This window comes from Conger conger, chromosome 17, assembly GCF_963514075.1.
Source record: "Conger conger chromosome 17, fConCon1.1, whole genome shotgun sequence".
Lineage (NCBI taxonomy): Eukaryota > Metazoa > Chordata > Actinopteri > Anguilliformes > Congridae > Conger > Conger conger.
This window is the reverse complement of record NC_083776.1, coordinates 23,107,642-23,179,122: the sequence shown is the minus strand read 5'-3', so window position 1 is coordinate 23,179,122 and position 71,481 is coordinate 23,107,642. Positions and strand designations below refer to the sequence as shown.

Genomic DNA, 71,481 nt, shown 5'->3' with positions numbered 1-71,481 from the left:
AGTGCAGTTATGCAGTAGTCTCTCTTCTGTTCTCTAGGCAGTACAGATGTGGACCAGCAGAGTCGGACCAGCGACCCGGAGGAGGGTTTCCCCCGAGACCTGCAGGAGTGCCCCCTGACCAAGCGCCACCCTCAGCCCCGCCCTGCACGGCCCCTGGGGTCCTCAGACACTGGGGAGGAGCGTCCGCTCCCCTGCCTCCACCTGCCCCCCCCCCTGCACTTTGTGAACACGCACTTCAACGGGAACCGGCGGGGCTCCACGGGGGCAGAGCAGGGGGCTGCTGAGGGACAGAGCCTGTCGCTGGAGGCCCTGAGCCAGGAGATCGTGAGCTCCGCCATCTCCACCGTGGTGCAGAACACACTGTCCGCCCTGACCCGCCTCGCCGGCCCACCGGAGGCCGAGGCCCAGGACACCATGCCTGCTGAAACGGACCCTGTGGACCAGACCACCAGCGCAGCCGAGGAGGAGGAGGAGGAGGAGGAGGACGAGGAGGAGGAAGAGGAGTTTGTGCTTCTAGACCAAAGTGAACTGGAACAGACCGAGGAGGAGCTCGGTCTGGTGTCTGCGGGACAGGAAAGGGACGAGGCCACGCCCACAGACCCACCCAGTGGGCAGCTGCAGGAGTCCTAGCTCTGCTCGCTGCTCTTTCTACACTGGCAGTAGATACCCAGCATCAAAACATTAGGGCTCTTGACCAGTTGCAGTGGGTTACTGTTCATTTGTCTGTAGTGATTGGGTGTAAATATCTCTGATGGTTAGTGTGTAACTGGATCTGGCTGCTGCTCGCTGAGGGGGCGGGACATTTTCATTTTCAGGCAGTGGGTTCGTTTGAGTTGAACTGGTTTGGATAGTTTTTAGGTTTTAGTTCTGGTTTAAATCTGTTAGTAGTATGGTAACAGACCATAATTGTTTGTGTGTGTGTGTGTGTGTGTGTGTGTATATGTATGTGTAGGTATGCAGTGCAGTCCATCCAAGTATTTGGACGGTGGTACAATGTCTGTTCTTTTGGCTCTATACTCTAGCACATTGGATTTGAAATGAAACCAAGAATGTGCACTATAAGTAATTGGACTGTTGGCTTCGCAGCTGTTTGATCTGTCTGGTGTATTCAATCCCTTCACAGACATGGGCCGAAAAATAGGCTGACCAAAATGTAAGTGTTTGTAACCTCATCAGGAAGAAAGCACTGGTGAGCTCAGTCATTGCAAAGGGGCTGGTAGGCCAGGGGAAGACCTGTACAGTTGATGACTGAAGAGATATTGCTATAATTAAGGAAATCCCCCCAAAAACCTGTCGGTGTGTCAGTGACTTCTCTCCGCGCAGAAGACTTGATGAACAGAGACTACATTGCAAGATGCAAACCACTAGTTAGCTGCAAAAACAGGATGGCATGGTTAAGTATGAGCCATGATAAGAGCCTGCAGAGTTCTGGAAAAAGAGTATCAGAGTGATGGAAATGGCAAACTGGTTTTTGAACAGTTCCTTTTAGCCTCCACAAAGCAACCCGCCTCCTCTGTGAAACACAGTGGGGTTTTAGTTTGGGCATGTATGGCTACCAAAGGTGCTGGCTCACTTGACTTAATTGATAATGTAACTGCTGATGGCAATGCCCGAATTAATTCTGAAGTGTAGAGAATCCTCTTATCAGCTAAAGTTCAATCGAATGCCCGCAAACTCATTGGACGGTGTTTCATCCCACAGCAAGACAATGATCCCAATGATTCCAGTTGGTTTCAGTCTATTGTTTGATTGATGTCTGACTTTCTTTTTCTTATTTCTCATAACAGCTTCCTTGACTTTCATTAGCACAACTCTGGTCCTCATGCTGATGTCCTCATGATAATCGACTCCAAAGGCAATCGAAAGCTGAGAATTACTTTTGGTCCCCTAAACTTTTGTATAAAAAGGGATGCAATTCCTACACTGATCACCCGAAATGGATGTTAATTAATGGTCACAGTCTGCACTATAATCTTATTCTTGGTTTCATTTCAAATCCAATGTGCTGAGTGCAAGACCACAGAACACAAACTACACTGCTGTCCAAATACTTAAGGACTGCTCTGTATAATTTAAATGTACTGAAGTTTTTATGACCCGTTCTGTAAACTGTTTGGTCACACTTTACAATAAGGTACATGAATTGGCATTAACTAATGTTGGTAACTAATGTAATTAACGTGAATTAACTGATTTACAAATGCATTAATTAAGCACAATATTAACTTTTCATTTGTTAATGTATTTAACTACTAACTAATGTATGAGTTGCATTAATATTTATACAATAGTAAGCCATATGATAAATTACCATGAATAAATATTAACTTAATGTCAATTCATATTGGAATGAAATAACTACTGTTGTTAACATGACTTAATAATGTGCAAATGCATGAACATAGCTGTACAGATGAACTTCTCAGTTCTTGGTTAACAGCTACATTAGTTAATGCCAATTCATGTAGCCTTATTTTAAAGTGTTACTTAAAAACAAGTTTATTATTTATACAGATTTGCTAGCATCCAGGCCCCAGCATGCTCAGAAAGATACTGTGGACATAAAGCATTCATCAGCACTTTGCTGAGAAACCCAAGAGGTTTGTTTTATGGTGATTAATGATAGATTTATAGGTGAAATTGGTTTAGAAATTGTTCTTGTGGACTTTTATTTGTGCACATTGAACCAAGATCCAACCAATTTGGGCAATAATAAATCTAACTTATTAAAAAGTTTTTTTTTGCATTGCTTTAACATTGGCCTCTAATTTTTTTGTTATGAATTACAGATATTACTGAGCCCCTTTTAACCCTCTTGTTGTCTTCAGGGTAAAAAATAACTGTTTAACTGCAGTGAAACCCTGCCAAAATAAATAAATAAATAAATAATAATAATAATAATATTTTTCAGTCTGGAATTGGATGGATTTTCCTGGAATCACCGTACCATTAGAAAAATGAACATTGCCCACACATTTTTTTATATTTCTTATAAAAGTATTCTATCAGGGTTCAAAGATTATTAGAAGTCTTTTTCTTTTCATGAAATCAAAAGTCATAATCAAAGTTCAGCACCACATCTCTATTACGGCAAAAACAAAATCGGTTTGGGTAAAAATGAGTAGTGTAGACTGGATAAATAGTCTCTGGATTGTGAAGTTTTAAAACAGTTATTGACCAATTTACTGATGAGTTGACATGCTGTTTCTATTATCAAAAACCTTTGGTTTATGGTTTAAAACTCGAGGAAGAGGTTTCATCACAGGGGCCTGGACGAGGTGGCTCATTTCTGACCCTTTGGACTCTAGGTGCAGGCATATGAAGACAACTTGAGGGTTAAGAGCTAAATTCTTTCCCTGGGGATTCACAATTGTATCTGTAAGGCTATTTTACTGTGAAAGGGTCAGCCCAGTGTTTTATCAGGATGAGCTTCCCTAAATGCTGCCTTCCATGTGTGCTATCTGGAAAATACTTTTAATACTCAGTTTTTTAAAAGTCAGTGCAATTTTAAAACTCATCCCTGTGGAAGCATTATGATCTCTGGTTTTATTTTTGTTCATCATTTATTTAACCAGATGAAAGTAATTGGATTAAATAGATTTTATTTTCATGAGATTAATTGCCAGATTCTATTTCATGAATCTTATTTTGAATGACTGCCGTGCTTTATGTATAATCTAGAAAGGTGCCCTTCCCACAATGCTCCTGTAACACTTTATTTACCAAAGAGGTTTGAGAGGAGTGACAGTTCAGACCTCAGTTCCAATGACCTGATCATAACCAGAGTACAGTGAGAAGGTGAAATGCCTGCAGTCAGAGCTGCTTTTTTCAGCCTTATTTCCAAGCAGAACATTGAGACATGACAAGTTTTTATTTATGCATTAAATATGAATTTTGCCATTAATTAATTGGCGGTCACATAAAACACCCACGTGGAGGCATGTATCCACCCCTATTCACAAATCACAAATTAACATTTTGACATTTGACAGGGTCTTAATTCTATAACCACAGAATAATTTAATAAACAAATTCAGATCCCTGAGTAGTACGGAGCGCTCATGTAAGTAAGTGCACTCGCTGTTAATAATGCTGTGAGCATTTAAACGGTATTTAAAAAGTTGGCTGAAGTAAACAAGAAAAAACAAAAGAAAAAAAACTAAACAATGAGGCCGGTAGACAGGAAAAAACCCTAGTTTTCGTACTTAGGAAATATTTGCAGTATTTAAAAGGGTTTGAATGTACCTTTAGTGGAGCTGATTTAGAGGAATTATTTATTAAGCACGTGGTTAGTTTTAGACATCACTGACATATCAGAGCCACAGCTGTACGCTGTTCATTTCTCTAAAGTGGAAAATGATCTTCCCAGGTGCTGAGCTGTTCCCCTCGGTCCAAGCCCTCATATTAATGAATAATCCTTTCTTTGTGCATTATTCTTTAACAAACTCAATATATCTTGTCTTGCAGCAGTTGGAATGTCCGTTGCCACAGAAACCTGAAATTCTCAGGCTTCAAACTCGCTCTGCTGGAAGAGTTCAGAGTCCGACCCCAGAATGCCCTGCTGCACCACTGTCACTTCAGATTGCACTAGCGCGTCCGTTAGCTCTTGTCCTATGTGCAGCGGAGGGTAGAGGGCGCCGTTCTCGTATTGAGCGCTGCCGTACATAAGGCTGCCGTACTGCTGGCGACAGCGTAGCGCGTCGTTGGCGTGCATCTGCACGCTCTGCGCCAGCCCGTAGTCCAGCTGTGTGGGCTGTGATGTCATCAGGCCGGCGGCCTGCATCTTGCGCTTCGCGCGCCAGCGCGCCACCCGGATGCGCGTCTTCTCCCGCCGCTCCCTCTCCATGGCGACCTGCAGGGCCTGCGGCAGGCTCCTCTCCCGCTCCCGCCTACGCAGCTGACTGCGCCTCTGCAGCTCCGCCCGCTGCTGCCTCAGCGTCTGCAGCTCGCCCTGCGGCCTGATCCCGCCGCGCCGCGCCTGGCCGTCCCAGCCTGCTGCCATCAAACGCCAGCGTGAGACACCGCCAGCACTGTAACACTAAGAGCGCTGCAGTTACCCCTTTCACTCCCAAGCCCAGTATGAAGTGGCTCCACCCAAATACCAAGGTTTTCTCTTTGGTTGAGAAAACTTGAGAATTTAGAATTTTATTTTAATAGGGGCTCAAAAAATATCATAGGGGCTTGGTATAAGGTTGAGTGCCATTTGGCACTCTTGGGACTGAAAGGGTTAATAGACACAGGCACTGATGCGACGACCAACAGCACAGTTGACACAGATGGAAATTGGACCACACTTATACTATGACCAACAACACTGCAGTGAATAGACACAAGCGCTGATACTATGACCAACAGCACTGGCACTAACATGGCACAGGAGCTTATGAGCGGTGGGCTGCTACTCACATGTGGGGGAGCTCATGGTGGGGAGGGCTGTCCCCATCAGACAGTCTGTTGGCCCAGCCCTGTCCTGTCCGCCTCCCTGGTCAGGGCAGGGGTCGCTGAGACGGTCCGGGGGCTGGGGGCTCAGTGTGTGGATCTCCAGCTCAGGAGGTTCCTCCTTTATGCAGATCAGTTGCATCTCTGCCTCCTCCTCTTTTGCTTGTGGGGATGCTCCCATGGTTGTCACAGCAATGTTGTCTAGTTTGTGAAGAGAGGGGTCAAAATCAAGGACCTCTGTGGACCCCCCTTGGGAAGGCTCTGTCTCACAGAACCCCTCCCTACTGTGACACCCACCAGGCCTCTCCAGAGGGTCCCTGTGCTCTTCTGGGAGGGAAAGAACGAGAGCATGAAAGCGATTCACATCTCTCCATCAATTTAGTAATCCCTTCATTGATGTTTCCACAGACAATTATACGGTATGGTACTGGAAAAGCAGGTCGTTTAGATATAATGTATTATAATTTAAAAAATGTGATGAATGGCAATACAGAATTTAAACGATTCTGAAGTCTGACCTACCTTTGATGTGAATATAATCTTTCGGATGCAAGTTTGGGGCAGAGCTATGCGTGTCCTGGCTCTCTTTGACGGCAATTACTTGGTCCTTAATGGCTGTTCCGTCGCGTAGCTGTATAGTTCGAGGCAAACCTTCAGACAAAGATGCAATTTGGTTGTCATTGAGAAGTCTTTCAGCTCTCTCATTGGGGGTAAAGTTTCCGTCGCCCGCTTTCCTTGTCCAATTTTGATTTGGGAACTGTAACTCTCCCCTGTATTGACACAAAGTCTGTTTGCCATACTTTTGGTTCACAGGAACTGGTCGCTCATCCTTGGCACTGACAGCACTCAGATACTTCCGCATGGTTTTCATCTGGCATCGTGATATTTCCAGCATTTTTTTGATACTCTCATTCTCCTTTTCTTTCGCTGTCATTTCCTTGCTGAACTCATCGAATTTGCAGCCTACAACTTTAAGCATCTCTCCTAACACAGTCTCCACCGCGTTAGTCACCGCTTGCTCGATTACGGTTCCCAGCTGATCTCGCAGCAGCGAGACCGATAGTGATATACGGACATCCATGTTCGAGCAATTAGTTTCTACAGTGGATAATCGGAAATAGAAATAATAGTATTTGAGTGTTGTTGGCTAGCTACAATACATTTCAAAATGCATGTTCGCTAGTGTCACAGAAACCGAAAGAATTAGCCGTCATCAGCATTTGCGATCTATATAATTTGATAGGTCTATTTATAGCGGAGCTCTCTACGTCCCAATGATTTAGTACGTCTTACAATAAATAATTACCTGACTGATTTAATAGGAATTAAAATAACGAACTCAGTGCATTTTAACAATAGCCAAGGCAGTCGAGAAAAAAAGCGGAAGCAAAACTTTGCGGGGTTCCCGATTGCGTCGCTTCCGGTTTTGTGTTGACAGTGGGAGTAGCTGCTGCCATAACCATTTAGCTCTGTGAAGCTTGCAACAATTAGACTTCACAGCAGATCCTGTTAGAGATTTTCTACACAAAAGGTTTAAATTTAAGTGGATCCTTGTATCTTCTGTTCTTCTGAAACTATTGACCACCTATTTTTCAATTGTCCATACACTAAATTATTTTGGTCTGGTGTCCAAAATTGACTGTCTTTGAAAATAGATAATATACATTAATTTAATTACTTCGATGTAATATATTTTAAAGACAACTTGGATGCAAGTATTTCAGATATTGTTAACCTTGTAATTATTTTGGGAAAATATCAAATACATTCTTGTAAGTGGAACGGTACCTCCCTCCTTTCCGGTTTTCATGAATAACTTCCAATAATGCCAATTACTTTAAGTCACTGAAATGTATGGTAAGAAAGAACAGAAAAGCTAAAAGGTTGTTTACGTCTATGTCCAAGTCCATCTATGTACAGAACTTCCGGTCTCAACTTCCTGTGATTTTCCGTCAAAATAAAAGCTGCTGAGTAACGCTAAATAATTTGAACATAGTTACTGCGTTTTCTGCGCTTTCTCACAGAATTACCATTGCTTAAATTAATTTCTTATACAACTTATTAAAGTCAGCAAGCAACTAGCTTGCCATTTGACTAGTTACTATGAAGCAGGCCAAGCGCTTTACACTGTCGGTTCATTAACAGCTCACTTGCATACTTGTTTACTGTTTGAAAGATGTTACCAAATGAAAAGTGGCTTACATTAAATCTATGTATAATATCTATTATATTATACATTTATTATCTGAAATCATGTTCCAAGCAATTGCTGCTGTATTTACAGTGTGCCCATGCATTGGTATCGACCGTCAGTTGCCAGCCAGCTCATTAGCATAGCTGATAACTCAAAAACTATAAATTGTTACCAAATGAAAGGGGGTATACATTTACTAGTTGGACCCATATGTTTAAGATTGTATCGTATTTAGGCCAGCTCCACATACAGTGCAGCCCGATCGGGAAACATGAGTCCTCCTGGTTTCTGTTGTCGCTGTGAGAGGCCACGGCAGACCTGGGTGAAATACGTCATTGTGTGAAGTGTGTGAGTTCTTAATTTATGTGCAATGAATTTGTGTTTGGTAGATTATTTCTCTGTTGTAACAATGCTTCTTGGCAATACATTCTCTACCGTTGGAAAGCCTGTTTATTTCTCTTTTAAATGGTGCCCCATTTGTAAGGAACATGCTTTTGTGGGATGAGCAGCACAGCTGAGTATGTGGGTAGTGCTCATGTAAAATTTGCCAAATCTTTTTGTTGCTATTGACTCTTGTTTGGGTTTGGTGGATTGGATGATTGAAGTCTATCAGTAACAAGGAAGAAACAAGACATATTGGCAATTTTAATATTTATTCATTTAACAAAGTCAGGAGCCTCAGTAGCGTGTGGAAGAACCATACACAGCCACAACAGCCTGGCACCTCCTCATGCTGGTCACCAGCCTGGTCACACACTGCTGTGGGATGGCATTCCACTCCTCAACCAGGATATGTCGCAAGTCAGCCAATGTGGTTGTGTTGGTTACTCTAGCACGAACAAGTGTTCTATTGGGTTGAGGTCAGGATTGTTGGCAGGCCATTCCATTCTCTCTACTCCCAAATTGTGGAGGTAGTCTCTGATAAACCCCACTCTGTGGGGGGCGAGCGTTGTCATCTTGGAGGATGGAGTTCGGTCCCAGACTGTGAAGATATGGGATTGCCACTGGTTGCAGAATCTCATCTCGATATCTCTCTGCATTGAGATTGCCTCTAATGATGACAAGCCTCGTTTTTACAGTGATGGAGAACTTTTTGTTTGATGTTTATTAATTAAAGGCTTTAAATAGCAACTATTTCTCTATATTTCCTAATGTGGGGGGACTATCAACAAAATTACCACTACAATTCCTGCTTTTAATGAAATTATATATATAAAAAAAGTTTATTAAAACTATTTTAGGTAAATTGGTTGAGGCACTATCATATTTCCTACTTTGCTGATCAATATTAGCAAGGAACAAGGTACAGATTTGTATGTTTGTTGAATCTCTGACAAAAAAAAAAAAAATTTCCCAAAGAATATAGAAACCAGCTTCCCATAAAAACTGCCAGATATTTTCATTACTCTGTTCTTCCACAAGGTGGCATTGTGTTACATTACAGTACAATTATTTATCTGATGCTTTTATCCAAAGTGACTTACAGTTGACCCAACGGCTGCATAGATCTTACTGTGGATCCACTGGGGTTTGGATCACCAACCTTCCATAGCCCAGGCATGTACCTTGGCCACTAAGCTACAGGCTGCCCCAAGGAAAAATGTAATGTTTCAAAACATTTTTGGTGGAAAGCTGGTAGCTGGAAGCTTACTAATGTCAAAATCACATTTTAATAAAAATTTGAATTTACAACTATTCCTAGGAACATGAAACCATATTAATGAGTGATGTATTAAGCATGACTGCAGACAATTTATTTTGAATCAATCTATCTACAAATGTACCTACCAACCCTAAAGCCTTCAATCCTCCATTTTTATTTTCTTCTATATTCTTTGACCTGAGAATTCTATTTCTCCAAATGAAATAGAAAAGTTTTTAGGAGAAGTTTTTATAAAACACTGATCAATAATAAGAAATGCTAGTAATGGTGTTGCTAAAATGAATAGTTTTGGACTTGACGGGCATCCTTTATGGGACAAATACCTTGCAACACCTGAATTCTGGGTGTGGTACGTGAATTTTTCAATACATAGCTATATCTTGATATAACATTGCAGTAACCTTACTGAAATGTTCTCCAAAGCCATTACATATCTAATAAATGAATTGTAATCAATCATATTTCGAATAAGCATAGTATAATAGTGAATGTGAATTATTTTTATGAAGGCAGATTGATACTCCCCTCTCAATTTATTCAATTCTTCTTGTAGTATTGCATGCACCAAGCGAAGAGCAAACCTCATTACAAAATGTAATTTCTCATGCAATCACTTAAATAGGACCTGCCTGACAAAGTGAAGTAGACCAAATGATCCTCAAAAGCTAGACATCATGCCGAGAGCGAAAGAAATTCAGGATGAGATCTATCAGTCTGGAAAAGGTTATAAAGCCATTTCTAAAGCTTTGGGACTCCAGCGAACCACAGTGAGAGCCATTATCCACAAATGGCGAAAACATGGAACAGTGGTGAACCTTCCCAGGAGTGGCCGGCCGACCAAAATTACCCCAAGAGCGCAGCGACAACTCATCCAAGAGGTCACAAAAGACCCCACAACAACATCCAAAGAACTGCAGGCCTCACTTGCCTCAGTTAAGGTCATAAGAAAAGACAGGGCAAAAATGGCCTGCATGGCAGAGTTCCAAGACGAAAACCACTGCTGAGCAAAAAGAACATTAAGGCTTGCCTCAATTTTGCCAGAAAACATCTTGATGATCCCCAAGACTTTTGGGAAAATACTCTGTGGTCTGATGAGACAAAAGTTGAACTTTTTGGAAGGTGTGTGTCCCATTACATCTGGCGTAAAAGTAACACCGCATTTCAGAAAAAGAACATCATACCAACAGTAAAATGTGGTGGTAGTGTGATTGGTCTGGGGCTGGGGTTCTGCAGCAGGACAATGATCCAAAACACACCAGCAAGTCCACCTCTGAATGGCTGAAGAAAAACAAAATGACGACTTTGGAGTGTCCTAGTCAAAGTCCTGACCTGAATCCTATTGAGATGCTGTGGCATGACCTTAAAAAGGCGGTTCATGCTCAAACCCTCCAATGTGGCTGAATTACAACAATTCTGCAAAGATGAGTGGGCCAAAATTCCTCCACAGCGCTGTAAGAGACTCATTGCAAGTTATCGCAAACGCTTGATTGCAGTTGTTGCTGCTAAGGGTGGCCCAACCAGTTATTCGGTTTAGGGGGCAATCACTTTTTCACACAGGGCCATGTAGGTTTGGATTTTTTTTTTTCTCCCTTAATAAAAAAAACCTTCATTTAAAAACTGCATTTTGTGTTTACTTGTGTTGTCTTTGACTCACATTTAAATTTGTTTGATCTGAAACATTTAAGTGTGACAAACATGCAAAAAATAAGAAATCAGGAAGGGGCAAACACTTTTTCACACCACTAATTATTTCACTTTAGACAAATGAAAATTGTCTTCTGTATTTCTTTTTCTGATTTCCTTCCCAAACTGTTTTCTTCATAAATGTTTTGTAACATGTTGCATTCATTTGTTTATATTCCCCACATGCATCATATTCCTCATCCATTTAAACAATAAAAACAATACCTTTTACAAAAATGAAAATTGTCTGTATTTTTCTGATTTTCCTGTCCAAATGTTTTTTTTTTTTTTTTAATCTCATGATTGTCTTGAAACATGTATTGAATTTTTCTTCATATCCACCATAAGCATCTCATTCCTCATCCATTTCAACAATAAAAACACAAACTGAATTTTTTACTTTTTGGACAAAAGTCTTGTCATGTGTATTTTACAGATTTTCTGCGAGTACAGTTTTTTCCTCAAATGTTTTGAAGCATGTATTACATTTCATATTCACCACATGCATCTTATTCGTCATCCATTTAAACAAGACAATACTTAATTCTTTCACTTTTTAGACAAATGAAAATTGTCTTCTGTATTTCTTTTTCACATTTCCTTCCCAAACTGTTTTGAAGCATGTATTTATTTCTTCCATTTGCATCTCATTTTTCTTCTTTTTTGTATTTTTTTTAACCGTTTGGACAAAAGACAATCATCTTATTCCATTTATTTATTCATATTAACCATATAAATGTAATTCATCCACTTCAACTATAAAAACTTTTTGGAAAAAAATACAATTTTCCCGACTTTCTACCAAAACTGTGTTTTCCTCATGTCATAAAAATGTTGTATTCCATTTGTTTTCATAATGAATGTCATTACATGGGGTGGCTGAGTGCTTAAAAATGCTTTTGCAACTTAATTTTAAAACACAACATGGCTGTTTGAATATAGCTTTCCATCATGATATTCATGATTGAAATTGTTATTAGACCGGGCTATTTTACCACCATAGAGAAACACATTTCTAGGCACTGCAGGGTCCACCTCATTGTAGAATGAGATTATGTCTGTCTTTCTCCTTGAAAGAACTTCACTCTTGAGCTCATAAGGTGAAACTTCAATGTCTCGGTCCACGCAGGCTTGACCAATCTAAAAAGATTTTTAACACAGATAAAAAGCTCCATTTGTACCTTCAGTCAAAAGAACTACCGTTATCAAATACCGTTTTCCTTCTCTTGCAACACCTCACACCATATTCATATATTGATAAGTCTCCTAGAGCTTTCATACATACTCCACACTCAGGCACCAAGAGAGCCCCATCCATAGGAAAATAGCACACCAATCAGTGGGCAAATGGTACAAACAACCTTGATGTGCAATGGCTAGATTTACAACAAAGTAATACAAACTGTCTGAGTAAAGATTCATTAAGACAACTTAATTCAAGTTCCCAGCGAAGCCAGAGATTCTTTATGCTGAACACTGAAAGGCTGATGCCTGGGTATGAAGCCAATAGGCTGGGTGGTTCAGGAAAGGGTAGCATAGAAAACTTAGATGCAAGTTGATGGGTGGTGGCTTTTGATCATCATACGTCTGACTCAAATAGGAAAAGAAATAATCAAATGGTTTATATTTTGCAGTAAAACATCCTTTGCAGTTTATTAGTGGTCATGTAAACAACAAAATTGGTCATGCATGACAACAGCCAGGCTTTAACGCTTGTATTTTCCCCTTCCATCTTGTGGTTGAAAAAAGGATATTTTGCAAACTTCAAAAAAAACACACTGTATGTCTGTCCTCCCAACCAGAGACCACATGTTGCATGGCTGGTTAAGGTTATTTATCATCTTGAATCAGTACATGGAGTCTAGGTTCATGAACAGCTCTGCCTACAAATAATATTCCCGTCAACAATCATTTCCTGTCCAACATGCATCTCTGTTCTATAAAGTAGTAACACTAGTGCTTTTTTTTATTAGAAATTGTCCAACACATCTGAGGTCAGACAAAAATAGGAAGACAGTATAAATTACTTTGTCAGTCAATATAATTGACAGCTATGTTACAAATTTATTATAGACACTGTTAGATTTGGCACCATTGTGTAATCCTTCAATTCTAAGGTAAACAGATTGTTGTTTCGTTAAAAATATCAACATCAACAATGTTTCCTTTTTACAATTGTGATAACATGTATAATACAACCCAACAGGCATGTGATTTCGGAGCTTAACATTGCAATAATTATTTTTCAGGATCTTTACCAAATTGACATATCCTTGAATTGCTTTTGTCATCTTTTACGTGATCTACACAAGCAACAGAGGTTCATTTTTGCACAGGTCCAAATTATGTCTGCCACCACTGAGGGAACACCCATCACGACAGAGGTGCCTCTTCCTGTCGGTCTCGAGCTAGTGACATAAAGCAGGAAGCGGTTCTCTCTGACATCCTGATGTCATCATTGGAAACACAGCTCCAGACCTCTATTACCATGTTATTATTTATATTAGAATATGTGAGAGTTAAGACAATTTTTATACATTAAATACTACACTGTTGACCTGGAAGTTCCACTTCACTAAAGCTTCAAAAGCCTACCCTCCACACCACTCTATAATCCCATATATCCAGTAATAAATGAGCTTCTAATTAACGCTAAGTTCTCAAAGGTGCCTGGCCGAGCTGGGCTGTGCTCATGATGCACAGTTCAAAGGGACACTCAACCGGCAAAGCACCGCACAGCTTTTCTCAAAGGGGCTGATGGGAGTTGTAGTTCAGAGCTAATCTAACGTGTGTCAAAAACTCCGGGCTCCATTGTCTCATAGTGTTCTAAGCCACGCCCCGTCTTCCAAACGGACCCCATCTTTCCTGGTGGGTGCGGCCATGCCTCAGTCACATGCTGGATAAAAAAAAAAACAAAAAAAAAAACAAAAGCAGCAGGTTGGCGCTGGCGATCAACAGCAGGAGGCGCTGGAGCGGGGCTTCCTGTGCAGGTTGACCGTGTCCGTGGGGATGAGGTGCTCCGCCCGGTCCTCGGCGGCCAGAACGCGCCGCACCGCCTCCTCGAAGGCCGCCGCCACGTTGGTGGCATCCTTGGCGCTGGTCTCGAAGTAGGGGTGGCCCCCGTTGTCCCGGCACCACTGCCGGGCCTCCTCCAAGGACACCTGCCGCTCCGTCACGTCCAGCTTGTTGCCCAGCACCACGAAGGGGAAGCTCTCGGGCTCCTTGACGTCGGCGTAGTAGATGAACTCCTTCTTCCAGTTGGCCAGGTTGAGGAAGCTCTGGCTGTCGTCCACGCTGAAGGTGAGCAGGCAGCAGTCCGAGCCCCGGTAGAACGGAGTCCTGAGGCTGCGGAAGCGCTCCTGGCCCGCCGTGTCCCAGATCTGCATGGTCACCATGTGGCCGTCCACCTCCAGGTCCTTGTTGAGGAACTCCACGCCGATGGTGTGGAAGAGGTGCGTGTCGAACTTGTTGGTGACGTAGCGGTTCATGAGGGAGCTCTTCCCCACGCCGCCATCCCCCAGCAGGATGACTTTAAGCAGGGATGACTTCGATGCCATGGCCTCTCGACTGGGCACTTCCTGGATACGCTGGGTCCTGCAGCACAGAGCAGACTTATTTAGACAATTCGGTCTTAAGTTAATTCTGACTTCTGTCTGAAGTGTTTTAGCCTAGTAATGAGACTTACGTTTTTTTTTTTTTGTCTCAAGTAGAAAATATTAGCTTGCTTGACAATACCATTTTCCTTTCTTACCTCATTTGTAAATCTTGAAATGAGTCAAACTCTCCAAACATTGCCAATATTTGTCTTACTTAGCAACAAAGTAATAGAAATAAGTGTAATAAGTCTTAAGATTTTTAAAGACAAAAAGCCTGCTGGGATTATTGGTTTTTGCAGAGGACAAAAAACATTATTTCTGGAGATAGAAGAAAGCCGGACACTAATCAATACATCAAAGCCCTACAATTTACAGGTCAAATTATGATTCTCTACAATAATGGGAGTGAATTATCTCTTGATAAGGATTAAACGCTTTACTAACACTGATTTGTGACAGTGATATACAAAACGTACTGCACACAAGTTTCACTTGTACGGATACTTCACTTTATTCCAAGAAGGTCTGAACAAAACAGGAAACAATTATTTCCAGTCATGAGTATACACATGCATTATGTATAGATGCAAATTATATCCATTTCACAACATTTTAATCTACGTTGCATCAGTGTCATTCAGTCACCTACATACTGTCCCAGCTGTATCCACAGTTACCCCTTATTCTACGCAATTAGGCCATGGATAGAATCCAGCCACTTACCTACCCAGCAGTGAAAATGCAGAATTGAATTAGTTATACTTTTTAGAAATGTGCAGTCACATTCTAACTTAATGACCACTGGCCCTCAAATACAGCAATTAATTTGAAACACACTTCATCCTGGACCAGAGGCAATTGGATTTCACAAGGGCCTCTAATCCAACTTAGACATCTAATCCAAGAGTTAGCCCATGTACTTTTAAACATTCCGGGCACCTAATGCACATATTTAAACAGGAACATGGTCCTTTTTTTGCCTCTACAACTGTGGTTTTGCAACTGAGACAGCAGATCTGGGCAGCCATGCAGACTGAAACGTGATCCTGGTTAAGAACCCTGAAAGAGGGCTGCTGTTGCTGCAATTTCCCCTTGTTTAACGGACAAAATTAAATAAAGCACTGTGGTCCGGTAGGAGTGGTGTAAGGCCAAAGTCTCCACTCAGTCTTATGACAGTCATGAAGAACCACGCAACACAGTGTCCTTACCTCTACTGTTCAGTGGAAATCTTCAACATCCACCTGGGATGGAAAAAAACAGGTAACAGGTCAGTTTCCTCTTACAGAAAGTGTACTGGATTAATTGACCTGGACTGTGAAACAATGAACGGAACCTGAACTGAAACCTTCCAGTATTTTCCAGCTTCTGCCATCAGAGCATAAAGTCCTTTGGTTAAAAGCACTGACCAAATGAGCTCTATTTAACTAATAAAACAAACAACATAAAAGATATAAAAGAGCAGTATTAATTCTGACCCTCATTCACACTACCATACTGTACTGTATAACTGAAATTAAGGAACTCCAGGCTACTAATGGTTTCATCCTATGGCATACCTATTTGTCCAGTCTTTTGTCCCAAGGACTGTATCCAATCTCCCTGGCAATGCTGCACTTACTTTACAATACAGCCTCTGGTTCAGTGAGCTCAGGGCCTGTTGGTGATGAGCAGAAGAATGACACAATCTCTATGACCTCCCCGCATCACAACCTATTCTTGCATCAGAACATTCTGGATTGAATATTGAACTGTTTTGCCCAAACTGCCTGCACTCTAACCTTTGCACTTTGTGGATGAGGCTCTGAAGCACATGCTCTGAGGTCACGCCTGGAGCCTGTGATGTAATCATGAGTCATCTGATTAACTAACTTCACCTAGCCCACTTATCAACTCAGTCTCTTATAGACCCTGAAAATATGTTGGTCACACTTCACAATAAAGGTACATGAATTGGCATTAACTAATGTAGCCGTTTCGATTTATTATTTGATGTACAAATACATTAAGCATGAAATTAGTTTTTTAATTAGTCTGTTAACTAATGGATTAGTTACATTAATATTTATACATGAGTCAACTATAGGATAAATGTGTAATTGGTCAATTAACAAATACAGTGACCTTTTCATTTATTCCAATACGAATTAGCATTAGTGTAGTTGTTAAGATGATTTAATGATGTACAAATACAAAAATATAGATTCGCACTTCTCCGTAGTACATTAATGCCAGTGAATGTAATGTATTGTAAAGGGTCACCTGCATTTTTACTTTTATAGACTATGAACATAAGCCCAAGATAGCAAATTGAAATATGACACCTAGTGAGGACAATCAACTCCTCCTGGTCATCAGATATTCACAGATGACAGCATATGCAAAACCCATTTAAAACAGAAAGGGAGACTTCAGCACAAAACATAGATGCTGCTTTTCATTTAAGTGTGACTCAACAGAATTTCAGCATCAGTCTGATGTGCAAAAACAAGATGGGAATTAGGCCTACTAGTTCCTTTTCACAAATAGGGCTCTACAGTGCTCCAATTTTAGGAGCATTTGCTCGTGAAAATGGACAATTAGACAAATTACTACTAATTGTGCTCTTAAATTTTTCAACTTACAACTGCTTACAACGGTTAGTGTGTAGAGCCCTGTCAGAGCAGGAGGTTTGACTCAGAAACCGGACCGTGCAGGGTGGATACAGTTCAGCCTGCCTGCTTGTCCTGCACTCGCTCACTGAAGCAGAAACACAAGCCTCTTTGCATAGCTGCCTTCTTGTTACAGATTCAAAAACTGTGTTTGCATACACTCTGACACACCTAGATAACTGCACAACTAAACGCAATTCCCCTAAAAATACATTTGCATCTACATTTTATTGCCACGTCCATAGAAACAGGTTATCTTTGTGGGATAACACAGTATTAATTTATTCCGTATATGCAATAAATTCATTGCATATATACAGCATTAAGAATTTTCAATTGGGGTACCCTGCTTCTGCAATACAGTAAGTTATGTCATTACATCGGCCAAATTGATCAAAGTCAGGTAATTCAGTAAGCGGCTGGCACTAACAGACTACACAAACATGACAGAAGGACTGTCTGCCCCTCAGCGCAAGACACGTGTGTGTACGTGTGCGTGTGTGCGTGTGTGCGTGTGTGCGTGTGTGTGTGTGTGTGTGTGTGTGTGCGTGCGTGCGTGCGTGCGTGCGTGCGTGCGTGTACTGGTCCTGTCCCTGGGTCATGAGATTTACCGTTGGAGTCACTTTAAACCACATTCCAGCGAGACACATTTGATGAAAAGCATTTAGTTTCACTCTAGAAACTGTTAAAACTACACTAGATCACCTGACGGTTGATTGATCACATGTGAAATAACAGAAGAGAAAGTAAAACGTGTCTGCAGCATTTCTATCACTATTAGAATATAGGACTTACACTGACCAATCAACACTCACCTGAAAAACAGACTCACCCCATTCCTAAACCATTAGAGTTGATAACTTTGAACAAAAGACTGCAATATGAATCGTGGCAATGCTGGAACAATACAGCTAGAGCCTTTCTGGTATGGCCTGTGCCATAAGGCAACAAGTGACTCATTATTTAGACAAGACAGAATGTACAGTATACTTTTGTAGCAAGCTCCTCGCTGTGCCTGGGCAATAGAAGAATGGTTGTGGACACTAAGTGACCTATTTACTCAAAGTGAAACATGCTCACTTCACTTTTGCCAATGTTTTAAAAGCTGAATGCAAGACAGAAACGTGACAGCGTTCTGTATAAGAGAGCGGTTTCATAAACTGTGCATAGACTGACCCACAATTACGCATTCATCAAAACTACTGGCTATTGAAGAGATTTAATTAACTCAGATCTTAACTAAAGGCATTTAGGGCTGTGCTAAGTCACATGGCTGAGAAAAAAGTCCAAACTAACCTTTGCTCAGAACGACAAGAGGAACTAACTCATCTGCTTTTCCCAGCATTTAACATCCCAAGTCAGCATTTTCCATATTCCAAAGTTATAACCCTTAAATAAACTCTCAGATTAAATGACAATGACAATCACGTGTTGGTTCTTCACCCTTCTGAAAAAATAGCACAGGGAAGGCATGTCGTTTCACAAAAGCAAGAGCGAAGGTCTGCAGGGCTCCTATCGGAAAAATTCGGTTTACTCAGCTTTTCAAAATGTTACGTTTTAACAAAACTTTTCCTCCCGTGCAGTAGTTGCAATAATTTTACTGGTCACATTTAACTGCACAGTGGTTACAGCCTCACTATCGTGTAGGCACATCTTGTGCAAAGGAGGAAAAATGGGAGCTTCCAAATGTCAGAATTACCTTGACAGACTGGCCATGTCTCCTGTGCTCCGCTTCTGTAAATATCAAGCATACAAAAAAAAAAGAAACATTACGAATAAGGAATTGTATTCATCTATTATATTAAAAAGATATTTTAAAATGCATACGCATCGTTGCTATACGTAGCCAACAAGAAAACAGACTGTCTGCAGGTAGATTTCAGTTCCATTACCAGTTAAGCAGGAAGTGCAAAAATAAATAGCTACTTGGAGATGATTGAATATGACAAGGCGTAGTTTAAACATTGCGATTAAGAATTACTTGTTCAATACTTAATTGTATTAAACACTATTCAAGGGCAGTTACTTTTCACTCTCCGATTAAGGTTTAAGAACACGATGACTGATTTTAAAGTGGATTATTACATGACAGAATAACAAAGGCCTCGCAATGCAGCTAGGGAATAGCCCAGCCCGCTGCCGCAGCAGCACTACGCTATTACAGGCCTGGCTTCTCTATTCACATCAGAATCTCTCTCAGCTGCCCGGATCATGTGCCATCAGCACTGCCTGGTGCTGCAAGTCACAAGGTTTACACCACCACACTGTGCCATTATAGATACTGCAAAGCAAATACATTTTGAATAAGGATAAATGCATTAAGGTTAACTTCATGCACATACCATTTTGGATATTTCATTGTGGTTTACCTATGTGTGCGATTGATTTGCTAGCTGTGTAACTGACTTGTTGCCAAAGGAATACAATACACCTGTGTAACCTAGATTAAGTAATTCTTCGTTACGAAGGCTAACACCGGCAAGTTAGTCAGCTTTCTTGATTATCAAATGTACCGTAAGTAGCCCAGCCAGTTAATGATTTTAACTAACGTTAAGATCTGAATATGCGACTGAAACTGGCGTTAGCTGGGCAACTTTGCTGGCTTATTTACCTCGCCGAACACTCGAAAGCTTGCAAACTGCACTGGCATTAGGTAGTCTACGCTAACTTGCTAATCAATAAATAAACTATATTTAAACCGGTGACATCACCAGGCGCATAAGTTAGATGATTTGTTGATTTGTGAAGAAACAGCATTTAGCCAATTTAGTCAAATATGCGCCTTGACTAACTTAGTAGTATCTAGCTAGCTAGCTCAAGCACTGAAGCAACTTAGCTAGTGAAGCGTGGGGTAACTAACTTAAGCTGCCTAGCTTTTTACCAAAATAGTAACATAACAAGCTAAACTAAGGTTCAAAGTTCGCCAGCTAATTTCAGCATATGCAAATTAGATCAGCACGAGCGTGGTCACAAAATTAAGTCAAAGAAGCTATTTCACTGCAAGCATCGCTAACTGTGGAAAAAGCTAGCTAGGCCAACGTTAGCAGGAACTGCGGACTTTTTCTGAGGAAGGCCAATTCGACCTAGATAAATCTAATTTAGCTCATGTTTGCGACTTTTTGATGCCAGTCTGTGATGCTCTGCGTAAACACTGCTGCTAGTGTTGACAATAATTTTAGTCTGTTCGCGTTAGGATAGCTAACGAATAGTTAGCTAGGTAAAACTACTCTGTCGAAATTTTCTGACTGCCCATTGACGATTCGACATAAATGTAGCTTACCGTTCAATCACTCCGGCAACAACACTTGTATTCTGCAGGTGTTATGTGTATTATTTATTTATCGCATCTTCTTCCTGAATGCTTATGGCTTCCCGCAACTCCTCTCTGACATGGCGTCTGTGGGCAGAGGCAGTCCACGCTGACTCATGTGACCAGTGCCGAAACGCCTTGCTACCGGGTTGCCAGATTTTTTCTAAACCAATCGCTTTCATGTTCATGTTTTTATATTATCATGGAATTTATGGAGCTATGAAAATACAGTTGTGTGTTGGGCATCCACATTTGACCTTCGGGTGATTTGTTTCGTAGAATAAATTAAATGTTTTAGGTGTGTGTAGATTATTCACACTGTAATTGTACATGGTTGAAAAAACTGGTTCATTTCATTTTGTGGGTCTCGACCACACTAGCCCTCCATTCCAATACACAAAATTGCCAGCCTTTTTTTTCCTTTTTTTTTTTTTTTGCCATATTGGACAATGATGATTTACAATATATACAAGGTCTTAATTGGTAGGAATACATATGCAATGTTTAAAAATGTTTTAGCTCCATCCTACTTGAACAATTTATTTACACACTATATCCCAGCCCATGCACTACACTCCAGTGATGCTGGCCAGTTCCCAGCATTTCCAAAAAGTCTTCCTGCCATGGTTAGGGAATCAAAATCAGTCACTTTAAAAAAATCTTGATCGATAACACACCTGCATAGTCTTTCATCCCTAACTCTCTCAGCTGACTTAATTCCTTGCATACACCTGGCAATTAATTTCTTATCTGTTACTCCCTGCTTTAACCTTTATCACTATTTGTGTATTCAGTCTGCCTCATTTATTTTTACCCATGATTTATGGTGTGTTGCCAACACAATATGGAGAATGAAGTGAGGCACACAACATAATACCAGAATACCATTGTGAGGAGGGACTGCAGGATGGCAACCTGTTCCGTCAGTATAATGTAACACTTATGCACTCAAATACTCAAAACACGTCACAGACTACTGAATCAGTGACATAAAATATATGAAAGCTGGCTTGAGTACTTATTAGAATGTGAATTTCCATAGTCATTTGTACTGTTTCAGTGAAGTATATATTTGAATGGTAGTCATATTCTCAGAATAGCTTGAGATTCAGGAAAGAACTTCCATACCCATTATATGGAACTGGTGCACTAATGTACAGAAGTGGTAAAATTTGTCGGTACCCCTCCACAAAAAACTAAGAATGCACAATTTTATCTGAAATAACTTGAAACTTACAGAAGTAATTGGGATCCACCATTGTTTATTCCATATTTGATAGAAATCAGACTTTGATTTGGTTTTGATTTTTCATTCAACATAATATTGTAAATAATAAAACAAATGAAATTGGCTTGGAGAAAAATGATGGGATCCTTAACCTAATATTTTGTTGCACAACCTTTAGAGGCAATCACTGCAATCAAATGCTTTCTGTAACTCACGATGAGACTTCTGCTCCTGCTAACAGGTATTTCGGCCCACTCTTCCTGAGCAAACTGCTCCATCTGTCTCAGGTTTGATGGGTGCCTCCAGACTGCAAGGTAGGTAATTATCCCTAATGAGCAAAAATGACCACATAATGAAATATATGAAATCAAAATGGCACTAAAACAATTGAAAGAACAATTTTTAACAGCTCGTTCAGGATGTGAGATGTTATATTGCTATTCAGGCATAATCAAAGTTATATTTCTAACAATGTGTTGACACTGGCTGGGTCTCATGAGAACTTCAATTCATTCCAAGTTTCCTGATCACACAAATATGGGCGTTCCTACATTAAACACAGTCAGACACACAAAGAAAGTGCAGCAACGTCTTTTCTTCCTGAGAAAAACAAACCTCTTTTTAATGTTTAAGTATTGAGGGCATGAATTAACATACTTTTCAGAAGGTCAATATTTCTGTATTATGAATTATTTTTATACTGGATTTTCATGAGTAGTTGTAGTCTTCAAGATTAAAACAAAAAAAGGCTTGAAATATCTTACTTTATGTGTAATGAATGTAGAATATATGAAAGTTTCACCTTTTGAATTAAATTACGATCCACGATATTCAAATTTTTGGAGATGCGCCTGTGTATTATATAATCCATAGGACTATAGCTGGTCACTGATAACAATGTATTCTTACTTAAACCTGATTCTTTGTGGTTTGTACAAAGTTATTACATATATTTTCACCATAAAAAATTGTAAATCTAAGACTAAGTAAAAGCTGATATCCAACAGTAAAAATATAGCCAACAGGGCCCTGGCCCTGAATAAATGATTGACCTGTGGATCCACCTCTCCCCTTCCACCACGTCTGTAACTGACGTGGCTTCAAAGTGATGTGTGACTGCCAGTGGTACTAGAGCCTGGAGGGCCAGATCTGAGTATCCCTGACCTACACCGTGTGCATTTCCTCTGAGAGGCTCATAGGAGCTCAGTGCAGGGTAGAGAGGGCATGCATGGTCACATGCTCTGCGTGCTCTATGGCAGTCACATGATCGGGGAGTCACATGACCTAATTAGCCGCCTTTGTTCCAAATAAATGTAAAATGAATTCCTCAGCTTCCTACAGCACCACAATTTCTAAAAACAGCCCCTCACAGCTTAGCAGTGGATTAAACAAAAAGTGCGAGCAATTCGCCACCTGTCTGAAGCTTTCTAATCACTAGAATTGACCAAGTTTATGGCACATGCGACATTGCTGATTTCTTGTGAATGGAAAAATGCACCCTTGAGTTTTGTAGACAGATTATGAATAATCACATTCCACAATATTGAAGAAGACCAGACGTAGATACACTTGGATTCAGCTTAAGACTTTTATTGAGACATAGACAGATTCACTGAAACAGATTAAACCTAGTCCTAGACAAAAGGTGAGGTTCTCCATACAAAACATAATTTAGTCCAGGACAAGGTTTGTCTGTAAAACTGGCCCTGAACGTGAAACAACGAATGAGCAGTCCTGTTCACCATGACCTCATATCACAAACAGACCCAGCTGGAGTGGTACCACTGCTCTCCACAGCCGGCGCAGGTCATGAAGGTCATGGAGTCCTCGTCCGGACTGCCGCTTCGCACCCACCCCGGGAGGAACAGCGCTCCTCTGGAGATCTGAGTCACCCTGCAGTCAAAGCCAGCACAGCGCCTGCAGCGGACCTTATCTGTAGGGGTTCCCTCCACCCCCAGGGGGCGCTGGTGCTCACGGATTCCCGATTTTGTGTACCCCTCCCTCAGCTCCTTCAGCTCCTGATTGGCCATCTCCTTGGCGGACATTTTGGCGAAGGCCTCCGGCCCCAGCTGGCCTCTCAGCAGGCCCTGACGCAGGTGGGGGCTTCTGGGGTTCCTCAGGTTGGACACTTTGCTTCGGACACATGATTTATACTTCAGCTCATTCTGGCTGTGCAGCATGAAGATGTGCTTCTCGATGTCCTGAGCCAGTTCTCTGACACCAGGGGGCGGTCCGTCCCCTGTGGTGTCTTCAGGCCCCAGAGCCTGGAGGAGCAGCTGCATGCATTTGGACCTCAGAGGTGAGGCATCGCTATTCTGGGACGTGTAAGTTGTGGTGAGCTGGGAATTCTCTGTAGGTCTCAGTGTGGACTCCACTGGTGATGTCACTGCTGATGCTACTTCTCTGTCCAAGGCAGATGCAGCCTCTGCGCTACCCTCCACAGGCTGGGCTTCTTCCCCTGTCGTGTGCTGCATGACCTCAGGATGCCTCCAGCTCTGCTCTGAAACGCCACACCCCTCTTCAGTCATGCGCCTCTTCCTGTTTCTGCTCTCCTCCTCCTCCTCCTCTTGTGGGACGCGTCCATCAGAGCCGCCACATGAACCAGAGCCAGAGGCGTCTCCGCCCAGACATTCCCCGTTTCCCTCCCGGTCTTCGGCTGCCCTCCTTCGATGACAGAAGTTTCCTGTGGCTCCATCACACACCTTTTTCCATTTTGACAGCAGGAGCTTGGCTGTTTTTTTCACCGTGGGCACCGGGCAGGTCTTCAGGACCCGATAAACCACGTTAGCCATGCCCGTTTTGTGAAGCAGCTCCACGGTAACAGGCACACCCTGTAGGCTCTTCAGCAGTGACTGTACATCTCCATAGTTGCCCTCATGGTGAAGTTTTTCTATTTGATGTGCATGATGTAAAATCTGATTTGTATCCATCATTAGATGAACCCGAGGCTAAAAATGGGAAAAAAAATTGAAGAAAGGCCTAGGTTTAATGTGTTGTAGAAGTTGTATATTTCACCCAATGTAACTATGCGCTATAAATTAAGTGAATGTGGAAAAATTTGTTACGTACATTTTCCTTATACACACAAGTGCAAACTGTTAGCAAAGAAAGAAAAAAAACAGAAGCATCTGGCAATAGCATGTAAACTAGTGTTTCAAATGTACATGTAGGGGTGTTGTAAGGGGTGATATCAAGGGCCCTGACCAACAGTGACCCTATTTAGAACATAGGATTTTCTGTCCTATGTGAGATCTTTTCATGGGTCAAAAATCCGTGGTGACACCCCTGCTTAAATTAAATAACTTCATTAAAAACAATCATAATAAAAAAGAGAATTTGATCTGCAAAGACTACATTGAAAGAACTAACGTTACATTGAAGTCACTGGTTTCAAACATATTCTGCAGGACTTGTTTATGTCACTGAAGGTCACAAATACTCATGTTTGTTACATGTTCTGGGAATTAGCTATTCAAATCATGCAGTATGTAACGTTACTGGAGAAAATGTTAACTGTAACTGTAATCGTAGCAAGCAAGCACTCTAGCTAAGTTACTAGCATAAATTAGCTGCTAAATAATGAACTGAACAGATCAGCGAAGACAAAATTGTTATTTTACCTTCAACACTACAGCTATGGCATCGCATGATTAAGCTAAACCTGTTTACACTATTTGGCTATATTGTGAGTGAGATACATGCAGCAGCTAACGAATACGACTGTGTTTATGTCACGTACCTTCGTTTGTACATACAGTCTAGATGGCCGCCATATTTGTTTGTAATTTAATGTCGGAGAGTTTCTCCAACGCTGGACGACTACACCACCGGATGGCGCTAAAACACTAAAAATGAATCGTGATCAGATATGTTGTGATATTCTGGAGCCGAACTGGACAGTTGTAGAGACAAACTTTGTAATGTGTTTTATCGCTCCCGTGGGCAGTACATTCACATGTCCATCATTGTACAACTTTCCTGACTGTATTGCACATCTGTAGCAAAATAATCACATTTTCAAAATGATCAGAATGGCTATTATGTAACTATAATTACAAACGATGTTTGTGTTCTATATCTTTCTCATAATCTGGTTTCAATAGTGCAAAGAAAATGTTCATTCTTGTTTCCACAATGTTATATTATAGTATGTAATATATCCAGATCATACACTAGAGGCCAGTATAAGATAAAATACGCCATAAGTGTTGCACAGTTAGTTACACATTTTCAACAGCTGAATTATGATAAAGTCAGGTGCAGTGGGGTGAAAGTTGTAGCTAATGTCCTCAAAGAGTATCATTCCTCTTACAGGTTTCTGATGTTTAAAGCCAACATGACAGAAGCATGTCAACACAAGGAAATGGGAGAAAAGACCTTTCCACCTTGGCAAACACTCATACTCCACCCATATGAATGCCAGGATGTGGTCATTTATTTTCTGCTTTCCACAGAAGACAGACGAAGCACTAAGGAGTTCCCGTTTGTCTCTATTGCCAAACAGAATACCAGGTGCCCTACAGGGTGGGGTGTCAACATGTTTATTATACTTTTGCCTTTGAAAATCCTTAATCCCCGGCTCTGTGTAGAAAGGGTTGCGTTTAAGGTCTTCTTTGCAGTGCAGGACTTCTTTGGAGCCCAGATAAATAATTTTAATATATGATTTTACTAATTGTTATATTGTACTGCAGACAAGGCGGGAGGTCTTTCTGAAATCATACATGCACTATTACAGTACTTTATTGGACTGTCTGTATTGAAAAATCTAATCCTATCCACAAATACTATCTTGTATTGCGCAGTCTTGGCCTGTTTGTTCTGGTCAATCCTGGCACATGTCTATTAAAATCAGCCCAGCTCTACCAGGCATTCTTTGATTTTCAGAAATTTGGCACATCTGATTTTTTATAGCAGACCAGCTCCTTGTTCTTTCACAGGATATGACCCATGGCTGCCCTCTCTGCAGGCCTCAATAACACCCCAGATCTGACCCTCAGTGATCATGCTCTACACAGTTAAACAGAAGTAAAATAAATATGTAAAACTTATAAAAACACATTTCATTTTATTGCAGTACAGTATGAAAACAGAATTTACAACAGTTGTGAGATAGAATCTTAAAATAATAAAAACGGACAATAATGACAACTAAAGACTGCTAAGTAATACTTCAGGATTAATCTAGAATTCATTTTATTTGCAGTGTTCCAAATGAAACCAGTCCCTGCCTTAGTGATGTTAAGCATCTGCTAATTACACAGTACACCGCTGCACCCTTGTACCACATCAAAACTAAAGCAAAACCATACAAACACAGATTTTGCTTTACTGAGACTGAGAGTTACTGATTATTTCTTAATCGGCTGAAAACATGAGACATGGAAGATGAAAGCGCTGGGTTCGTTCAGGCTTATCACTTTTATCAAAAAATTGTATCTCGGGCACACAAGCAGTCTGTACATGTTGAATGCATGTGTGCAAATCCCTAGCTTTGTGGCTCATACAGGATTAATTGTTGAATGTTGTGGCAGTTGTGTAATTTTTTGAATGCTGTAAATGGGGGTATACAGTTGAGGGTGATCAGCCACGAAAGCAACCCTGTGTACAGCTCAGCATCTTGCAATGATATGTGTGTCCTTAACTCATAAGGTGTGAGATCACAAATATGTGATTAGCATGTTCTTAACTGAACATTCTAATGCTGATGTAGCAATCACTCATGGCAATTGAAAGCAATGGAGTTCTAGAACACTGACTTAGAATTTAGGGGGGAAAAAATCCAAAAAATAAAACCTACACTTCAACGGATTAATATTTGTCAGAAGGGGGAGATACACAGTTGCATCAGATTTCAAATGTAGTATAGTTTGTTCCTTTGATGTCTGTCTGTGAGTTGGGACTAGGCGTGAATGATGCAGCATTGACTATGGACATCTGGGACAGGTGCTGACACATTCCCTGGATTACACAGGTAAAAACAGGTGTGACGCAGCTCAGAAGATTCCAGGTTCATCCTCCTGGCAGGTACCTGAGGTTAGCACCACGTTGTCCAGCCCGATTTCCCCTCCAGATGTGCCTCGTTCTGCCTCAAAGATGATCTACAGATTGAGAATGGAGGAACAACAGGAGACTCAACCAGGTGCTCTAAGGATACATCGCATTGTCCTTGACTATTTCTGTGTTATTTTAAAACCAGCCATTTTGACAATATACACTCAGTGAGCACTTTAGTAGGTATTTATTAGACTTATATTTTTGACTTTCCACTTAGAGTTATGATGTGTTGTGTTTTCCAGATGCTCCTCTGCAAAACACTGTTGAAATGTGGTTATTCGCGTTACTGTCACCTTCCTGTCAGCTTTCACCAGTCTGGGCATTCACGTCTTTCATTAACAAGGCATTTCTGTCTACAGAACTGCTGCTCACTGGATTTATTTATTTTTTGGCACCATCTTTGCAAACTCTAGAGACTAGTGTGCGTGGAAATCCCAGGAGATCAGCAGTTTCTGAGATACTCAAACCACCCTGTCCGCCACCGACAATCACTCCACGGTCAAAGTCACATAGATCAAATTTTTCCCCATTCTGATGGTTGTTGTGAACATTAACTGAAGCTCCTGACCCATATCTACATGATTGTATGCATTGCACTGCTGCCACACAATTGGCTGATTAGATAACCACATGAATAAGTAGGTGTGGTAAAGTAAAAATGTTCCTAATAAAGTGTATATCAGAAGTCATTACACAGTTATATTCACCCCTCTATGTCCTTAACAACAGAGGTGGAAAGTCCCGCCATGTGTTTCTTTCACCCATGAACTCGGGCAGCTGTTTTCACAAATTAGTTCTCACAAATCACAAATCTTGTGATTAATTTTCACAAATCCTGTCTGAATAATTGTGCTAATTAGCAAATCCATGCGACTGGAACAAAATACTAGGGAGGGCTTTTACTCTCCAAACCTGGATTTTCCATCTCTGGCAAACAACGCTGGGGGTGGGGGGGGGTAAAACAAAATATCCTCGTTTTAAATATTATGCTGGGTAAATGAAATACCCAGCATGCACTGTTACACCGCTCCACAGAGAGAGACGGAGGGTCTGAGCGGGCGTGCGAGGCGCAGGCTCTCCCTCTCTCACCGCCTGCGGGGGCTCCTGCTCCCAGGCCACGCTGAGCAGCTCTGTGTGCCAGTCGGGGTCGCGGCTGCGGCTCTGCTCCCACACGGCGTAGCGGCTGTTATCCAGGAGCACCCGCAGCGCCCCGGCCTGCCGCCCCGCCAGACGGTAGTTGAAGGTGAGGCAGAAGCCGGCCTTCTGGGCCCGGTCGCTCAGGAGCAGCCGCAGACGCGCCAGGTCCTTGGGTTCGCCCAGGAGACCGCTCACTGCCATGTAGTTCCCTATTCCTGCAGACAGGGGGCGAGAGTCAGGGATCACACAGGAGACCGCTCACTGCCATGTAGTTCCCTATTCCTGCAGACAGGGGGCGAGAGTCAGGGATCACACAGGAGACTGCTCACTGCCATGTAGTTCCCTATTCCTGCAGACAGGGGGCGAGAGTCAGGGATCACACAGGAGACTGCTCACAACCATGTAGTTCCCTATTCAAGCAGACAGGGGGCAAGAGTTAGGGATCACCCAAGAGACCGCTTCTTGTTTTGGTAATTGAAGGAAAACTTCAGCAGTGGTTTGTAAAGTGAAGCTGCATGTCATATTTCTGGGGCCAAAACGGTAATTTTCTTCCTGAAGAGTATGCTCTGAATATGATCAGAAAAACCCCAGACATACGTATATCATCCTGGGATTTTAAGGCCACTACATTTAGAGAAAACTTTGCCTCCTTAACAGCTTTCTTAAATGCCTAAATTGTAATGTAAAAGTTCAACATAAATGTCAGTTCCACAAAAACAACCTTACAATACATGTGCAAATGTCTGGCGAACATTACCTTTATCGTGGTAGGACACACCCCAGTCAAAGTCATCCTCCTTATCCTGCACCCACTCACACGCTCCCTGGTCGAAGTTGCAGTCCATGATGAACTCTAAAAGGCAGGCAAACAGCTCAGACACTCTTCAATTTTTTTAATTCTTCCCTGAGAGTTTCTTGGATGATATATTTTAAATATGGAATCAAGGGCAATCTCTCCTGCTTAATGCTTTCCTATATATAATTCGTATCATAATATGAAAAGGTAGCTTCTCCAAAATCAGACTGAACAGAGGTTTGTGTAAAAAAAGAAAAGCTGTATTACCCTCCAGTCCATGAGTCACAGGAATCCCCTTCACCTCCGTCTTTGGACCCAAGACTGACTCCGGAGCTGAGATGAAGACAGGAGATGTAGCATCAGCCCAGCTAACACAAAATGTTCTCGCAATCTTGTTGGAAGGTTTTGTCAATGTTATAACATTGCCACGACATGGCAGCAACATTGTGAGGATGTTTTCTGCAAGCTGGTCATCTCTAGACCACAGACAGGAGAACAAAATATTTTTTATACAACCACAAGAACATAATATAGCTCAGCAAGACAAAATATACAATCTGACTAGGGGAAATTTTGATGTACAGTGGTGGAACAAGACTGCTCATTTGAGAAAAAAATAAGATTTCAACTGAAAACATTCCACTTAGACTTTTTCCATCTACAAGTAGGCTCATGCACATCTGTCATTTATGTTAATGTACCGCAATTGAACATAAAAAAAAAGAAAAAAAGAAGCAATTTGTGGCTTCATAAATCTTCTGACTAACTTTAAATTCTCTGAGGGGCCTCAACCAACCAGAAGTATCTAGGCATTGTTAGCTGAACCTGGAGAAGCAGATGTACCCAGGCATTGTGAGCTGAAGCTGGAGAAGCTGATGTATCCAGGCATTGTGAGCTGAAGCTGGAGAAGCTGATGTACCCAGGCATTGCTAACTGAACCAGATAGGCATCGCTAATGGAACTCGGAGAAGAAGTTGATTGATGAGTGAAGGGATTAGAGGTCTGATGACAGGTTCTCTCCCCAGAGACAGTGAGGTCTGTCTGTCTAACAGCTGTTCCGGTGGACGATAATAAAAGGCCAGGCTTTTTCAACTCAACCTCCCCCACTGCACAGGATGTGTACAGGGAGAGCCATGCCCTCGGGCACTTGCATGTTGTGTGAAATTTCTAAGTTGGACTTTCTTGTCTCCCTGACTAACATTACTGAATCCTACTCAAGGAACTTCGAGGTCAGTTCTGCTATAAAAAAAAAGAGCCAGAACTGCTAATCAAATAGATACTCACACTAATTCACATTTAACTATACCCCTGCCCAAACTTGAAAACAATTGGGTTTAACAGTCTTACAAATGTCACAGAAGACCCAAACAAGTCCAGGCTGAAAGCAATAAAAGGTTAATTGGATGTTGGAATGCACATAAATATTTTGAACACATTGAGTGTGATGTAATGTCTTTATCAGATCACACTTACAAAATGGTGCCCCGGTCTGAGAGTTCATAGAAGCTTTATCAGATGTTCTGTTAAACACAAAAATACCAGTCCTGTAGTAACAATGAGTCATATAACTTAAGAGGCCAAAGATACAAATTGGAGTCAAAGGCGAATGCCATAATAAACATGAGGGGGGTGTTTTACTTTCCTACCCAGACAGGTAGTAATGTAAGCAATAGTAGAGGAAACAAAGACCATAGAGAGCTCCCATGTGAAAAAATAGTATAATAAGCATACTCAATATAAACTTTCATTTAAAGTATTCTTAAGTGTAAAATAGTATACTTGGGGTATACGTCAGCATGAGCATACTATTTTCTAACATGGGTTCCGACTAGGCCTGCCAAGCACTGCTAGTAATCTATGTAATGTGTCTCTCAGGCTATTCTGCTTGCATCTTACTGTATCTCCTACATCATGCCATTATGCCTGTATTACAAATACAATCTTTCCTCACATTGCAGGATGGCAAACCAACTCACTCATCATACCAAGTGTGTGGACCGGACTGCCTTACAAAACCCTTTAGGGAATTTCCATGTAGCTCAGAATGTATTCCCCTGGTCTATGCCAAGCGCCAACATTGGCCACATACCTCTGGTTCTATCACGCTGAGGAGTTTGTCTGAAGTCAGACAAGAATCGGCAGTGATGTTTGGCTGCAGCTCCGTTGTCATTATGCTTGGCACTGCTTGCTCAAAGCTTGGAGAAGTTCCTTTCAAAGATAATAACCTGGCAGTTCATGTTTTCTAGCTTCATCAGACTGCTGAAATAGAGTGCTACCGAGATAAAACTATGAAAGGTTGGGTGCAATAACACTTATGGAATTCGACTTTGAATGAATACATTAATACTATGTTGAATTATGAAATCTTTGTGTCATTATGAACTTACAATGTGAGGGAATTGTATCCGCATTACTCAATGTTAATAGTAAATCCAGAAAACTATTTCGGCAAATGGCCTGCAGATACTTCCTACATTCCTCTCAGACCAGTTGCCGGGACATGCATCTAAAATAGGATATGCTTCAGTGCAGCGTTTTTGTCCAGACAAATCTTTGTTTGGTCTTTGTGACAGCCATCACACACAACTAAGGGTCTCGGTCAGCCACAAATTTAGTGTCAAGTGTGGTATCTATAATTAGGAACAGGCTCAAACTTCACAGGGTGCCCAAGGCCAGGACACCTGCGAAGGTTAAAGTGCACTGGCGTAAAGCCGGACAGAAGAGTTCACTCATCAGACGGGGACGGAGGTGAGCAGCTGTCGCCATGACCCGAATCCTCAGCCGAGAGACAGTCAGACAGCAGTTACGACCCTCGTGCCCTGGGAACGTCTTGCTCAGATAAGCACAATTCCCATGATGCATGTCATTACCTTTCCTTATGAAATGAAACAAATATAAATCTGGATTTTCACTACTAGTTATATCCCTGTTTTATGTGTAAACCACTCTATAAATGTCCAAGTTGAAAATAACTAGATATAAAGTAAAATTCCCAGGATTACTGTATTAGTTAATTTAGTGTTGCAGCCTTTTTGTGTTCATGCACACTGACCATATTAGGACTTAGAAAGTGACTCCATGACTCCATGTGTGTGTATATTTGTGTGTGCGCATGTGTCTGTATTTGTGTACGTGTGTGCGTGTGTATATTTATGTGTAAGTGTGTGTGTATTTGTGTGTGTGCGTGCATGTATTTGTGTGTAAGTGTGTGTGTGTTTATTTGTGTGTGTGTGCATGTTTGTGTGTATTTGTGTGTGTGTGTGTGTGCGTGTATTTGTGTGTAAGTGTGTGTGTGTGTATTTGTGTGTAAGTGTGTGTGTGTTTATTTGTGTGTGTGTGCATGTTTGTGTGTATTTGTGTGTGTGTGTGCGTGCGTGTATTTGTGTGTAAATGTGTGTGTGTTTATTCGTGCAGAGGACCACCCAGCGCTAGGATACAGAGGGATTAGCAGAGAGGAGGCAGAGGAAAGGAGACTCACAGAAGACATCCCCTCTGGGACTCAGATCCTCGTTCTCCACCTGGTTCTCCTCCCCTTCCTCCTCCTCTTCCTCAGAGAAGTTGCCGTGCTCCTCCTCAGTGTTGCCGATGTACACCTCCCCGTCGTAGTCGAAGGGCTGCAGGCGAAGCCGGGGTGGCGTCGTGACCTCCGGCTCGGGGATCACGTTCTTCAGATGGTCGTCGTGTGGGAATTTGACGGGGGGGTCGGGGAGGGCTGCATTGTTGAGGCAGTGTTTAGAGCAAAGTCTACAGCAGCACTGAGACTATCAGGCTATAACAAACACCACAGTGTTTCTAGCAAAGTCTACAGCAGTACTGAGACTATTAGGCTATAACAAACACGACATGCAGTCCAAATATGAACACCAACGAACAGCAGCCCTGTGGAGTCTGGAGTCTTGACTCCACAGACTGTTTTTGCAGCTCCTTCTAATAATCTACAAAGTAAGATAACACTTTACTTTGTGTCTCGTGCAGGAATGAGCCAAGGCCAACAATACAGCATTCCAAGCTACACTTTTGAAACCTTTCCTGAACATCTATAGCAGTTAAAATTAAAAACAAAAATATTTATTTCCCATTATGCATTATATACAGCAACGTATTAAATAAATGCCGATTGTACTTTCTGCATTACAGCTGACTTACTTGTAGTTTTCTTTTGATATATAAATATTTGAAGCACTTTAATACATTATAGAGGAACTGTACTGCGTATTGCATGTATTATGAAGCTGCTGTTATGAAGTCATGAAAAGCAATGCAAAAGCTTATTCCATCATGCACATTTTCACATCTGTTACATCAGTGCAGCCTGCAGCGTGATTGGACGAGGTGATTTGAAGAGTGATTGGTGATTGGTCAAGGTGATTTGAAAGGCTGCATGCTGAAGGCTGTTGTGCATGCGACAGTGTGGAGCAAGCTATGTACGAGGCGGAAAACAGCCATCTGGATTCGGCAGAGGAGCGGACTGGGGCGCAAAGCATTGTGGAACAGGAAGTGGGCGGTGGGAAGTGCACAGACAAAGCTGAAGCCTTTCGTTCCACGTGGCCTCACCGTTGAGTGACTCATCGGCACTGCCCCTGTCTCCATCCCATGAATTCTGATAAAATGGCTTTACTACAGAAACAGAGAGGCATCTTCAATTGGCACAAAGTCACTCTGAGAAGCACAGCCCTAATGCTGGGATTATCTCAGGCTGGATCACAGTGTGCTGTGACTTCTCCCCTAGAGCAGCCTTCCTGCGCCAGGCATGCTGTGCACACGGTCGCACACAATGGCAGATATTTACACAGGTGCGGCCTCAATCTCCAGCGGTCCCTTGCTAGCATCTCCGCAGGTCAGAGATCTCTGAAAACAGGAAGTAGGCCTTGGCAGCTCTCAAGCAGCATGAATTTTTAAAGAGCTGAGATGATAAAAGTAGCCAGAACTTCATCCTGGATGAAGTGGATAGACGAGGGAGGATCTAATTCTAGAACTTCATAATTCCAAGCTTTCGGAGGGAAAATTCAGCACTGCAACCGTCACACCTCATATTTCAAATCACTATCATAAAGTGTATGTTTGCCAATAAAATAAATGTTTAATACAATACAAAAACATCATATTTGGACTTACCGGAGCATTCGATTCCGTTTCCACGGAAACCTGGTTTGCACCTACATTTGTAGGACCCCTGGGTGTTGTAGCAGTCGGCATGGCGACTGCAGGCGTGGACACCGGCAGCACATTCGTCAATATCTGAAAGCACAACAGCCAATGAGGAAAGGTCTATCCCTATCCTTGACCAATCACAAATTATTTTGTTTTGGAGAATTTTTTGTTTGTTGTGAAAGTCAAGACAAGTTCCACTGATCACAACAGTTTAGCTCATATGACCCCCATATGACATTAAAAAGAAGAAATCACACAAGTTCATGTGCTCACAAGACTGGACTGAACTCCCTTACCTGAGCAGTCATATTTCCCATCTGCATACTTCAGGTCGTACCCAGTCTGGCACTTGCAGAAGTAGCTGCCGAAAGTGTTGACACATCTTCTGTTGGAGGGACAGAGGTCCTTTCCCGACCCACATTCATCAATATCTGTTTTGGGGTTATGATATTCCTGTTATTATTATTATGCTGCTTGTTCCATGAACACCAGCCACTTCAGAACCACCTTTCCCATCCGCTGAGAACTCTAAGGGGTGGGGCTTTCTGCAGTTCGGTGGGAAGAATAGTTTTAACAAAAGGTAATGAAAATATATGCCTTCGGGGGTGTTATGATGAATAAACTCTTTCCTGTTGCACTTTCCTGTTTTGGGTTGCCAAAGCTGCTGCTGTCCTGGGTTTCCCCTGCACAGCTAGGTTTTGTTATTCACGTGGATGAGGCAGGTTCTTGCTTTCCAAAAAAAGCAGATTAATCTTTCGATGAAACTTCAATATGCACCACACTAGCATGGCACATGATTCACGTCACAGTCTCTTTACAGGTCTTTCATGTGGAGATATAAACTAATATGAGGAAAACTATCATTATTATTTGCATTATTGCATTATTATTTTTCAAGGCTTGAAAAGATTTGAAAACAGTCCAAATCATAACTCAAGTTGTAAACATGTTCTCTCATAATTTCAATGCAATGATCAACTGTATCTTAAAATACATCTAATTGAAAAAAATATGATTTATTTATTAGATCTTTTGGCTTGCATTTTCTATGAAAATCCAATTAGTGGAAAATCAACAACTCTGACCGTCAAATCCAAATCCAACCCTGAATTTATTTTCTCCCTGGTAATTATTGCTAATGATTGGCCAGACTGTCTCCCAGGAAAAGGGAAGATGGGAAACCAGCAGTTCTCAGCCCTGGAGGACCGCTCTACAGCATGTCAGAGCAGCGACAGGTCATGGAGGTCATCTGTGATTTGAGCTTCCAGAAAGCAGAGGGAATTCTCCCCCCCAGGCCAGCTCTGGAGCTCATTCATACCCAACATCCTGTCTCCCAGGTGTCTCCCCAGCTGCTCCTGTACAGCGCTGGGGTTAAGAGCTATCTCCAGTACCAGCCACAGGACCCTTCTACAGTCATGGGAAAAGGCCCACGGCACTTTGTGTGTGACCAGACGGACCGCGCCAGCAGACCTGGGTCAAATACGTAATTGTTTTGGATTCAAATACTTTTCTATGCTTTACTAAGTGTGTCTGGTGTATTGGAACCTATGAAATACTCTCAAAAAGTGCAAATCCAACCTTCTGGTCCTCAATTGCACCAAGATCAATCGAGCACAGAATAGTATTTGAGTCCAAAACAATTACGTATTTGACCCAGGTCTGACATGTAGTGGTTCTCACAAAGTAGGCCATCCCCTTTTGGGTGATGGCCTTCGCCATGTTGCATGAAAGTTGTCCATCAGCCTGCATTCCAGCTGGATGGAGAAGGTCAGAGGTCAGGGGTCAAAGGTCAGGGGTCACTCACCGACACAGTTCCTTCCGTCTGGGGCCAGCTGAAGTCCAGCCGAGGGGCAGATACAGCGCATCTCCCCCTGCACCTCCTCACAGCCGTACTGACAGTGAGCCAGGGCACACGTCTTTGAGTCTGTGGGACACGGTCAGCGTGTCAGACTGACAGCAACTAGCACCTAGCAACTCGCATGCTGATTTAGATTAACATATTCCTGAAAATGCAACACTGCACTCCAGTAACAAACTCAAGGTGTAGGAGATACAGGCCTGTAGAATTGTAGGAAATTGGTTGAATGTAAGTTGAAAGAATGAAAAACAATACAATTTCTAGGCCTATTTAGTCACTATATGTCCAGCATATGAACCACCCTGATATTCCGCTGCACTATTCCCCAAACTGACTGGTACACAAGTGCCACCCCACCCCCAAGGGCCCCAGACTCACTGGTAAAGAGGCTCCTCCCCTTCTCCATCATAGGACAGAAGCCCCTCCCACCTTCTCTTCTACTCTACTCTACACCGGGTACCATCAAACCTAGCCCAGAAAACCAAATCTGGCCCTGGTTTCCATTCCTCCTAGGTAATTAACTGAACAGTTAGTGCTACTGATTGGACCCTCCTGACTCCTAGGTAAAGAGAGGGTGTAAAACCCTCAGTTCAGGACCCTGGAGGAGCAGGGTTCCATACTCACTGACGCAGGACCCATCAGGCGAGAGTGTGTATCCGTTGAGGCAGTAGCACTTGTAGCTGCCGTGCGTGTTCATGCAGCGGTGTTCACACGGGCGTGGCTTCAGGCCGCACTCGTTCAGATCTGCACAGAGCCACACACTTATTTTTCACATTTTACTTCACATTCATTTTGCCAGATTAGTCCCAAGGCCTGAAGGTTTATTTTGTTTACTTTCTGAAGGATATTTCAGGCATATGGTGCAGAATACACAAAGTCCTTTCTCGCCAGAATCAGTGAGAGCTTTAGGAACAGCCATTGGAACATGGGACTGTGACCTGCAAGTGCCTTCACATTTTAGAGCCACATGTCTGTATAAATAGGAGGGAAATTTTTCTACATTTTCCTATTCCCTGCTGACCTTCCTCTCATTAATTTACTGGGATGCCTGGCTATATGCCTGGTCACATGAGAGGTGACAGTCATAATGATCATACGACTGTACATATATTTAGCTCATCACCCGCCGACATACAGACAGCCCATAAACATGCCGCTCCTATTCTGAAAATGCCTGATCTTTGCATCTCATTATTAGCAGCTGATTAAATAATCCACACACCAATGTGCCTGTGAAATGGCTTTTCCTCGCACAAGCCTGCATGGGAAGTGACCTCATGTGACTGGAGCGGAGGGCGGGCGGGTCTGAAACGTAGCGAGACGCACTGTCTGTGAGCTCCTGTGCGTTCTCAAACAGCCCCGCCCGCCCCCCGCTCCAGCAGGAGAAGCAGAAAGAGCACCAGTCAAACACCGCAGAGGAAACACCGCCGTCCCCGGGATGAACTGTTGTTAACATCACTGACCTTGACTGCAGGTCTTTCCTGTGAACCCCGGAGAGCATTTGCATTTGTTGGGGCCAACGCACTCCCCGTGCTTGCAGCCGTGTTCGCACTGGGCTGGGGGCGGTCAACAGGAGAGAAACACAACCGTGGCTGGTCAGAGTGCGCTCGGGGGAGTTTGGGGTGCATTCAGAGTGAGATCGGGGTTAAGCTAGAGCATGTGTATGGTTGAAACTGGCTCAGAATGAGAGAGAGTTTTATCAAAGTGTACATAGAACACTGCCAGATCAGTGCTAATCAGAATGAATAATTCCAGTCTGTATTGTTTGTTTAAATATTGGTATTGGTATTCATGCATCACAATTGGTATATAGGTTTTTTCCTCCGATGTTGTAAGAAGTGGGTACTTAACCTTTCAGACTGGCTGTACCTCCCATAGAAAGACAATAACACTCTTAGCTGAACTTTGTGCAATGCAAGCCCTACACCCCTGGAGTCTCTTACAACGCTCCAGTAATATTTATGTCACCATATTCACCTACAGGTCAAACCAGGTCATTTTTATAGTTCGATTTATAATCACGTGTATGTCTAAGCACTCCATCTATTCACACCTTATAACTTACTGCTGAAATAAATCACTATGGTTACAATAATAACTAACTTTTTATTTGCTACATGGGAGCACCAGATGCCTGTTCTAGGAAAGAGGGGAAATGTGTGTTGGTGGGGGCATACCTTCACACTGCCCGAATCTGTTCCTCTTCCAGCCATAGCAGCACTCCAGTCGCCTGCCATAGCGACACACACCTGGGTGACTACCTGCTTGGGCCTGTCGGGCGCTCCTGTCGGGGAGAGGACAGTGAGAGAACTCCCCGGCAACACCCTTTATTTAACCCTCCTGGGTCAAAGGTCAATCCTCAGGGTCAAAAAGCACCCTGTAATTTAACAGCAGTGAAAACCCCAAAAATGTAATTTCTTCAGCATTGCCCTTTTTAAGTGGTACAAATATTGTCTTATAAGTATGTTTATTTAACCCCGCAGTCATGAAATCAGACGTCATAATCAAAGCTAAGCACCACGTCTCATTGCAGCAAAAAAATCGATGTGTGTTTCATAAGAGGTGATACAAAACTGATACAAACTGGTGGTGTAGACTGAAGGATTATAGTCCAAACTGTGAAACATGAAATAGGAGTGACACGTTTCAACATGAAAAATATAGATTTTGGGTTTAAAATGAGCACAGGGGGTCCGGTGGGTCATTTCTGACCCTGTGGACATGGGGTGCATGTATAATATGAAGACAACTGAAATGTTAACATATGGTTGAAAACAGCCCCTGGTGAACGGTTTATGAACTGAGCTACTCTACTAATAAACAGGAATTAACGCATTGCTTGTCAGCATAGTGATGGTTACAAATAACCACTGATCTATTTCGCATACTGTATGGTCTGATGATTTTCTGATTGGTAATGACAAAGGTCAAGTGCTTAGTTTGCTTCGATTGCTTAGATTTTTATGAACGCAAAGCATACTCTTCCATGAGAGAGTCTTTGAAATGGGAAGGAATATGATGTGAACTACCTGCAGATGGAGTTCACGATGGGCAAATAATTCTGAAGGAACTCGTTCAACCTTTCCACATGGAGAGAGGAGGGCAGGTTGAGCCTTGGGTTCCTCTTAACCACAGCAAGACACGCCCGAACACCAGCAGCACCAGGAGCTGAGGCACCCACTCTCTAATTAACCTCCCCTTCAAAGGCTATTCCAAACAAACCAACTGACCACAGAAGGCCCAGACACACAGAGATATAGAGATAGATAAAGAGAGAGACAGAGAGAGATTTCCGCCTCCCACAGCCTGAGAGACAGTGAGTGACACCAAAGACTATTTATTATTTTATAGTTCATGTTTTCAAAATGCTATCATATTTCATTTTAACTGTAATTATATTAGTATTCATTGCTGATCATGTTCTACATATACTGTTACAGTACTTGTTTTATGTTTGCTTTGGCATTTCTGCCAATAAAGCACATTGAATTGAACTGAAATTGAGAGAGATAGAGATAGAGGCAGACAGACAGACAAAGAACTACCTGGATATAATTCCATATCACAAAAACACCTCAAAAACGAAATTAGATGGCACATTATTTTCTACACCTTAGCGTTGAATCAAAGCTTCCACATCATTCAGTGTGGGCTCTTTGACTGTGATCGTGGGCTCCATACCTTAAATCCACAACCATGATGTGTTATCCAGTCTAAACCCCCAAACAAACCCCCGCATCATGGCTACAAGGCTGAACAACGTTGAGTCATGACACAACCACTTTTCTACCTATAAGAGATCAGAGTTTTGTACTTGTGACGTACCGATGTCAAAAACATCTATGCTACCCCACAAGACATCATAATATCAACCTCCCTGACCGAATCTTTGGGAAGAGCATATTAAATGAGTTGAAAATACACACTATTAACACTTAGTGTATAGGGATTCCCCTTAAATCAGCTGTGATTTGTTTCCCTGTTGTGCAGTAAACAGTCACTTCCCAGGCCCCCAGCGTGACCAGGGTAAAAATTACGCCCCATGCAGTTCCACCAGAATAGCCCACAGGACATGGAGTTCACAGAGTGACAGGTGTCCAGCAGATACTGACAGACGCCCTCTGCCACATTTAGCTGACAGGAGCCCATACCATGCATAGTGAGGGCCACAGAGCCCTCTGTGTGAAAGCGTGCCTGTATTGTGTACGTGCATTACGTTGCATTAAAAAACGGAAACCGCTTTCAGCATGACAAGGTAAACGGCAAATTTAACGGCTTAATATCCCCTGGGAAACAGATTAACTAATATAATATAACCCTACTTTATTCTCCATGAGCCTAAGGACCTGAGCTGGTGCATTGTTGCTGAGAAAAGTGCATTACTGATTTTTTAAAGAGTTACTACAACACAGATTACTTAGAGAGTTATCTGGTAGTAGCAAGATTAGAGAAAAACGGGATTATTTTACTGTTTTGAAGTATCCTTGCAGGAAGATTGCTACTGCTTTCATTTGCCCTTCCCCTGAGTCACCCTGATGAACCCCAGACTGCATCCCCATTGATCCAAGACTATCCAGCTAGAATGGCATTCCATTGCTTTCAAATTACCAGTAGTGATTGTTATATCATACATCATAACAATGTTAAGCTAACAATGTTCCAATCACATACAGCATTTGTGATCTGACACTGCATTAGAGGGTTAAACAGAGTGGTTCCACAGGAACGGAACGGACAGGCGAGTATCCAGCAGACTCACCTGGACGGGTCTGCGCTCCCACTGGACAGAAACAGCAGGAGGGGCAGGGCACTGATCCAACTGTGGGGCAGCATGTCTGTGTGTGTGACGGCCGGTCTCCTTCTGCTCTCTGTCTCTTTCTCCTCCTCCCAGATCTCTTGCTCTACACACCCAACAGCAGGGGCCAAGACCTTCCAAGACCTTACACTCTCTCCGTCTGTCTCTGTCTCTCACACACACACACACTCTCTCTTTCTCTCTTTCTCACACACTCTCCCTGCTTTGTTCTGTTTACCTCTTCCCCTCTCACAAACTCTCTCTCTCTCTCTCCCTCCCTCTCCCTCGCTTTGCCTCTCCCTGTTGCACTCCGTGGGTCTGTAAGCTGGTTCCCAGATGGAGTGTCTCCCAGACTTGGAATTCCAGAGGTGGGCTTGTCATTACAATGAGTGACACGGGGGAGGCGGTGTGAGGGGGGGGGGGGTGAGGGGGGTGAGGGGGGGTGGGGGAGGGACGCAGCCTGGGGGAGCTTCAGACGGCTCCTTTCGGAAACTCAATCCAGGGACGCGTGACTGATGGAGTGAGCTCTGCTCCGCACGCTGCCGGCTGGCTGGCAGGAAAAGAAAGGAAAGCATGCCTGGAATCACCTTAGCTGTTCGCTGTAAGAGCATTCAAAGAACAAGCAGGATCACACCAATGCTACTACACGCTTTTAAAAGGTCACTCACCCGCTCCCCCGGAACATCATTCACGTTCTGCCCAAGAGATCAGAGATCCAGCCTTCTCCATCCACTGTGTTGGTCTTCTGAACAACTCCAAGGACAATATGGTACCATTTTAGGCCAGCGGGGTGCTTATGCAAGAAAATACAAACAAGGGCAGGTATTTGGTAACCCATAGCATGTATTACAGTAATATATCAAAGCCATTCAATATTTACCATTAACATTTTTTTTTATATGTGTCGATAGGAATTGACAGAATGTAACTTTTTTAATATAAATTTGAGGCCAGAAATTCAAATGAGTTTAAATTTGTCTGATGAGCATACAAGTACAATGAAAGTATCTGGCATTACACACATATGGAATCATTTCACTGGAAATGTAGTCCATTACACACATATGGAATCATTTCACTGGACTTCTAGTCCATTACAGATGTATGGAATCATTTCACTGGATTTGTAGTCCATTACAGATGTATGGAATCATTTCACTGGATTTGTAGTCCATTACAGATGTATGGAATCATTTCACTGGATTTGTAGTCTGGCCAGCCTCTGCTCCCCATGAAGCCCACCCCTGTTACATTGGTCTCAGGTTATATGTTCTCTGGAGGACCAGGTGCGCGGTGTCTTCAGCCAGGCACATTCCCAGGGCTTCCTTTCAAACATAAATTAACTGTTTAATTCAAGCTCCAATTTCACCAGTTAAGCTTAGCTCTTGAAGAATCACTTGTGTGGATGTCCTTCTTTTTATTTTCCAATTTAGCCAGTTAATATGATTCATAGTTCAATAATAGATCTAAGAGAAAACAGTGTTCCACAGCTTTTCTTAAATCTACAGGTTTGTTATTGATATTGGCTTATAAATCAGCTCTCATGCTGCGCTCCCCATTGTGGAAGCTCCAGGAGGTGGCATGTGTCTTTCACAGTGGTGTCGGTGGTAACTGGTCAAACGTATTCGGTTAATTGAGGAGCCCCTTGACGTAAGGGCTTGTTATTTACAGCTGGGATAGGCTTTGATGTGTTTCACCAAAATGGCCCCCATAAAGCACAGCTCTCACACATGCCAGCCTCAAGTTCAAGAGAAGATAATATCCGCTATTAAAGGCCTTTATGAGCCTGTGAGGCTTTAAAGAGACGCCGCAACATCTGGTCAGGTACTGCAGTGCTCCTAGCACATAGGGAAGTCTCCTGTGGGTCAATTTCCACTCTGAAATTAGACCTTGTTTTAAGCTCAGTTGATTGAGTGGAAAAACTTGTACATAACTGCATAGGGCTCTCATAAGGCCTTTCACCATGGTCTTTTATTGCCAGAATAACGTGTGCAGCAAAATGCAATGCACGATTCATTCATAATCTATTCTTGTGTTTTGGATAAAGACAAGCAAGTGCTACCTTTTTTCCCCCTCAAACTTCTGCTAGCGAGGTTATGTTATAGTGGCTGTGTGCCAGTGAATTTGACCTGCATTCCTTTCTCAAGCCTCTTTGACAAAAGGTAGCATACAGCCACGCCAGCCCCAGCTCACAGTTGATGGCAGTGTGCCCACTCCAATGAAGCCTCCCATTCTTTCATATTCAAACAGCTACAACATCAAAAAGGGACACACCTTACAGTAACCTTACACAGAGCGCAGAGGAAGGTAATTGGTCGCATGTGAGAGAAAATGGCTGAAAATGCCTGCACAGTCAGGCTCTTGGGGGGGGGTACAAGGCATGCAGAGGATTTCCGTGCCAAGAACAGATGTATTTCACTTGCTCATGTGTGTGTTGCTCGTCTGTGTGTTTGTGTGTTGCTTGTGTGTGTGTGTGCTTGTATGTTGTGAGTGTGTGCATGTGCTCGTGTGTGTTTGCGTGTATTGTGAGTGTGTGCATGTGCGCATGTTGTGAGTGTCTATGTGCTCGTGTGTGCATGTGCTCGTGTGCATGTTGTGAGTGTGTGTATGTGCTCGTGTGTGTGTTTGCGTGTGTTATGAGTGTGTGCATGTGCTCGTGTGTGTGTTTGTGTGTGTTGTGAGTGTGTGTGTTTGTGTGTGTGTGTGTGTGTGTATGAGTGTGTGTGCTGGGGGAGAAATGCTAATGAGGGTAGGTTTTGTATGAGACACATTTCTGGAAGAAGTTTCAACATTTTTTAAAATATCCTACCCTGGCTAACCAGATAGGCTATATAGTCAGTAAGTGGCAACTATTACTCTGTCATTTTGGGAGTCTAGAGTTTGTAGATGGACCAGTTGTGAGATGATCTGCAAATTGCAGGCCTCTCCAAAAACCAAAAGAGGCAATTATCTAGGTACTCCTCCATTTCAGCCATCCTAGACAGGCTCTCAATCAAAGTGCTGCATCGATGCTGACCTTGAGAGGACATCCGTTTCAAGTAAAAGACTAAAATGTATGTCTTTATCTAGCTCTATCTGTGAATCAGTATGAGTGATAATATTTGTGTAACTGGTCAAGCTGATAATTATTTGGATATACTAAATTGTCATGCCTGTTATACACAGGAGTTGTCTGCGGGAGGGAACAGCTACATATTCACTCTTGCTACAGGGAAGAGCTAACATGACACTGAGTGATAACAACCCAATCCAGACAGTAGTGTTTAATCAGCCTGTCTCGACCGTCCGACAATTTGTCGCATGTCTTTCCCTCTCTCTCGCCCCCATTCTTCCTGTCTCTCTATACTACACTGTCCAATAAAGCTGAAAAAGGCCTAAAAAAAAAAAAAAAAAAAAAATTCAGCCTGTCTACTGGCACAGGCATTATCCAAAGCTGCTACTAAATTAACCGTTTTTTAACTGAAATAATCCCTCAATTAACCCAGCTCATTTATCAGGACACAAGGGATAGAAATGGTTTGGCAAGGCCACAAAATTTAAACAATACCCTCCTTGGAGCGCTGCAAGTAATGTCCTTATTAGAGTGCTCTAATGGTACTCTCATTACAGTTGTGAAATAATAATTTTATTATGCTGTACTCTCATTACAAGGCTGTTATAGTACTCTCCAGTGATCAGTCAGACGTGCTCACTTTAAATGAGTTTTTCCCATATTAAATATATAAAACAGTTTTCAGAATTTTGCTACTGTATGTACAGTATGATGAGTGGCTATATGATATCAATGATGATCTCCTTTCAAAGGGAAAACTGGGTTCATGTACTATTACCTTTTAAACTAAAAGGGCAAATGGGCAGAGTCAGAAGTACCTTATATAAATGAATTGTCAGTAGACAATCTTTCCCAGAGCAACTTACACAGGTATGTTTTCCATAGTATACATGTATACAGCTGTACACTGACTGGAACAGTGCAGCTTACGCACCTTGCTGAAGGGTATTGGCCCACCTGGAAATGAGTCTGAAACCTTTTAGCCAACTGCACACATCCACCCATACATTCATCAGAGTCTCAAAGCAACATCCTGCCACAATGAGTCCTTAAACCCTCTGCATTTCATCCCCTCACAAACAGACACAGGCAAAAGCCCTCCCATTTAGCAGCCTCGGTTTCTCTCAGCACCTTGACTCTGAAGTCATTCATGGAGCCAGACCCTCAACCGTTTTGTTGAGAATAACATGGCTGGAAAGTAGACACATCTTTTTTTCTTAGTCATTTTATTTTATTTCATATTTTGAATCAGTCTGTTGGATCTGTCAGCGATCTGGCTCTCCTTCCCTGCTCAGGTATGTGTGGCTACAGATTGTGCTGAAATGGGACTTAATGATAATCTACAGGGCTGGGGAAATTCCACATCCTCCAGCGAGAGAACATTCAACACAAACCAACCGATTGTTTAGACTTGGCATGCTTCCATAAGCGTCGCTCCGACATCGTTTTTGACACTGTCAAAAATGCATCTATAATTTTCCAGTGAGCGCCAGACATATTTAAAAACATCTTAGAACAGTGACAAAGATTCTCTATTCATAATCAACTGTCACAATTTAAAACTTACATAACTTGCTCTATAGATTTTTATCACAAATTCCATTATTACATAAGACGCAGGTGCCAGAATAAAAATACATAAAAGAAACTTAAAGGAGCATCTGTATCTATTCTGGTAACACTGCTTGCACATTGCCCATGGGAAGAATATATACCATCTTCAAGTTTGTTAATGAATATATTTTTTTGAAGCATGGATTGTACTCCTATGTTAGGTTAATTGGAGAGTCTAATTTGACTCTTGGTGAGTTGGATTGCTCATGCCCTGGAACAATTGAACAGTGTCCAAGTCACTGGCCTCAGAACTGGAGTTGGCCCCTGGCTGCCCACTGATCCTAAGTAAGTAGGATGGGTTTAATGCAGAGGACACGTTTCCTTGCCTTAGAAGGCAATGACAAATAAATAAATGCAATGAAATGTTGCCTTTTGTCTCAAGATCTCAATGGCAGAATTCTCAGCAGGCATCAGCTGACCTGGGGATGAACAGTTATGATGATCACATGGCCAGGGCGTGATTAAGCCAGGGCGTTATGGAACACAATGTTCCCCAAGATAACACAGTTCTAACAATCTGTAGCTCAGGACCTTGGCACTGTTCAACTTTGTATCTGAAAGACTCAACTACTCCTACAGTACTACTACTCCTTTCTGTATGATCCAGAGAGATGACTGTCCGTCACAGACCAACAAACACCATGTCCAGAGACAACTCAAGTTTCCCCAGGAGGTCACCAATGAGGGTTACCAGAATGTCTGGTTTTTAAATTATTTGTTTAATTACCTGATCCTATATAATCCTATATCCAATATACCAAGCCCACACATGCTAAACTACAACCACATGTTTGGATAAGGTCACAGACCATCCATGGCTGCTGTCTAAGCACAGACACACACTCTAAACCTCAAGCATACGTCTGGAGAAGGTTACAGACCAGCATGGCCGCATTGCTGGCCAAGTGTGGACACTTCCCATCTCCCGGCCCTAAATGAGCCATTATTCTCTCATTTCCAGCATCAGAGACGTTTCTCCCCCGCGGACGGCAGACACTGGATCCGTTTCCTGAGTGCTAGCGAGGGTGACAGGGGCTGGAGTCAGAGCTGCACGCCTGACTGACTCGCCCGGGCCTCCTGATGAAGGCAGCGTCGAGTGGTCCTGACTGGGAACAGTCCTGATAAATCACTGGGAAACGGGGTCAAGTGGGCCTCCCAGGACACGAGATATGCCCCAGTAACGCAGCGCTTATATTACAGCAAAGTGGTTTGTGTTTTCTTAAAACAGCGTATACCCATATGGCCACAGAATAGCCACAGTGGTGTAACGTTTTGGTTTGGCAGCGGAGAAACAAGCTGCTACTTTGACAATACAAGTGATGAAGGGGAAATCATTGTGGTTAGACTGCTGGGGCACACATACTAATTCAATCTTAAACCATGTTTATGGATATATCCATATAAAACGTGTGAATCACAAACACAAATCACACATTTTATGTGATTTATGAAAAAAGAATCACACATTTTATGTGATTATGATTTTTAAAAAATCACACATTTTTTATTTTTGTGAAGAATGTGCCTCACCCCATACAAATCATGCCGGTTTTCTCAGAAGGACTAGCTTAAGTCTTATATACATTTTTATTGGCTCAATGTTATCTATTGATGAGTAGAACTAATATTATTCATAAAGAGATGTACAACTGTATATTAATAAGAAAACACAAAAACACAACAGGCTATGCAATACGAGCATCTATCATGCAAAGTTAATTTCAGTTGAACTATGGTGCTTTAAATGTCACTCTGCTACTCATCAACAAATACTATGTGGAAGTACTCTTCACATATTTACCTAAACATGTATGTTACCACAAATGTACTCAATCATGATTATGTTTATCATGGCAAGGTTACTGATACGGTACCTGTGAATAACAAATATCAGATTAAAATCACACAATGAACATTTTCATGTGCAGACAAAGAGCTGCAAGGGGGAAGTGCATGGGGCAATAAAAACCTACAGACCTACCTACTCCATAAAAACCTACAGAACTACAGACCTACAAACCTATGTACTCAATAAAAACCTACAGACCTACATACTCAATAAAGACTTACAGACCTACAGACCTAACTACTCAAAAAAGACCTACAGACCTACAGACCTCTCTACTCCCTACAGTAAGCAACGTCTCTGTTACCATGTCTGTTACAATGATCGACAGCAAGTTCACCTTGCTGTCCTTTATGTACAGCGTAGGGTTTCTCACGTTAAGCTCAAATCCAGCCAGTTCCTTTTATCTATGAGCATCTGGCCCTATGATGAGATTGACAGACACATGAAAATGTATCTTATTTCTCAGGCTGATGTCAAGACAGCCGAACATCAGGTTTATGTCTCAGATTGTAAGTGTGTGTGTTATTGTGCATTCATCAGCAATGTGGGGCGGGAGTGTAGTACAATGGGTTGGGAACTGGGCGTGTAACGTAAGGTTGCAGGTTTGAGTCCCAGGTAGGACTACTGCTGTTGTACCGTTGAGCTAAAGATGCTGAATCTGCACTGCTTCAAAATGGAAAACTGGATAACATTTACAAAAAGTGTGTAAGTCCTGGTTAAGAGCCTCTGTTAAATACATGTACTGCAACATTACTTTTCTGTTGTCTCATGTCATCAGTATCAAGCATACAGATTGGAGTTCTGGTGGCTATACGCCTTTAGTGCATAATTTGCTAAATGTACGGATAGATGTTGCTTGACTACAGGTCTTCATCTATTTAAATTGGTGAAAGAATATGAGTATAAAAATCACAAGGTTGTTGTCTAAGAGATGGAAAGCAATGTGTGTATGAATGATTTGTTTGTTTATGCTGTTTTCATTGCCACATTTGTGGGGTCAGAGGAGTGACATATTTTGCATGAATGCTTAGCACCCACATTGCCCCCTAGAGGTACCGACTGGAATGCTACTGTTCAGATTTTCCTAACTGGTTTGTCAAAAAATGAGCCAAACCTTTTGGAGGGCAACAACAGAAATATTACTGGATTTGATCAATTCAGATTTTTACACAAAAGAGCATGGTTGCCGCCAGCTGATATGTTTAAGAATTGATATATATAATGCAAACTGACTATTCATTAAATTAAATTGACTATAGGATTAATTTGGATACAAATGAATATTAAATAGTGCTATTCAAACTTATCAGGAGAGGAGATTTCAAGACATTATCACAGGCAAATGTCATGCAGATTATGCATATGAACACACAGGCCATATGCTATAACAATATTTTTGCTATAACTGCATTTTTCCAAAATATTCAGTAATAATAAAGCATTGCACTTTCATGCTAGCTAGGTTCTGAAAACACAGAAATCCTCAAGTGCCCATAGGATCAAAGTTTTATATAGTGGATAAAACTCTTGGATGTCAATTCATCATGTCAATCCTCGCTCATGCTCCTTCCAAACAACGTTTCAGTTGTGAAGCAACGGTTGTGAAAGAACCTCTAAATTCCAAGAACCATAAATTCGGTTATTGCAACTTGAAGCTGTATTTTTCATTCAAATGGAGAAGAAAAGTGTTGCACACTGCTATATTCATAGAAGAGGTGCTTGTTGCAGCAAGATGTGAACTGAATGAAAATAAATTCAGAGTTTCCGGAGACTCCCAGTGACATTTTATAGGAGAGACAATGTAAATGCAGAGTACAGTGCCTTTCAGCAGTTTTTCTTAAGTTTCCCTCCCTTTTTTTTAATCTCAAGGACATGCTGGGGGCTTTCTGACTAGAGCTAAATCTGACAGGGGGGTTTCTAACAAAAGGTTAATCAGACTAGGGGCTTTCTGACTAAGGCTAAATTAGACAGGGGGGTTTCTGACTATGGCTAAATTAGACAGCCTTAGCTACATTAATTATGCTGCTGTTTGACTACGGATGTTCAATCAATCAGTTGCTTTACAAACCTGGAGGACTGGAATGAAAATCCTTCCAGGAAATGTGGTTATGCAACAATGCAGTATTGCAGTTTCAATATTACAGTTGTCCACAAGGGGCACTCTTGCAGGTTTTACGCAAAGCTTTGTCATCACTGAATGAGTGATTCAAATAGGAAACCCAAATATTCAATCAAAAGCAGCAGTCACAGATCTTAGAGAAACATTTTTTGATTAAAAGAGGACCACATTGATGATCTATTCATTACAAAGACAAGGGAGCACCTGCTGTATATTACTGAGTAATTGAATGTTCAACTGACTAAGATTCATGGCGATGGTGCTCCATCAACAGTAATGCAATCAGCATTCATCTTGTAATGAAATGGCTAACAATGATTTGATTTACTGGAACTGCAATCTGTGTGTAATCAGACAGATTTCATTATCTCTTGCACTGTGAGATTTCTGAGGAAAACACGATGGCAATATATGTGTGGTCTTTCTCAATATGCAAGTTCCGTCTCAGTTACAGCCCATTATATGGCGCTTACACACCTCGTGCTGCTCTCTGAAAACTCACTGATGTGGAAGTGGAATTTTACCACAGGAAATGACTACAGCTGCTGTACTCATCTCTGCCACAAGAGGCCGCTCTCGACCAATGTTCACTCGCATAGACGGGGAGGAAGTCAAATTGTTTAATTTCCTGCTTTTGCGTTCAATAGCAGGAAAAGATACCCATTGTCGCAGTTTAAAAGAGACACAAAAGGGACCCGTTTAAAGCAAAGTTAAAATGAGAAATCTTGAGGGGAAATATCTGCTCAGCTCCTTTGCACTGCAAATTATAGCAATTGCTTTTTATTTTAAAAAATTCCAATAAAAATGTGCTATCCACTATAACAGTTTTTCATTATAGTTTTGCTTTTGCAAAGAAAATAGTGAAATAAAATGATTTAATGATGCTTTAACTTGCAACAGGTTTAAGATGTCGTAATGTGTCGTAAATGACTGATATGTTTCCAAGCCAAACAATTTCAGGAAATACCATTATCTACTTCCTGCAACACTTGTGTTTCTCATTTCTACTTTCTTTCAACTTCTGATATCATTGTGCTCTTGCACACAGTTGTTTGTGACCCCGGCTGAGTACGAGCCTCCCTAAATCAAGCAGTACAAAGTGATTGTGTAATATCCAATAAAGACTTAACTGTGCAAAGAAGTTAGATACAAAGATGTCATAGTGCTCACCATGACACAGTCTTATATTATGGAGAGTGTCCGGATCTCAGTGGAGAAGCAGTCACAGAGTGTACAGTGTGTGTACGTGGTACATTTTCTCACTGAAGAGGCTAACTGCCTCTTGACTGCAATATAAGTTACGAAACTCAACTCCTGAAGGGATTGTTTTGAAAGACACAGCTGTGCCACAGATATCCTGCCTTGGGTGGGGACTGAACAGTGATTCTGATGGCATTGTGAGATAAACATTGAGGAGCATTGTGTGGAAACCTGTGCTGATCTTTTCCTGTCCAGAATGTTCTGGGACCAGCCAAGGGCCTGGTTTGATCAGCTATCATCACTGTGTGTAATGATCACTCAGCAGTATTGTGTAGTAATCCACTTGTCAGTGTTGTGCGTAATAATCAGCTTTATTCACGTATAGTGATTGGTGCGTCCAGTATTGTACGCAGTCAATAGTTTGTCTGTGCTGTGTAGTGATAACCATCTCTGTTGCCTGTAGTGATCACATTGTCAGTGTTGCCTGAAGTGGTCAATCAAAGTATTGAGTCGAGATCGCTGTGTCAGTGTTGTGTCTGGTTATCAGTGTGTGTCAGAGTCAAACGGAGTGATCTGTGCATTAGTATTGTGTATAATGATTCCTGTGTAAAAGAGTGGATCGGTCCCTGTGGCTGAGGTGATGTAATGCACTTCAGCGTGGCTGAATGGGAGGAAAGTGGGACAGCAACATTCACTCTGGAGTAAAGCTAACCTCACCCCCCCTATTCTCTCAGACCAGGCTGACGTAATGCCCTGTTTAACCCTTTTAAGGTGTAACATCACAAATATGGGATTAGAATGTTCTTAACTGAACATTCTAATCACATATTTGTGATTATTTATTTATTCAGTTCTTAACAGAACATTCTAATGCTGATGTCACAATCGCGACTGGCAATTCAAAGCAATGGAGTTATAGAACACAGACATAGAATTTAGAAGAAAAGAAAACCTACTCTTCCAAGGGTTACCGTCGTACTGGGCCTAGCATGATGCCATAGACACTGAACAATAGCAGCTCAGATACAGTAAGGATGAGCTAAGGCAGAGCCAGAACAGGAATGGCTGTTGACGTGGCTTCCCAGTCTTTCAGCGGTGAGGTCAGGCTCACGCCACCACAGGAGACTGCTGTGAACAACCTTTGCAGCATCAGCAGCGACCTTGAACACAGAAAGCACGCAGGGATACTGACCGAGCTAGCCAGCGGCTCACATCACTGCTAAATGGGTCATGCTGTACATAGGGGCCTTATTCCACATTCAAGCAAAGGTATAGTTTATATTTTCACAGGACATGCAGTGCATGTAAGATAATCTCTTTCATCGTTCACATAATGAGATTTCAGAAAGGCAGTGACATGGTTAGCTGTTTTTATGGTAACACACTGATGTTTGGGTTGCTAAGCCACAGCTCTTTAATAAAGACGATGTGTTTATGTACTAAACCAGGAGCAGTGCGTCAGCCATGCTGATTTGTGGGCTGGTTGTTTTTCCTCGTCTCGTTTCAAGATATATAGATGTGACGGCATTGTCATAGCAACTGAACAGAAATGCTGGAGGAGAAGCAATCACAAACTGAGCCATCATAGAGACACCGTGGAACAGCATCTCATCCTGTGCCAGGGTAGTGCTGCAGCCTACTATCAGACCTAAGCTTTCATTTCAGATGGTCAATTGCCCTTTTTATTTTTGCTTCTGTAAATATGCTGGTCATTAACTGATTTAAATAATGAAGACTGAACAAGTTAGGTTAGCCTGGTTCAATGTGCGCCAAAGGAACTGCTTTAAATCATAAATGAGGTAATGATGGACTGTTCATGTCAGGGCTATTTTAAGTTAAAAGATAAAATGTATGACTCTTTGAACTTTGCACTTTAGTTCTAATCAGATGATGTCACAGTAGTTTCTGTTGCCAGGTGACAGAGTGACAGTGCTTACTGTGTATGCATGGAGCATCTGGACCAGTAGGTGATGGAGTCAGTAACATGGCCCAGACATGAATTCAATTCAATTCAATTCAATTTGCATAGTGCATGCTGTTCTCTTTACAGAGCGAACCAAAATAGCAAAGTACAGGGGGTTCAAAAATAACCCTCAAACAGTGGCGAGAAAAAAGTCCCAGATGGGAAGAAATCTCAGGAGGAACCCAGCTGTAGAGGGGGGCAACCCCTACACAAAGACATATCGCAAGCCTGACTGAGCCTGGATCCACCCCGCCCGTGTCCCATCATGAATATTTGAGGAGCAGCTTTGGTTGGGCCTTGGATGAGCATGTTCCTGCAAGTGCTCATCATGACTTATTCACGTGGCGGGCTGGCGGACACGGCTGATCACAGCCCATTAGTCCTCCCGCAGACCGGAGAATCTGCAGCCTCACTGCGCGTCCGGACAGATCAGGGGGCGGGAGGGGGTCAGGGGTCACAGCCCATGGCTGGAGGGTCATATCTCACATTCTCGGCAGCTCTTTAGTGCCACAGTAAAAGGAGTACTCCTGCCATTCTACTGAAACTTCTTAGTGAATACGCTCTGGAAGAAGCACAGGGTTACCTCCACCGTCGCGAGTGGAATGTCCAGGGGTCAGAAAGTAAAAGTTCTGTTGAGTGTTTCTTCCACCCCAAACTCAGCTGATTTTACTAATGAAGAATTCCAGGTGATTGGAACTGACTTTTCCACTTCCGGCACTAGGAACTATAGAGTTGGTAAAGGTGGGGTATCCTAGAGAGTAAATGCACTGAAAAAACATCTGCCTTAACAAATGTTTAAGTCTTACAAATATTCTCTGAAGTAGCAAATATTAGCATGTTTTAAGTTACTGCTTGTTTGATAAGTGAAATGTTCCTACCCCATTGGCAAATCTTGAAATGAGTCAAACCTCATTGACAATATTTTTGTCATATTTAGCAAAAAAGAATGTAATTTTAAATGTAAATATGAGACAAAATGCTCGTTAAGACTGATTTTTGTGTTTTTTACATCCTGGGAATGTCAAACACATACCAGGCAAGCTGTGGCTTGACTGCAGATGGAGGCAAGCTTCGGGCAAGAGAATACCAGCGAGTGAAAGCTTTACTCCACCTCCATTTTAGTGAATAGAGTGATAACATCACCCAGAAATACTGAGCCTGATCTGAAAAGTGCTTGTTTCTATTCTCACAGGAAATGGAAAGATTCTTAACGAGGAAATGGTGTTTTGCCCTTATAAACATAAAAGTATTAAAATACATCATATTGTTTTGGTCATGTCCTGCATTTCAGAGGTTAAGGAAAAATATTTCACTACTGTAATAATATTTAATTATATGATTGCATTACTAATAGTCCACAATGTGTTTGATTCACCAGTTTGTGGCAAACCATGGGACAAAAATGAGCAGATGTTGGACTTCTGGTATGGGCAAACCGCCACGTGACATTTAAAAGCAACCACCAGCTCTGTGGCTTGCAGCTTACTGCCTCCAGTGTCAGAGAAGATCTCCTCACAGGGAACATTCTCAAGATGAGATGCTTTTTTCCTTCCTCTCTCGTTCTCAGCAGTGCACAGACCCCACTTCCTCATCCATTCATTATGAATTCCTATTGACCCATTGCACTCCACTATCACAGAAAACTCCATTAACCATCATCATAGAAAATAGATTGTAATGATATGGATAATTACTCTAGCAGATTCCAGAAATGCACAAGAGAATCTCTGATAAATGAGAGAGAGAGAGAGAGAGAGAGAGAGAAAGAGAGAGAGAGAGTCTCATGGCCAAGGTGGAGTCATACGTTTCAATTGTGTTACTTTCAGTAGTTGCTAATGTTTCAGGATGACTCATTGGCTCGTACCTGTCACTCTGCATGTATGCAGTGAGCATAAGGTGTGGATAATATCAGGGCCACTGAATACATTCATGAATTCATTCTAATTCCTGATTGAGCTTACAGTGAGAGTAGTTTGTACATCCAACGGAAATTACAGAAGAGGTGACGAAAACAGGGCATTGCTGTGTGTGTGTGAGAGAGAGAGAGAGAGAGAGAGAGAGAGAGAGTGTGTGTGTGCATGAGTGTGTGTATGTGAGAGAGAGAGAGTGTGTGGTAAGTGTGTGTGTCTGTGGATCGTCTCTATTCTCCCCATATCTGGGTGGAGCACATTTTTCTTTGGACTGTGCTCTGCCGGTACACTGCCAGGCTGCTGGTTCCATTTTAGCAATGTAACATAAACAGATACATAACTACTACGGTACAGTTTCGCTTGCACTACTGGTAGAGTTAGCTAGCAATAGCAACGAGCAGTGGCTACACTACAGCACTCTCTGAGCAGTGAGGCACGCGAGGGATGTCTCTGCTTGGGAAGGCCGAGGTTAAATCCTCTGTTGTGTGTTAACAGGGGTGTGTCTCAGAGCAATTTACCACCATAATAGGCGCAGCTAAATATGTGTACACCCGTTCTTTAAACGACCACTCTGTCGATTGTTCCCATTGTAGCCAGTTTCATTTACCGCACTTATTTCCCACAGGAGAAGATCATTAGCTTCGCAATGTGCTCTGCCCCGTTCCTCTGGGGCTCCAGAGCCTCACCTTGAGTGCAGGCAGCACGGAGGAATGTTCTGGAAACACAGACTCCACAGGCTCCAGTATGTTTCAATGTGTTCTGCTTTCTTATTCCTCAATAATGGCAAGCCTAAAAAATAAATAAAGAGAGAATCTCCGCAATATTGTCTAATGCGCTGGCGTAAAAGAAACAAATAGTAGAATATAAGGTTGTAGCCCCTGTACTGGATTTCAATGATTGGGGAAATTGAGAATCCTCCCACTAAATGAAATATTTTTATGTATATGACAGGAGATATATACATAAAAAAGAAGCTGGCTTTCCACGAGGCCAGCCCAGGTTTTGAATTCTGAAATCTTTCATATTTTGACACAGACCGAAAACGCACCTTTTCAAACTTTTCAAGAGTCACCCCTCCTGACCCTCCATCCTTCTTCTACACCCTGCATATATTTTTTAAAATACAATAAAATTCTGCTCTTAGTATGACTATTGTGTTTGTCTGCTCTACATGCATGTATAGCTAATTTTGGATTTGATGCTTTTCATTCATTGAGGAACTTGCTTTGAATTAAAAGTATCTTCTAAGTGGCTAAAATGTAGATGTGAAAAGAAAAAAAAGACAATCCGGGACTCAGATCTTAAATCTGCGCCCTTAGACATTTGTGTACATGTCCGAGGCATTGGGTCGCTGTGTACATGTGCATGTTCTGCAGGGCTTTCGCTCCCTTTATCTCCCCAGCTTGGAATGCCCAAATGTACAGACTACATCCGCTCCCATGCTGTGTTCTGTGGTCTGAGCTGTGGCGAGAGAGAGAGAGAGAGAGAGAGAGGGAGAGTGAGTGAGAGAGAGAGTGACTGAGAGAGAGGGAGAGAGAGCGAGAGAGAGCGAGAGAGAGAGCAGGCACGCACGCACGCTCTTCTGAAACACGTGATATCACCAGCCGCTCCCCTTCGCACGGCAGCTACACATATGAGGAAGACATTTTGCAGCTTCAGGAAGCAGACCGACATGGATGGGACACGGATCCTGGTCACCTGAATCTACCGCAAAATTACACGGCAACCTGAAAGGTTACAAGTTACAGTCAGCATTGGCACGGTGGGGATTCCATCCCAACCCGCGGTGCCTATCCACACCCTTGAGCTGTGCCGTACGACCTACAGTACCAAGTGTGATGGTCATTTTATAAAGCCTAAGAAAATATAAATATTTTCTTTGAGAAAAGAACACCCTTCAAAATAATCTGCAGTCTGATTGCAAAAAACATTTAAACTGCTGCTCATGCCTTTGTTTTAAGGAAATTATAGCTTCCAGACTAATTAACAAGTTCAAAATTCAGAGGTCAGGGTTCAAAACACTCCTCTCACCATGCCTTCTCCCCAACTGAATCTTCTTTCACACCATCATGAAAAGTAGCATTTGACTGGGAGCCTTTTTCCTGGAGGGGGGAATGTTCTGGCCTGCTTGGTGTTGTTATTGTGGAAGGGGTCACAGTGACTGGTCACGATCCCGTGGAGCCACATTCCAGCTCTCTCAGGCAGAAAAGACATGAAACACGGCAGATACACTACTTTGATATGACAAGTAGAATCAAGTCCAAACTCTAAAGCTCAAGATCAAGTCTCCTGGATATCTCTGAGCATCTGACATATCACTGAGGAAGAAAGCCCAAAGGACAGCACTGAACTGAGTGTGTTGTGTATGCCAAACCATGTACGGATGCCGATGTCTTTTTAATCATCATATTTTTTAAATCATCCCTGTAACCTTTAGTTGAACCATAACTGCCACAAAGTATCTGAATGTGTCGGCATAAAGGAGAACTACCACGTTTTGTTTCCCATTTAATTATACAATAGGGAAAGAAAACTAGAGACAACAAAGCCTTCACACAATACTACACTGAGGGCTGGAGTGTTTTGATGGCTCTTTAGAGGATGTGATCTTACACAAAGCAGCAACACGTCATGCTGCGGGTTTCGTTCATGTGGAATCTGTGGACTTGTGGCGTATCCCAGAGACAGCAACATCTTCTGATCTGTCTCACTTCCCTACTCATTGCACACACACACACACACGTGTACACACAAGCATCACACACATGCATGCACACGTGCACGTCCGTACATGCCAGCATCACACACATGCACACACATGCATGCACACATGCACACATGCATGCACACGTGTGTACACGCAAACACACGCATGCACACACACACACACACACATGAACACACGTACATCTGTACATGCCAGATTGTACACACAAGCATCACATACATGCACACACATGCGTGCACACGTGCACACATATGCACAAACGTGCACTCAAGCATGCAAGTACACACTCACATACATTTTTGTACATAGAGGTTTCATGTGATGATGCATTCATCCCCCAAAAAACTTCACACCAGGTCAATTGAGATGCCAGATTACCCACAGTGCACTGCACATCTCCGGGGAGGTCGGTAGAGGGTGGAGAGAGACTCAGTAGGGTCATTTTCCCAGAAGAACTCTCTTGGGGAAACAGTACAGGGCCAAGGGACAGGAATAGAGCAGAAAAACAGCCAGGGATCTTACAGTACAGAGCCCTGTGTTATTTCATACACACACACACACACACTCATACACACGCATGCATGCACACACGCACACATATACACACATGCACAAACACGCACGCGCACACATACACACATGCATGCAAGCACACAAACACACATGCACGAACACACCCGCATGCAAACACGCATGCACACGCAAACATGCACACACACACACACACACACACACACACATTCTTCTTCTGTGGTGCTGAAGGGAGCGAGGGAGGCCTCAGACAGATATCCAGTGTGTGGCCCTGGTATATGACCCACTGCGGTGCACAATACCCAGTAAAGCTCCCATTGAATCACAGGGAGTAAAAGATAAAGACTTCATGAGAATCAGGCGCAAAGTCTGAGCTGTACACAATGATTTATAAAACAGAAACTGTGCTGAGAAGCTTACACAGCCTGCTGCTATCTCAGTCTATCTCATCTGGCCTTGCGTTGTGCAGTATCAAAACAGTTTTATTAATTCAACCCCTTCCCTTTTTTCAAGCGCACTTCTGTAAGGAGTCTTCATAGTGCTCTGTTTCAGCTCACGACAGGCAGCAGTGTAAGGTCTTGTGGGAGGCCTAAGACATTTATGCGTGAGAACCTGTTTCAGCATGCAGACTGTGTGTGTGTGTGTGTGTGTGTGTGTGTGTGCAGGCGTGTGTGTGTCTGTATGTGTGTGTGTCAGTGGCCAAGCTGTTTCTGCTCAGCCTTCTACTCCTCCATCTTGGACTATTGGATGAGGTGAGGGTGGGGATTCCATTCTGACACACACACACACACTGCACACACCCTCTCTCTCGTCCGCTCCCATAGACACAAGCATACACCCACATACTTTCTCTCTTTCTCTAACATACACACACACACCGCACACACCCTCTCTCTCTTCCTCACTCATAGACACATACTCATACACCCACGCACGCTGTGTTTCTCTCACATGCACACACACACCATCTCTCTTCCTCTGTCATAAACACAAACATACTCATATACCCATATTCTCTTTCTCTTTCTCTCTCTCTCTCACACACACACACACAGAAACGGGGAGAAAGACAGAGATTTGTGTTCGCGTTTCATCATGGCTCGGTATTTTCTGCGGGATGATTTGAGTGGAACGCCTCAGTCTCGTTATCATTCACAGCAGAACTCCTGCTGCTCACCACTTCCTCCCCACAGTCTGACACACCTCTCTCTCTCACACACACACACACACCGGCAGCGCTGCCGTCATCTCTCACACACACACACACACACACACCGGCAGCGCTGCCGTCATCTCTCACACGCTCCCACTGCAGTCATCCAGCGGTATCTGTGGGCGTGTGAGGGTGTGAGGCGCTGCAACGAGAGGTGTGTGCGCGCCCGATCTGTCGCCGGTCGTCAAAAATAAGACAGAATTACAGCTTTTCTGCTTCATCGCTACAGCCTACAGCCACAGAGGTAATGTGGACGGAACGCTAACGCACCGCGGAGAAAATCCATACTGCACAGAGCAGTGCACGGCGGGAACGGGAGAGACAATCGACCAATACAGCCGTTTCACATCCCGAGTGGGCCGGCGTCTGGCTTCCAGTGACCGCTTAGCAGAGCTGGTCCAGCTCACACAGCCCACAGCAGACATGACGGGCAGCTTAGAGGCACTTAGAGACAAGCTGAACCAGCAGCACTTTTCCATCCCCTGCCTGGAAAACGTTTTGAATAGAGATTTTTACGTCACTGTGTACCAGTGGGCGTGTATGTCCAATATTTTTTTCACGCAGCGGGGCACATCCTCATTTACTGTCAGTCAAATTGACTCCCCACCATTTAAAAATTCCCCCCAAGTGAAATCAGTTTCACTTGTGTACATGTCAGCTTGTCTTTAAACAAGGCATTAGGCAGTCTGACAAATATCCCATAAACCAACTATGACATATTCATTAGGGGAAAGGAAATGAGGTCACCCCAAAGTTCAATTTGCCATTTCCACCAATGTCTAACTGGATCACCGCTGCCTCCATGGTCTCTAAAGTCCGCATGTAAATACAGGCCAGGTTGTCGTAGAAAGTATCTGATTTACAGTGAACTCCAGTGTATAAAAATGTGCACTTGTCTGTTCACAATTCTAAAATAGTGGAGTACAGAGCCAAATCAAGAAAAAAAAAAGATGTCTTTGTCCCAAACATTATGGAGCTTGCAGTATATCTGATTAATTGTTTAACAATGTAGCAACAGTAAAGGTAAATGCTTTATGGAGAGATGATGGACCACACATGTGGCAGTTGGTGTATGATTTCAGCTGCAGCAGAACAACATAATAACTGCAGCAGCAGTGCACTACATGACACGTCAAAACCAAGATCCCCTGTCTCTTTTTAGCTTGAACAGCCACACCACAGCAGTCACAATTCTGTATTCAGGAGGCCTGAATACATGGCAGAGATGAGGAACAGAGAGAAAACCAGTTGAGTCAGCAGCTTTTCTACACAAAGCTAAAAAAAGAATGTGTCCTCTTGGACTCTTGCTTGCGTGAAGACATCTGAAGGATTGAGTCAGACCGACAGGATGTGATGTCACAAAGGTTGATTATCAGCAGTCTTCCTGTGCTGGTTGGTCACATGGCTGTCTGTTGCTCTGTGCTGTAAGTTTCTGCTCTCCAGCTAACACAAAACCTTCTCTCAATGGTGCTGCAATGCAGCGGCAATGTTATAACATTGACAAAACATTGCGGCAACATTAGGAAACGTTTTCTGTTTGGAGCGGATGGGTACCATTCTGAGCTGCTCTGACATTCTATTCTGCAGACAAAAGTATGTCTGTAAAATGTGCACATTGTGTTGTTGCAAGGTACTGTATGTGTCTGTCACAATACCACAGACACATATTATATTACATACATTAGTATATTACATACATTGTTTTCAAATGCATAAGGAGTAGGTACACCGTATTCAATAGAAAGGCTGTCAAAATCAGCCTGATCCCATCTATATTCTTTCTGCCAAGAAACACTGCAGCCGCTTTTGGCCTGATGGCTGTTATTGGCTGAAACCCTTTCATTACATAATTCTATGCCAGCCAAAACGATTGGGTAACAAAAGCTGGAATTATCCTTCTGGAAAATTTGCAGTACTGCAGGTGTTGTTAAGGATTTGATCATTTGACTAGCCTGCTTTTAGGGTTCGAGCACTCGACAGATTGCTGTGAAATATTGCATCAACTCAGGTTTTTGGAATCTGTCTTCTTTGTCTCAAGCTCTGTCTGTGTGAATTACACTACTTAAAATAAGCTCTGTTTGGCAGTACTGCACAATTAGCTAATTACCGCCATTCATTTTGACCCACAAGTGCAATTTCTTTGTGTCTTGCACACTGGGGAAACATTAGCAATGACAAGGAACCACCGCCTCTGTACTAAGCATGAAATACTGCCACAAGTGTTGGCTAACACCACAAAAAAATGCTAAAATAAAACATTCAAAATTAGAAAGAAAAGCAGGAAACACTCAAAAAAGAAATCCATCACCACGCACAACAACTCCTCACTGTTATTGCGCTTTCAACATATAATAGCCTGGACTTCAAAAACAGGCTGTGTATCAGAGCGATACACACTTCCTGCCCGTCGTCCTGGGATGGCTAGCTGAGTCACACAAATACACAGACCATTTCCCCGGATTCTAAATGAACAGTGCGGGTAATTTGGGCCAAAAGCGGCGGGGAGCGGCTCAGCCGTCTGTTTGGCATCAACAGGAAGCCGTTCTCTGCTGCTAAGTCAAGCTTAAAATACGCCAGTGCTGGCTGAGCCCTCGCGTCTGTCGACTTGTGACTAAAGCAGAAGGCCCACGGAGCGCGTTCTCCACATCGACAAGGGGAAACGTTCGACGTGCGCAAATACCGTTTCATTCCAAGCAAGGCTGCCGTGGAGGTTTTTGCCGCAAATGTGTGCAGCTACTCAGCACTTGTTGTGCCATCAATAGCGCTTTACATTTTCCCAGTGCAAGGTAGAGTGAGAAAATCCCCATGAGCAAAGTATGAAAACACCCACAACAGTCAGGTCAGAGAGGCCCTATCGCAGGGATTAGCCAGACTTGTGAAATTCAAGAACAAAAGTAGATGGAGAAGGAGAGGTAGAAGAAAAAAAGAAAAAGAAAGCTCTCGTCCCCTTTTTTTGAAAGACAGGGCTGACCTGCTATCTAAGTGCCCTCCACCAAAGAGCCCACCTTCACCTATGCACTTGTTCAGTCACGTAGCTGACCTGCCTGTATTTCAGGCTGGTGAGATCACCGTGCAAGTTAATAATCACAGAGCCTTCGACCGAGCACACAGGCAGACGGGTCCAGAGGTCGCTCTGTGCCTGTCTGAGCTTCGCTACAGAAAACAGAACATAGTAAAATATCTTTAAATCTTTAAGGAGCGAGATCACATATTTGTGATTAGAGTGTTCTTAACTGAACTGCTAATCTAACCATCACAACTGAAAGCAGTGGATTGTTTTGCGCACTGACTTGAAAAACAATTCCAAAAAAACCTGTTCTTCAAAGTTAACTAACTGTCCTCTTCACCGTCACACTATGCCATCTACTTGAGATAGGAAAAAAATAAAAAAGAATATATATAGAACGGAAGAATACAACCACATTATTTATGTGTGCCGGTTTTTTCAATTAAAAACCATAATGTCAATTGCAAGTAAATGAAAGGAAACAACATAACTACTCCATGTTTGCACTCAAGGTCTCTGGGCTATTATGATAGCAGGTTGGATGTCTAAGCACTCATTTCCTGTACAAATCCCCAGCAGCTCTCCTCTACCAGTGTGCATGTCTACCGGGGCTCTGCAGCCTTTGACACTGCTGATCCGGCCTCAGATCACATGCAACAGGAGGGGAACGTCCCCAGTACAAAATAACAATAACAACACAGAAGACAATGATCTCACATTCATATTTGATCTCACATTCATAACGCAATTCAGTCTGCAATGAGATGAGATATCTTTTCATCACTACTACTTATTCTGTCAGAGGCTGAGTACAGAGGCATTTATTAGAGATGTGACACTTCCTCCCATTCCGAGGGGGGACCCCCATAGGAGTCGGCTCGCCCCCTCCCCTTGGGCTTCCTCCCTCTTTTCCACAGCAGCACACACCGTGTCTCATGTTCACAGCAGCACACACCGTGTCTCACGCGCACAGCATCACACACCGTGTCTCATGTTCACAGCAGCACACACCGTGTCTCATGCTCACAGCAGCACACACCGTGTCTCATGCTCACAGCATCACACACCGTGTCTCATGTTCACAGCAGCACACACCGTGTCTCACGCGCACAGCATCACACACCGTGTCTCATGTTCACAGCAGCACACACCGTGTCTCATGCTCACAGCAGCACACACCGTGTCTCATGCTCACAGCATCACACACCGTGTCTCATGCTCACAGCATCACACACCGTGTCTCATGTTCACAGCAGCACACACTGTGTCTCACGCTCACAGCAGCACACACTGTGTCTCACGCTCATGCTCACAGCAGCACACACTGTGGCAGCACGCGGTCATTCTGTCTCTCTGAGAGCTGTCCCTGCTTTTCCAACTGTCCAATCGCATTGGGAAGGTAGCAGTACAAATTGGAAACATTGTAAGTGTCATGTTGCTGTGTTCAAAAATGTCCTGCAAATCTTGTAACAACAGATCTGACAGATTGTGGTCGATCCTGCAAGCTTATCGCTATGCATCCTGCGCCCTTTTGAACTGTGTAAAGATACCAGGTTCACACTTAAGCCTGCTGTGAAAATGTGCAGTACAGTACATCCATTCCCTTAGTGATCAGCATTACTGATCTGTCTTTGCCCCACAGCCTGATCACAGGCCTTCATTACTCTCCCAGCCTCCCCTCCACATTAGCAACATTCAAGACCTTTAAAACGCATGTGTATGTGTCTCTCTCCCTCTCTTCCTCTCTCCCTCTCCCTCTCTCAGAGAGCTTTCAGTGGGTGAGTGAGTTATTGCTGTGCGTTACTGCGATTTGGGGAAATGGTGAATTCCACAGCCGAAAAGGGCACATATTTTCACATCCTAATATGGTCATGTACTGTCTTGCTCCACACATCCACACAGCCCTTCTGCTCTCTGCGCACTTAGAGAGTACTCTGGACCAGAGCAAATCTGCCTTCCCCTTTTTAAACTCTGCAGTGGTCACACCCGCAGTAACAATACTTGCGTTATTTGTTCAAGGATTACAATGCTCAATGGTCATCAGTGGACTAAATCTTACTAAACTATCTGTTAAGTATAATGATAACAGTTACCAATTATCATTTGAATAAGAATATAACAATAATAGTAATAAGAGTTACTGTTCCTATGTGTCATTTTCAAATTGTTACACCTTCAACTGCGCTGGACTGATTCAGAAAATAGTCCAGACTAGTAGCTGGTACAGTATGAGAGATTATCTGTGCTTCAGGGGAAGGTATAAATTACTGTCAGTGCTGCAGGGTCTGGTTTCTGCCAGGTATAGCTTGCCTGGTTATGCAGTAGAGGCAGAACCTTAGGGGGTTTTCCAAGACCAGGCTTGATATGGAGCTGTAAACGGTGAGCAGCAGGTACCCTTTAGCAGGAGGGAGGCGGTAAGCTACGTAATGTTATGTTAAGTTATGGGATAGAGGCAGGTATAGTGTCCTTTCAGTGCTATAGGGCCTGGTATGGGGGTTGTGTGTACCTTACAGGCAGGTATAGGGGGCTCATAGAGCTATAGGGTCTGGTATGGGGATAGCATGTGCCTTTGAACCAGAGAGGGGCAGGTACAAAGCGCTTTACTGTTGTTGAGCGTGACGGGACATTTTCCATCTGCGACTTAAAAGGGAAAAAACTACAGCTCTGCCTGGAGCTGTAAACTGTGTGCAAGGCCATTATTTCACCTGTGCCCTGGGAGTGAGAAACCAGTCGGGGAACTTTCTCTTCCTGTCCCAAGACCCGCTATTCTCAGCTACCACAGAATGGACTGTAATGCTGGGCTATCAAATGAATCCTTTGAAATGTCCCAAAAGACAGTCCTCTTTTTACTTTGTCAACCACTCCTTGTCATGCGATACCTGCCTGACTCCTACAGCAAAAATGTTTCAATTGTACAATGCCCATTTCAAATACAGTATGACCACTGAAAACTTTGATCATACCCCATGCAAGACTTAATGATTAGTCTAAACCCTCTTTTCCAACACAAAATATCACGCCTTAATTTAATCGCAAAATCACTGTTAAAGTTAACAAATCACATGCATCATTTGTTCACTGCTATTGGACGTATCGTATTACAAATGCCATTGGCTTCTTGCCAAAGCTTACTATGTTACAACATTTGAGACTTAAATCAGAGGCTCTCAACTGCTTTTAAAATGATAGAAAAAGAAGTACACGTGATGGCAAAAAACAAAGCGGTATCTGCAGATTTGAATAAGTACTTTTATAGAACATTTTCAGTTCAGAGTGCATGCATGTGAATGCATGATGATGTGCTCAGAGCGCATTGGCTATTATAAAGCAAAACAACACACATTTCTTCCCCAAACATTTTACACCAATAATATTTCTGAGATTTCCACTTTCTGAGTGAAAATCCATACAAAATAACGCAAAGCAGCGCGTAATATTAAGGTCAGATGACAAAACACAGGTCACTTCTCTCTCCTGACTACATACAGTAGTGTGGGGTGCATTTTGTCCCAGGTAGCAACCCTTACTTTTTCCTGAGATGTGATTGCCCATTCTGATCCAGCGTTAAAAGGGTTGTTTGTCCTAACCCAGACATAGTAAAACATTACACATTAAAATGGATACCTGCTGGCTGGGGTTTTTTCTGCTTTGAATTGCGCAATGCAGCTCAGTCCAGGATGGAAGAGTGCGATCAGACCTTTTGCATAACTATTCTGTCCATACTACATATTCAGCCTAATATTCACTGAAGTAAGGACAAAATAGACTTGGACTTGGGGTCTCATGGGCAGCAAGTGTTCTTGCATTATCATTCATTAGCTGCACTGTTACTTCATCCTATACAATAGAGATGTCAGTAACAAGCACATTGTGTGACAGGGTTTGTGTAGCAAGACATGACATGGGAAAAAAACTACTTCCCACTACCCTCCCTCCCCCAGGACAAAAAAACCCACAGAAATGTCCTCACCTCCTCTCTCTCTCTCTCTCTCTCTCTCTCTCTCTCTCTCTCTCTCTCTCTCTCTCTCTCTCTCTCTCTCTCTCTCTCTCTCTCTCTCTCTCTCTCTCTCTCTCTCTCTCTCTCTCTCTCTCTCTCTCTCTCTCTCTCTCTCCCTCTCTCTCTCTCTCTCAGATACAAAGGGTTGTATTGAGAAGAAATATCTGGCATTCATTCACTATGCGCGGCAGCTGTCGCAGGGTGTTTCCCCATTGGCCGATTGTCACCCTCGGCTTTTGTGTCTTCCAATCAGACAATGACAGGAGCAGCTTTCCCACCCTGGATGTGCTGATGAGGGGGTGTGGGTGAGAAGAATGACTCCCCCTGCCAGTCTCACTCATACAAAGAGTAGGGCTGAAAATGTGCGTGAATCATGGATGCCACACAGCCTCAAACCCCGGGCAGCCACAGCAGTGCAGGCAGGGCACAGAGCAGAAACGAGCACGCTGGATGTGCTGAAGATTACTGCTGTCTCACATGCACTGGAGAGGCACGCTATTATTGTGTTTTTGCCCCCTTTGCAGCAGAGCAGAAAGGCCTGTTTGTATAAAGGCTTCCTCCTTCTGAAAAGATGCTTACAGTTCCTGATTAATGTGAGTTCCCTCTAACAACCCCCACACAAATAATGAGTTCAAGTGAAGCAAAGCAGTAATATTGCACAGGGCACGAATACCACAGGGCTCTAATAGCACCGCTCTAATAACACAGAGCTCTAATAACAGAGTGCTTTAATAACACACAGCTCTAATAACACAGCGCTAATACCACAGGGCTCTAATAACACACAGCTCTGATAACACACAGCTCTAATAACACACAGTTATAGTAACACAGCGCTAATACCACAGGGCTCTAATAACACAGCTCTAACAACACACCTCTAATAACACAGCGCTAATACCACAGGGCTCTAATAACACACAGCTCTATTAACACAGGATAGTATTCTAATAACACACAGCTTTAATAACACACAGCTCTATTAACACAGGATTCTAATAACACACAGCTTTAATAACACACAGCTCTATTAACACAGGATTCTAATAACACACAGCTCTATGGACACAGGACTCTGTAATAACACAGAGCTCTATTAAACAAGGGAAATATGGGCTCACTGCTGAACTGAATAGTTTCCTTCAATACCCAATCTGTCATTCATATTTACAATGCTTTACATGTTAAAGCTTCCACCCAGATCACAGCTGCCAAAACCGCAAAGTGGGGCTGGATATGACTGCCTTCATTCCTGCCATCTTCATGCCATTCGGACTGTGCAACATCACTGCAATTTACCAGGCACTTCAGACCTGAGACAAGAAAGGACTGCAGGCTCTAGTTTCATTTCTTTAAAAAAAAAGAAACATTTCTGTACTGTACTGTGTAACACTGCGCTGGTTCAGACAGGGATTCCAAGGTTATAGACGTGCGGGAATGTCGGCAGGGTCGTTCCGCTTCGGAATGTGGACACTCGTACGGAATGTTAATGATTAGTGGAGTAGGGTAGAGACAGAGGAATGGACCATATTACTGTTTGGGTTCCCAAACACCGCTTAAGCCTGCTAAGATGAGAAAATTGTGTAACCACATGCCTAGCTGCCCATAAAGCATCACATTCCTAAAGGGGCAGATGGCACTTCATTCTTTAAATATCAGTGTTGGTCATTTTTGAAGTGTAAACATGCAATTCAGTAACCTGTGCATGAGAAACAAAACTGGTAAAATATCAAGGTCCAGGGTTTATGGCGATAATTCAATAACAGTGGAATGAATCAAATGTTTCAGTCCTTACTGATTACAGAAGCCTGTGGAAATTATACACACACACACACACACACACACACACACACACGCACAGCAGACAGATTTAGACAAGAAAGAGTGTTACAATTTGTTACACCATCACAGGTTCAAAATCAACTGCCATTTAAACAAACCATATTTGTCATAACACTATATTCACAAACACACCCATGTAAATGCACATACAAACAAAATTGTGCTAATAGCTATAGTCATGGTCATAGTTATGTTATAGTTATAGTTATAGTTATGGTTAAGATTATGCTTATATTTATGGTTGCAGTTATGTATATAGTTATAGTTATAGTTATGTTTATGGTTATAGGTATGGTTATGTTTATAGTTATAGTTATAGATATAGTTATGGTTATACTTCTTGGTGGGGATGGGCTTTAAGGCCATGCAGCATATACATTTACAGCTGCAAATTGTTTCTGTCATAGACAGGAAATGTTCTCCGGTGAACAATAAAGAAATACTGATCAACTTTCTCTAATCCCAGGAGTCCTGCCTGATCGCAATGGAAGTGATATTTGTAGAAGAGACCCCAGAGATGACAGCCCAGTGCAGTGGTTTTGTGTGAATAAGAGGAGATAGTGGCCAGATGGCTGACTGTGGCTGCAAAGTGTCTTGTATCTGATCCATGACCTCTGACCTTTGGGGTGTGGTCACTGAGGGCCATGGACTGCAGGCCCCACAGGAAACACAGTTTGACCAGCAGCAACCTAAAATAGTACAAATGTGAATGTCTTTCAAAATTAGGGGCTTTCTCTTCAAACCACCCACGCCAAATACACTCTCTCTGTAGAATAATCAGATTGGCATCACGATTCCAGGGTGGTTGAGATAGTGACTGTTAAATGTGTTAAATATTCATACCCTAAACCACAGGTTCTAGGCAAGTCACTGGCAGTCAAATGTGAATACGACTTCACCCACATGTCGCTGGGGTGGCCTCCAAAGTATATTAATTAGTGATGAGCCCAAACACCTGGCATCTGTTGCCATGATGCCCTGGGGGAGAGGTGGAGTTAATGAGGTATGATTAAAACACACACACAGGTACACTTGCACACACACTCACAGTCATGTATCCATAAGCATATTCTCTCTCTCTCTCTCTCTCTCTCTCTCTCTCTCTCTCTCTCTCTCTCTCTCTCTCTCTCTCATACACCCTCCAATACTTTCTCACTGTGTGCTCACCACATCCTGGCAATCAATGGATGCTGTCATTCACACCTTTAAATTTAAATCTTATGTTTTTCCTAGTTTATTGACACAGGCACAAAAACCTCATCAAAGGTTGAAACTAACTCTAAACGAACTGGATGTGCTGTGCTGATATCACAAGGTTGTTTTCTCTTAAGCAGACACTATATAAATTTTAAACTCTCCCTGAAGATATTTATGAAATGAAATATTATGACACTGGGAACCTTCACTTGGAAACTGAGGCATTATTCTTCTGACTTCCAGGAAATCCATGTCATGAAGCTAATGTAAGCAAAGAGAAGCGTCCCTTTCATTTCTGTCTTGCTGTTTCTCTTGACATTTGACTTGGTTTCATTAAAGAACCTCGAACCTGGGCATGGTTTTAAATGGCATACCTTTTATTCTAATTTCTCCGCATCAATGCTAAATCATTGTCCAGTGCTTCCTAAGGAATCATCCATCGAATAAGCTTCATCATTGTCCAACGGAAAAATATCTGTTAATAGCAACGACGTTGATTGCAGCAGTTGACGACGAACAAGGAAGCCATTTGAACAATGTCATCCATTCAAAGGTCAGTCTGCATGTAGTGTAAGGCATGGTTCTGCTTCTGTCGGACCTAGGGTGACTTCCACATTGGGTATGATAACACTGTGAGCGTCTGGGCTGTGGTAGCATGAGGCACAGGGAACAGAGACACGAAACACGTTCAAGCGGACTGTCGAAGCTGGAATGTTTCCGGTACCCTCCACAGTGGCAGGTTCATGCACATCTTGGAATGTTGTCAAAAGAGAACCCCAGTGCTGAGGAATGTTCTCCCATCTGTAGCACACACCCCATGAATGGCACTCTGAGCTCCTGTGGAGTGTCCGAGTACGATCGCGTGCTTCTCAGCTACGATTGACTAAAACAAAATATATATATTCTGTGTTATGAAAACAATTCAAAGCCCAATTCCAAGATACATATTCAAAATAACAGTTTAAATTATTCAAAAGCTTCAAAAATAATGCCTTCACTAGTATGCCATTAAGAAAGTTTCAGTACTTCATACGTCTGGTGTGCATACGGACGTCAGAGTGGTGTCTGATCCACATTGTGGAGAGGCCTGTATACTTACCATCTGTTGTGTAACAATATGATTTCTCTCAAAAATCCAAATCCCCCTGCTAAGACGTCAGTAAATCCTGCAAACTCGTACGTTTTGGCTTTAGGATTCGCTTCCAGCCAAACCTGGTTTAGATGGGGGGATTGATCCATGTGGCCTACAGGCCAGCAGTAAATCACAGTTATTGCTCCAGCTGTATTGTATTAAATCAGAACTGGCACACATACATTCACATCGCACTAAGCAATGAAATGCTTTTGGATTATTACAAACACAAACACAAACAAAGAGCCTAGACAAGACAACCGAGAGACAAGGAACGAGGCTTCTAATTCTGCTGATTGCTTCTTTACCTGCGGTAAATCTGGCCCTGATTCTCAAACGGAACTGCAGATTACAGTAGCCATGACCAGACCTGGGCCAAATACGTAATTGTTTGGATTCAAAACGTTTTCCGCGCTTTAGCTCGTCTGGTGTATTGGAACCTATGAAATACTCTAAGTTGGCTCAATTGCAGCAGGCAAGATCAATACAGCACAGAAAAGTATTTGAACGCCAGGTGGCCATGACAAACTAATGCCCACTGAGCAGGGCATGGTCTAACAAACTAAATCTGTCCT

The 71,481-nt window shown here is 42.6% G+C and overlaps 5 protein-coding genes across 12 annotated transcripts in view; 1 reads left to right on the top strand and 4 right to left on the bottom strand.

Moving 5' to 3' along the window:
• LOC133116576 (reticulophagy regulator 2-like) overlaps positions 1–3,613 on the top strand; it is a 10,404-nt gene extending 6,791 nt beyond the window's left edge. The window contains exon 9 of the mRNA XM_061226286.1: positions 38–3,613. Coding sequence (XP_061082270.1) covers positions 38–630 — 593 coding nt within the window. The 3' untranslated portion in view covers positions 631–3,613. The remainder of the gene's footprint in view (positions 1–37) is intronic.
• Positions 3,614–3,852: 239 nt separating this feature from the next.
• LOC133116577 (uncharacterized) lies at positions 3,853–7,147 on the bottom strand. 4 transcript variants are annotated; one of them, XM_061226289.1, is made up of 3 exons: positions 5,962–7,147; positions 5,407–5,763; positions 3,853–4,995 (listed from the first exon to the last, which is right to left on the bottom strand). In XM_061226289.1, exons 1-3 carry the CDS (start codon positions 6,518–6,520, stop codon positions 4,505–4,507), a joined length of 1,407 nt encoding a protein of 468 aa, XP_061082273.1. In that variant the 5' UTR covers positions 6,521–7,147; the 3' UTR covers positions 3,853–4,504. The 4 variants fall into 4 exon arrangements, with proteins under 4 accessions (XP_061082273.1, XP_061082274.1, XP_061082271.1 ...); XM_061226290.1 differs by having other exon boundaries at positions 5,407–5,640; XM_061226287.1 differs by having other exon boundaries at positions 5,407–5,766; positions 5,962–7,145.
• Positions 7,148–12,599: 5,452 nt separating this feature from the next.
• On the bottom strand, positions 12,600–20,641 carry LOC133116582 (ras-related protein Rab-9A). Of its 4 annotated transcripts, XM_061226304.1 has the most exons (5): positions 20,504–20,641; positions 18,923–18,957; positions 16,132–16,229; positions 15,784–15,816; positions 12,600–14,573 (listed from the first exon to the last, which is right to left on the bottom strand). In XM_061226304.1, exon 5 carries the CDS (start codon positions 14,534–14,536, stop codon positions 13,931–13,933), a length of 606 nt encoding a protein of 201 aa, XP_061082288.1. In that variant the 5' UTR covers positions 14,537–14,573; positions 15,784–15,816; positions 16,132–16,229; positions 18,923–18,957; positions 20,504–20,641; the 3' UTR covers positions 12,600–13,930. The 4 variants fall into 4 exon arrangements, with proteins under 4 accessions (XP_061082288.1, XP_061082287.1, XP_061082286.1 ...); XM_061226303.1 differs by having other exon boundaries at positions 15,784–16,229; XM_061226302.1 differs by lacking the exon at positions 16,132–16,229.
• Positions 20,642–23,390: 2,749 nt separating this feature from the next.
• LOC133116907 (transcription elongation factor A N-terminal and central domain-containing protein) lies at positions 23,391–25,559 on the bottom strand. 2 transcript variants are annotated; one of them, XM_061226920.1, is made up of 2 exons: positions 25,501–25,559; positions 23,391–24,709 (listed from the first exon to the last, which is right to left on the bottom strand). In XM_061226920.1, the coding sequence occupies exon 2, from the start codon at positions 24,692–24,694 to the stop codon at positions 23,516–23,518; it is 1,179 nt and encodes a 392-aa protein (XP_061082904.1). In that variant the 5' UTR covers positions 24,695–24,709; positions 25,501–25,559; the 3' UTR covers positions 23,391–23,515. The 2 variants fall into 2 exon arrangements, with proteins under 2 accessions (XP_061082904.1, XP_061082905.1); XM_061226921.1 differs by lacking the exon at positions 25,501–25,559 and adding an exon at positions 25,382–25,499.
• A 1,270-nt stretch (positions 25,560–26,829) lies between these two features.
• On the bottom strand, positions 26,830–41,803 carry LOC133116525 (epidermal growth factor-like protein 6). Its single transcript, XM_061226166.1, has 13 exons — positions 41,517–41,803; positions 38,935–39,041; positions 38,221–38,313; positions 37,382–37,501; positions 36,704–36,823; positions 35,196–35,330; positions 34,864–34,986; positions 34,303–34,365; positions 33,227–33,460; positions 30,016–30,081; positions 29,710–29,805; positions 28,905–29,167; positions 26,830–27,859 (listed from the first exon to the last, which is right to left on the bottom strand). Exons 1-13 carry the CDS (start codon positions 41,588–41,590, stop codon positions 27,755–27,757), a joined length of 1,599 nt encoding a protein of 532 aa, XP_061082150.1. The 5' UTR covers positions 41,591–41,803; the 3' UTR covers positions 26,830–27,754.
• Between the last annotated feature and the right edge of the window lie 29,678 nt (positions 41,804–71,481).

Excerpts from the sequence above, each read along its gene's own strand:
- LOC133116577 (XM_061226287.1), bottom strand. The coding sequence starts at position 6,520 with ATGGATGTCCGTATATCACTATCGGTCTCGCTGCTGCGAGATCAGCTG. Across the intron at positions 5,767-5,961 it reads AGATTATATTCACATCAAAG|AAGAGCACAGGGACCCTCTG; the intron begins GTAGGTCAGACT and ends TTTCCCTCCCAG. Across the intron at positions 4,996-5,406 it reads CACCATGAGCTCCCCCACAT|CAGGCTGGGACGGCCAGGCG; the intron begins GTGAGTAGCAGC and ends GTTTGATGGCAG.
- LOC133116582 (XM_061226303.1), bottom strand. The coding sequence starts at position 14,536 with ATGGCATCGAAGTCATCCCTGCTTAAAGTCATCCTGCTGGGGGATGGC.
- LOC133116907 (XM_061226920.1), bottom strand. The coding sequence starts at position 24,694 with ATGATGGATACAAATCAGATTTTACATCATGCACATCAAATAGAAAAA.
- LOC133116525 (XM_061226166.1), bottom strand. The coding sequence starts at position 41,590 with ATGCTGCCCCACAGTTGGATCAGTGCCCTGCCCCTCCTGCTGTTTCTG. Across the intron at positions 38,314-38,934 it reads CAGATTCGGGCAGTGTGAAG|CCCAGTGCGAACACGGCTGC; the intron begins GTATGCCCCCAC and ends GACCGCCCCCAG. Across the intron at positions 37,502-38,220 it reads AGGAAAGACCTGCAGTCAAG|ATCTGAACGAGTGCGGCCTG; the intron begins GTCAGTGATGTT and ends GGCTCTGTGCAG.